A 72,089-nucleotide genomic window follows, 5' to 3' on the forward strand; every position below is an offset into this window, starting at 1 on the left:
AAGACTGAGTGCTTCTCATCCAAGGATCACACTTTCTCTAACCCCTATGTCACACCAGTTCCTAAGATGACCTGTCCTTATTATAGGATCGACCTGAAAATACTGCTACCATGCATAGAAAATAATATCCAGCCTACATAAAGGTAATGCTCTCTTTTTAACCATCATTAGAGAGCTTATACACCCAGAAACTGACTCAGCAGTACAAAGAGATTTAATTAGTGAAGGCTTAAAGTCATATAATAGTATGTCCACAGGACCAAGGGATGGTCAGGACCATCAGGTTCAAGTACAGGGTATTCTCACTCCAAGTATAGGTTACTTTTGGTTCTTCAAGGCAGGATGTTACAAGTAGTTAATTATGAAGAGGCTATATAATGAGATATTTCCTAGACATAGGCTGGAAACCAAGATTTACTTCCAAGCTAATTCTGAATCAGTATGAGTCAGTGATATAACAAAAGAATTCGTGATTTTCCTGAGTGCAATTAGCTCTTGAATAATTTGTCTCTTTTTAAAAGCCATCCAGTCTCCGTGGTAGGCACTAATTGGCTTCTTACATATGTGGCAGTTGTGCAACATTTTTTATAGGTAGCTCAATCCATTGGGCACACTAAAGTTACATAACTGAAAAAAGGAAGTACTATGTGCTGGAGTATGTTTCCACCAAAGTGTTACAACAACAGAACTAGTAATTCCAAACCTTCAGCATGAGTGCCATTTTAATGTTGATGCAGTTTAGTGAATGCAGTTCAGGCACTGATCTGAGCAGGCTTCCCATTCATGTGGTGTCCTACTATGTGCATGCCCCACTATGCACTCAGCATACTGTATGATGTGGGCTACATTTGTGCAATGTACAATGTACCCCTTTTGCAAAGGATATTCACTTAATCACCTGCACTTATGGCTTGTGTTGCATATAATGCTATAGCCACATAAACGCTTCACCACCACACAAATGAGGACTTGTTCAAGTAAGCATCTGAAAATGGACTTTTGTGGGGAATGGCAGCAAGATGCAGGTATCAAGTTGTCTTGAGTGCACCCAGAGTTATTTGGTGGGCCAATATGAGACATAGGAAACTGGACTAGGTGGGCCATTGGTGTGATAGCGAGGCTCTTCTTAGGTAGAGGAAAAGACCTGACTCCACTTCTGCATACCAGTACGTCCTGAAACCTCTATTAATGGTTTAGCCTAGATCATTGAAAGGGGCAGGGCTCAATCATAATCAAGATACAGTTCTCTCTGCATTTGCTTGCATGTATTTGGAGTTTATTTATTAGAATACATTATCCTACCTTTCCCCCTGAAACAGGGCACTCCTGAAACAGGGCACTCATGTGGTTTACACTCATAAATTAAAAAACCAATAAATACAACTTACAATAAATTTAAAAAAAACAACATTAAAATACATTACATGAAGCAGTTAAGACCCCACAAAACAACCAATTGCAGATTATCAATCAAGGAGAAGAAGAAGAGCAACAGAAGCTCAGGTGGGAAGGTTAGCCTAAAAGAGAAAGTGTTTAATTCCTGCTGGAAGACCAATAGGAAGGGCATAGATTTCAACTACATTGTGAGAATCAGCACCACCACAGAGAAGTACTTTCCTGTTGTGCCTGCCAATCTAACCTCAGGGTTTGCAGCAGCTGGAAGAGCCTCCCCATATTATTAATTATTATTATTATTATTAACAGTCATAATTAACATATTATTAACAGTTATTATAGGATGTCATGGGACAAGCAGTTTCATATGGAAGAAGGCAGTTCCTCTGGTACACTGGTCCGAAGCCATGAAAAGCTTTAAAGATCAACAGCAGAACAAAAACATCAACTTTGAGAAAGTGCCTACATATGAGTCAGTAGGTGGCACTTTGAGTCTTGTGCAGAGAGACGGAAGTAGAGCAAATGTTACTAATGCCAGCAGCTCTGATGCAACCAAGGATGAAACTTGAATCAGTTGAATTGAAACTTGAGTCAGTGCAGGAGTCCTATTGAATTTGACTAAGGGTCCAGCTAGTCATATTAATCTCTTTGAATGAGACAGAATGTTGGCCCACTAGTATAATTATTGCCTACACACTAACTGGCAGTGACTCTCCAGAACTTCTGACAGGATTTTCCCCAACTGAACCTGAAGATGTGAAAAATGCACCTGGGGCTTTCTGCTTGCGAACCATGTGCACAACAAATCTACAGCCTATGGAGTCAGGCTGCAGTCACAAAACCATCATGCTTAAAATACAGTACCATACTTTTTAGTACCAATTAGGTGGCAGATGGTGGTGGGTAGGAGATTTAAGGTTGAATTTTGTACTACCAACACCACAGACACTTTAAACAGGGTGCTTGAACAAGGTGAAAGTGGTGCAGGAGAGACATCTTATTGCATCTAACCTGGTGGAGTATATCCTCTGCAAAGGGAATCTGTACCAGGGATTCCAAACTGATATTCTTACTTTATCTGAAGCTCCCCCTAAGGTCAAAAGCAGTATAGGAGAGACTTGCACTGCTTTCAACTTGGCTCTAGTTCCCTACAGGGCAGCCGTCGCTAAACTGGCAACTACTGCGCACGAGGAATGCCTTCCCCAGCATGATCCACTTTCAGCATCCTGGCACGCCATGGGGCTTTGTGTCCCCAAATTGGGATAATGCGACACTCTGGCCAGTTGCGTCATCCCACTCTGAGGACATGAAGTCCTGCAGCGCACAGGAATGATAATGACTGGTCACAAGGGGGTTCACCCAAACCCTGGATATGGACTGCAGGGGTTTGGAAGGGGCTACTACAGAGCAACACTGTACAAAATATTGCTCATTTGTAGTGGGACAACAGGCCACGCTGGAAACAGTGGACAAGTATGGCAACCAGGTGCTTACTAATGTGCCTACTAATGGTGTAACGGGGCAGCTGTCTTGGGTCCCTTTGGGGAGAAAGGTGGGATAAAAATGCAGTAAATAAAAATAAATGACAGCATCACAAACAAGGAGATTGCATGGAGGTGGATGGTGGGTTTACAAAACACAAGCAAACCCTTAGTTTAGTGATTTGATGCCAGGATGGTCAAAACAGCTGTCCGCAAATCCTGAGCCGTGGCTCACTGGGGAGCTGTGAAACCAGTCAGGGAAGCCATGGAATCCTCATGCAAACCGTCTGCCCTATGAAAGTATAGGATTGTGGCTCTAATGGTGATCCATGGCCAGTGGCCCAGTAGGTCAAGGGAGCCACTAGTTTAAAAAGTTTGGGAACCACTGCTGTATCATCTTGAATTGCATTTGAGACTGTGCACTTTGCAAAGTGGTGCTAGTGCCTTTGTTTCACTCTAAAGAGATTATGTTTCTCAAATGATAATGCAGTGAAGAAAGAGAATGCACCCCCACTTACCCAGGACAATAGTTTTGCTGGTCATTGGACCAGTCACTCATCTGATTTGGAAGCAAGAAATCTGAACTTAAACCCAGTCTTTTAGAGCTTGGAGGAGGGAGGATAGACTACCAAAAAGGGGGGGGGGAAATGAGCTGTTTAGCTCAGTCAGGGGAGCTGGAGCAGATGGAAGCCAGATACAGCGACACATGCAGGATGGGAGCTGATCTTTGCAAGATACCAGCCTTGAGACTGATCAACTAGGAAGGAGTTAACTCCTAGGAATCTCTTTTCCTGGGTGTCAGGAAATTGGATGCTGAATTCTAATTGGATGCTCTAAGTCAGGCGAGTCAGACTTTTTACTTATTTTGAACTTTACCACTTGATGGCAAGTATAGAATTTAATTCAATACATTTAATTTAATTTAAATTAATTTAAATTTAAACACACACACACACACACACACACACACACACACACACACACATATATATAATTTAAACAAACAATTAAAATTATGCAGTCAGCCAGCAGCAGGGTGGTGGCTATCCAGTGTCTTGCATCAAGTGCCACATGTATGACTATATGCCTCTGGGGCATAAGTCATGGGTGTGCCCTCGGTCCAAGGCGCTCCAGGGACTCAGGGAACGCGTCTGCTCACTTGAAGCCTTGGTGGCCGACCTGGAGAAGCAGAGGCAGGCAGAGTATGACCGTGGGGAGACTTCCGGGGACAATCAGGTTTCGTCCCAACCTCAGGCATGCAGTTCCTCAGCTGCCCGGGTGGGAAGTCTCGGGGCTGGAGGACATCATCCTAGAGAGGAGGGAAACAATGTCCTAGGGGAGACCCCTTCTCCAGGGGATGGGCCCATATCCGAACGCACTCAGGATACTCCTCGGCGGGAGGGGGGTCGAGGGCTTCTTGTAGTGGGGGATTCGATTATTAGATACATAGAGAGGGGGTTTGTGATGGATGTGAGGACCGAATGGCGATTTGCCTGCCTGATGCGAAGGTTGCAGACATCACTTCTCATCTAGACAGGCTGGTAGATAGTGCTGGGGAGGAGGTAGCGGTTGTGGTGCATGTCGGCACCAACGATGTGGGCAAGTGTAGCCAGGAGGTCCTGGAGGCCAAATTTAGGCTATTAGGTAGGAAGTTGAAAGCCAGGACCTCAAAGGTAGTGTTCTTGGAAGTGCTACCTTTTCCACTCGCAGGGCCAGCTAGGCAGGCGGAGATCAGGGATCTCAATGCGTGGATGAGACGGTGGTGTAGGGAGGAGGGGTTTAGATTCATTTGGCACTGGGGAACGTTTTGGAACAAGCGGGGCCTGTACAAGAGGGACGAGTTTCAATTGAACCAGAATGGAACCAGACTGCTGGCGCATAACATTAAAAAGGTGGCAGAGCAGTTTTTAAACTGATCCCTGGGGGAAAGCCGACAGGAGCCGAGGGGCATCCGGTTCCGGACTCCTCATCCCTATGGGATGAGGATGGGGAGGTTAGAGAACAAGGTAAAAGCAGAGTAGGAGAAGAAATTGGGAATGGTAGTGTGATGGGATGTGATAGACGGTTTGGCACAATGAGAGGATGTGGGGACAAAGGAGCGAATAAGCAGCCCATCCTGGGGCATTCCATGTACAAATGCTTTTATGCAAATGCCTGAAGAGCAAAGATGGGAGAACCGGATTGTTTGGTGACAAAGGAAAACACTGACATAGTGGGCATAATGGAAACCTGGTGGAATGCAGAAAATCAGTGGGATACTGCAATCCTGGGCTATAAACTCTACAGGAGGGACAGGGAGGGGCATGTTGGAGGTGGGGTGGCCATTTACATTAAAGAAGGGGTAGAATCCAGCAAAGGAGAGATTGAAGGCGGTTCAGACTCCACCACAGAATCTCTGTGGGTTAAATTACCAGGCCTGAGGAGCGATGTAATACTGGGGGTGTACTATCGGCCTCCAGACCATAAATCAGAAGGGGACCTTCAGAAGGGGAAACAGATTAGGGAGGTGACAAGGAGGGACAGGGTTGTAATCATGGGGGACTTCAATTATCCTCATATAGACTGGGTCAATTTGTGTTTTGGTCACGAAAAGGAGACTGGATTTCTTGACAGGTTAAATGACTGTGCCTTAGAGCAACTAGTCATGGAGCCCACCAGAGGACAGGTGACTCTAGATTTAATATTGTGCAGTACTCAGGACCTGGTTAGAGATGTCAGTGTTACTGAGCTGCTGGGGAACAGTGATCATGCTGTGATCCATTTCGACATGCACATCGGGGGAAGAATACTGGGCAAATCTCTGACAAAAACCCTTGACTTCTGACGGGCGGACTTCCCTCAAATGAGGAGGCTAGTTAGAAGGAGGTTGAAAGGTAAGGTAAAAAGAGCCCAGTCTCTCACGGAGGCTGCTTAAAACAACAGCAATGGAGACCCAGCTGAAGTGTATACTGCAAAGAAAGAAGGTCTCCACTAAATCCAGGAGGGTGCCTGCATGGCTAACCAGCCAAGTTAGAGAGGCTGTAAAGGGCAAGGAAGCTTCCTTCCGTAAATGGAAGTCTTGCCCTAATGAGGAGAATAAAAAGGAACATAAACTGTGGCAAAAGAAATGCAAGAAGGTGATACAGGAGGCCAAGAGAGACTATGAGGAACACACAGCCAGCAACATTAAGGGGAATAATAAAAGCTTCTTCAAATACGTTAGAAGCAGGAAAACCACCAGAGAAGTGGTTGGCCTTTGCACACTATCCAGAGAAGGCTTAGTGTGCCTGTGATTCTTTGGGAATGTGTGGATGAGAGTGGGAAGTAGTGATGCCAGCACGTCAGCCAAGATCCTCCCCATCCTTCTTCCCTTTCTTCCCATTCTTTGTCAATTGGTAGAGACCTCCTGCTGGGCAAAGGAAATGTGCCCCTGATTCAGCATTTTGGGTAGCAGTAGAAATCTACCAATCTACTATATATACAGTACAGGCATAAGTATACATGTAGTTTTATGTGATCTCAGGGTGGGGAGAAACACCAGATTTCCTAGAGAAGAACATGGTCCTTCTCAGTGCTATCCTAGAGATGGTCACAGTATGTGTGGTGTTATAAGAGAGACCAAAAAAAGCCAATGGCCTGAACACATACAACCCATAGTAAGTTACAGTTTCCTGAAGGACACAGCCCAGAAAAGAGTTACTGTGTCTCTTCCCACTACCAGAACCTTATATGATCTGAGCAAGTGCTATATTTATGAAACGCAATTTGTAGCCACTGAAGTTAGACCCATTTTTTCCTTTCCTTTTTTCAATTCTCACAAAGAAATAAAGCTTCTGTAAAAAAAAAAAAAGAATCACTTTTATTGGAAAAAACATTAAAATAAATTACATTTTACAAAGTCTAATATTTACATACAGTGATTCCAGTGACAAATCAGCAAACAAAAGAACAGACTAAGACAGGAGTTTGTTCATGTGATGGAGTGACAGACATGCGTTTTGTCAGATGTGTTCTGTACACTCTGCAAGAACTATATAAAAAACCAGAAACCCTCATTTTAAAACTTCAGTGCAGCAAAGGTGGCATGAAAACTACAGATGAGTCAAGCTACCAGGTGACTTTAGATCAACAGGCTTATTAGGAATTGCTTTTTTTTGTTTACAATTGCAAAAAAGATGAAGTATTTTCATCAGTACCATTCCAACAAATTAAGGGGTGAAACAAGCCACATTCTGGGTGACAAGATATCAGTAAGCACTTGTTCTGGGGGATTGTTTGATATAGTTTTGTCTCATGTTTGGAACATCCATTGCCAGCAATGGAGTCAATCATGGCTTCCAAATAAAGGACCACTTCATTATATAATTTTACAGTTCTATACTGCTTTAAGTCAGTATAGGTTTGGTTTAAGGTTTACTACTCTACTACCTGTGCAAACAAGTGTTTCAGAGATTCATTTAATGGTCCTTTTAAACAGGAACATCAGAATGATACTGTGTAGTGATATGTCGTATGCTGTTTTATATACACCTGTTGCAGATCAGGACTGCACTAGATATAGGCAGTAACTGCAAAACAAGATCATAGTTGGTTATGAGGTTCCACCTGTATTTAGAGAGCAAGTTTCTACCTGGTCAGCACCTTATCATATGATGACTGAATACACATATCATAAGTGTGGCTCTCATGCTTGGCTAATTCTGACTACTGTATATGAGAAGCCTACACATTATACACCATTAAAGAAAAAAGGGGGAGTGACCACTAGTCTGTTTAGTCCAATTTCTGGAAGTAGCTTTTTTCTTTTCTTTTTAAGTACAGTATAAAGTTCAGCAGCCACTGTTCATATGCTATGCTGCTCTAATTCAACTGACAACAGTGGTGGAGGGTAAGCCAGTAAGCAAGAAAAATCAGCTGTGCTAAGATACATTGATCCACAGCTTGATAGACACAGGTGGGTAGGAGTCTTTAAAAAAAACAACACAGTACTATTGGAGGGTATGGAAGGTTAGCAGCCTTCTTAAAACATCAATTTTATAATCACCTAAATAACTTTAACATGAACATAAAAAGCAGCAACAGTTCACCTTAAATTCTAAAGTTAGGGGTGAGTGTGGGTCTTTTTAAGGCAGTTTTTAAACTTTGAACTTCAGTTTGACCAAACTGTTTCACATACGTAAACCTGAAATGCACTTGGAAAGTCAAACTAGTCATAAGCTCTTCAAATGCTGTTCAGTTTTTCTCAACAATCAAGTTATCTTTTAAACATCTACCTCATCAGCTCCAGAAGACGGGGGGGGGGGGGGGAGTTAGTTGACAAGGTCTAAAAATGACTACAACTACAGATGGAAGACATAGCTTCTGACCGCCGGAGTGCTAAGGCAGACCAGTGCTCTGATTGGTCCAAGATGGCTCCTTCATTTAGAGAATGCCAGGCAAAAATCACTAATAAGTAGAGATTTCATTTAAGGCATGTGCAGCTAATAAAGCCAGATCTCAGCAAATAATGCTTACATACCTTGTGCTGACCTCTTTAAAGGCAAACACATTACAGTACAGCTAAATTTCACTCTCTTACAAGGCACATGGTGGAATGGTTCTGAGTAAGACTATATCAACACTCCAAATGTTTGGAATACATCCTCACCAAGTTTTATGATATTGGGCGAGCATTGCAGTCTAACAACTTTGTAAGTTGCGCTTTCATCCATTCAATTACCTAAAATTTAAACCAAAAATCTGATCTTGTTTCTTTGAAAGTTGGTTCAGTTTCTAGAAATACAGGGTATTTCTTAGAAAGGTATTAATTAATACCCTGTGTATCAAGTCTAAAGAGCAGCACCTAACCTGTATTTTCAACAGGTTACATGAACTATCCTCATCCCTAGATGCAAAGGTGAGGCTTAAGTTGGAGACAATCACAGATTCAAGCTTGCAACAGTTCACCTCTGCCTGTCTGTGTAGCCTAGCCCAGCCAGTGGGTCATGCAACGTGCATACAAAAGAGGAGCCACATTCTCAGGCAATTATACATAATCTCTTAAGTACAGTATAGGGGAGTCAAAACAGTTAAACCTTCATTTTGTGCACCATTCTGTCCCTCTCTTAGTGCATTAGAAAGAAACCTTTTAAGCATCCATTCATGGAAGACACATCAAAATACAATGCCAGCTTTATGGAGTTACCTTCACTAAAATGATGTGCACATTTGTAGCAAGAACAGGATAGAGCTCGGTACTCACCGTTATTTGTCATGGAAAGAACATCACAAAATTACAGCAATCATTGATATTAACAAGAGAATACCTTTTAGGTTTAGAGTCAGATTGAAATTATCTTTAAAAACATTTGATATGAAATAAGAATTGGTCATGTCTGCCAAGGACCAGTCTGAATAAAGCATATCCACTGAGCCTCCAAAAGCAACAACAAGAACCTCCTTGGCTGGCATTCAGTTGTGACAAAATAGTTATAAAATGCTAGGCTAACGGCTAACACTGGCATATTCAATATAATATCCTCCCATCTAGAGAGAGCATAACTGTTTTCAGTTCCTCTTTAACTGTTTAGGAGTTTTTGCAGGCTTTCTTGCAAATACAATACACCATTTCCAAAAAGAAATGAACAAGAAACCACCTTTTGCAGCAAATACCTCCAAGCTGTCCTTATGAGGAGAAATTTTAATTGGAAGGTGTGCATGGCTGGATCAGAGGCATCTTTATAAAAGAAGTTCAGTTCCACTCCCATATTTCAGAAGCCAAGAGTAGTCAATAGGAACAGTTTCAAGTGTAACCTAATCTTTTAAGATTAGTATTGCAAAATTCCACTTAGCCTCTCTCACCATGTTAGACTTGTTCTACAATCAGAAATCCCCAACCCCAGGCTTTCGTCATCTGAAAATCCTGTCATTTCCGAATGAAACAAGAGGAAGTACAACCACACCGTTAAATAACTACTTCGGAGTGATTCACAGTCTAACCTTCAAGCAATTGCACCAAAAGCACCTGCTGCCTAAAGTGCTTTGAGGATTAGGTGCTCAGCAATACTACTTTGGTCTAATAACTTACAAAATAGGGTAAGTTCTCTGATTTTCAAAAAAGAACACCAATCACCGAATTACTTATCTCTTTGCCAGTGCAAAACCTATTATCAGCTAAAGCTTCTTCTCATGATAGCCTAATTTTCATGGTGCCATAAGTAAACCGATTCATTCTGTTGTATTTATGGGAGTTTAGTAAAAACAAACAACATTTTCATTTTACTAAGAAAGCTTAAATACCAAGAGTGGAACTCGTTGAAGATTCCACTTTTGTGCCCATAAAAATATTTTAATTAAAAGTACCGACTGGAGTAAGAGGGTGGGGGGTAAACAGAGTTTTCTAGAAGTAGAACCATTGAACAAAACACGTTCAAAGTAACATAAAGCAGCTCTTAGATTATTAGGGTAACTTCGCTAAACTTCACTTAGAAATATGAACATATACAGTTTATTCAAGTATTTTCTCTCGAGTATGGACACATTTATCACCATCCTGTTCTTCATTTTTAAATCTAATTCCACACATTCTTCCTGAACTGTTCTGTGTTACTGAATTATAAACGTTAGCTATAGATTTCAATATCACTAGGAGGGTTTAACCACAGGTAGTTTCTTGTTTAGTAGAAGGTGCATACTCTGTAAAATTGATTCTGTAGTTCAGTCTAGGGTTTCATGAAGCTTCAGTTCATGAACTATACAGAGCTGGCATAACTTGATCAAATTTTGTTTAAATTCCTTACTCACACTGTTAAACTGTCAACTCTATCCTTCAAGATACTCTTGGCTCTTCCAGTTCAAAACATCCTTTAAAAGGAACATGGAAAGAGCTTTATTGGGAGAGTTTGGACAAAGCCACCAACATTTTCCACTGTGTACCTGGACATGATTTGAATTCCATTTTTGAGAGGTGGAGGGTTAGTGCAGTAATCAGCCATATCACACATTGACCCAGACTAGTCTGATTGCAAAATCTGAACTTCAGTCTTCACAAAAAAAGAAAACAAATACTGAAAAGGTCCCATGTAATAACTCTAGTCTTTTCTTCTTCCTGACCTCCCCAAATGGGGAGAAAAACCCTCTAGTTCTTAGAACTGTCACTTCACATTGGTTAAGCTGAGTAACAAACAACTGCAGATAACATTCAGGCACTGGATACTTTCAGTTTTCAAAAGTAAGGCTGCAGATGTGATACAGTCTCTTTCTCATTTCTGCATGTTCAAAGTGTGCATTAATTATCTGTTCAAAGTCTTCATTAAATGATCTTCAGGAAATCCAAAATGTGCACATCTTCACGTTGCAGCTTTTGCATTATTCACTGTGTTGTACTCATTCATTAGCTGCTCATAAGGCACAGATATCTCCAATTCATTATTGGTAAAAGTTGATTCATCAGATGATGAAAATTTCACCAGTTTTGGGGGGCTCTCTGGTTCCTCCACAAGATTGTCATCCATGGAGGACTTTGAAGTTTCTTCATCATCTGAAACTTCCTCCTCTTCCTCATTTACAAATGTTATATTGGCATTTTCAAAGATCAGAGGTCGACAGTCTCTGGAGTCCCAAGCTTCCCCTTCTTCCTCACTGATTCGGTCCAGTTGATTGACAAATACATTGCCCTCAACTAGGCTATCCCCAACACGCCTGTCACTGAGATGCTTCATAACATGGTAATTCTGGAGACCTAGAGAAACCTCCTCATCAAAGTCAAACAACTTGTTCTTTGTATATGTTACCTTCATGTCCTTGCTAGCTTGTTGCAATGTTGGATTGGCTTGCTCTGGTTTTAGGATTTTTTCACTGCTCGTTTTCAAAGCTTTCTTCCCAATTTGTTTGATGAGGTCATTATAAGTCTCTTCTTTCTTGGAAAGGAAGCTGAAAATGTTCACATCTTTTGGATTAGATATCTGAAGTGCTTTTTTGGTAGGAGTTGGATTTTCAAAGGACTCTTTCCTTTTTTTCCTTCGTTTCTTGATGGCTTTGTGAACCTCTACAAACATGCTGACTTTCCAATTGACGAAGAGGGAAAGCCAGGCTAGGCCCAAGTAAATCCACAATTCTACAAAGTATCTATAGAGGGAATGGTAATGTATATCTGGATTCACACCTAAAAGGGGAAAAAAAAACCACAAAATTATAGGACTAGATTTATATATGTATATGTGCAATAGATAGACATGTGTAAGGTCTAGTTTACAACACCTCTAATAGATTCAATAAATTATTGAGACTTTGGGTCAGGGTCATCCTGTATGCCCCAGGTCAGGCACCAAAATTCAAAGTGCGTTTTGAAAATGTTGAGCCTCAGAACAGTTAAGCGTGGTTAACCAAATTCATTTACTAGGCCAATATGGGTTTTAATAGTTCAAGTACTGCTAAGTCACATAGAATGTGTTGATCATTTAAAATTTGCTTAAGTTACATAACACAGTCAGACGCTGAAAGGTTGCCAGATCTAGAATCTCCTAAATAGCAGTGTTGTCCACGCATTTAGGTTGCTGTATGCTGGAGCAAGAGAACACCTATGCTCATTAACTCAATGGCCACTCCCTGAGGTAGCTTCTTACACATTTTTAGCTTTCTTCCCTTTCCTCAACCTGCACACAACACAGAGGCCAGCATCTCTGGGAAATCTGTATGGTACCCTTTTGTAGTGCAATCCATTTATAATAAAAGGCACATTTCCAGAGATGTCTATGTTAGGAACTGCTGAAGATATTAACTACTGAATCAGTGAAGAGAAAAGAGAGCCATTACTGACCAGCAACAAAGTCTCCAAATCCTATGGTGGTAATGGTGATGAATGAGAAATAGAGCCCTTCAATATAACTCCATCCTTCAGTCACCATAAAGGCAAAGGGAGGAAGGACTAGATGGATCAGGACTCCCCAGATGATGAAAATAGCTGTGCATGTAATTTGTGCTTTTCTCTGCAACAAAAGAAAAGGGAGGGGAAAGATAAGTGAATGATAAATTGTTGCTTAGCACATTTTAACATATTCATAAAACAGTTCTTGTTGCAGGATTTTTAGCAGTTGCAATCCATTTTAAGTAGAGAAATGGGGGTAGAAGTAAATTCAAGAAGTTGTTGGGTTTTCCTGCATGGCTGAGCAACTCCTGTTTTCTTGCAGGAAAGGCAGCAAGTGTTACTTCAAACTTTTGATTAAAATCCTTATGCAGTAGATTTTACCAGATCATTTTTGCCTAAAGTATTTGTATGCGTGCCCCCCCCCCCCGAATTATACATCAGAGAATTCTTAACTAGCATTTTCTCTCATGTTTTTCTAAATTTATAATTTTCCCACATGGATGAACAAACATCTCACCACACAAATATGGTGTGGTCAATTCACCAGGCTTTACCACATCACTAGCACTTGAATTGGTCTTTAATGCAACATGCCCTTTTGGTGGACTACATGTTCAAGGGCGCAGTCCTAAACCACTTTCCAGCACTGAAATAAGGGCAATGTAGCTCCGAGGTAAGGGAACAAACATTCCCTTACTTTAAAAGAAGGGCTCTGTGAGTGCCACCCAACTGCAGGATGCAGCACATGTCCCATTGGCAATTTCTATGCCAGTGCTAGAAAGTGAGTTAGGATTTGGGCTCAAGTTTTGTAGATGACTGTAACTGAACCCGCCATTCACTGAAAGCATGAATGTTCAGCCAGCACAAGTAACAGGAAACCAAGAAGCACAAAAAAGACACCCCTAAAGAATACTGCACATCTGTCATCAAGCGGAAAGGCAGAGGATTGCACAAGTCTACCGGAAAATAATGCAAGCAGCCCTTCAAAAGAGGATCTAAATGGAACAGAGATGCTGTGCAACATTCTAAAAAGTAATATAATTTAAGCAGACTTGGGTAGCATTCAAAAACTCTTACATTTTGGAGAAATATACTATGCACTCTTTTTTTCCCTATAGTGCTGTTAATATTGGAAAAAAGCAACAGTTTTGGTTCTGTTTTTTTTTTATTGGCCAAAACCAAAATGGCATACAAAGAAGCTTCTGTTCATATTTGTGCATTTGTTCTAGCCTCAATCGTCATGGCACTGTAGGAAGAAGCAAAATTATAGAGGACACAGTAAAAGGGAAAGTTGGGTGACTGCGGTTGAGAGATCAGAACTAGTCTGTGGGGTCATTTGAAGACACAGACTCTGATGCCCCAGATATGGACACATTCTAAATCAATTTCTTCAGTTTAAATTGAAACTGGAGCAAAGTCACTATTACTGCCAATCGTGAGTCCATGTAAGTTATTTGGCTGGGGGGGGGGGGGAGAATGGTCAAATGTTATAGCTAGAGAGATTTTGGCTTTTCCAACTTTCCATAATGTAACATCTCACTTGCAGCAGTATCACACATGTTTTACTTCAACCAGCACCTTCAGTTCTCTCAAATGATTTTTTTTTCTTGTCTAATTGCTCAAAGAATCTTTATAGGGCAGAAACCTAAATCACATGGAGCAGGCACTCCCTGGCTCCCGCACCAAGCAAGACAGAGTCATGGACAGTCCTAGACAGAAGCTTTGCTGTGCTATGTTTGCATTAGGTGTTGCAACACTCTGAGGCAAGCTATTCCTTCCTTTACCAACAAATGACACCATTATGAAAGAAAAATGTAGCTTGAAACAGGGGCATTCTTGTGCCACAAAAAATCTGATCATTTCTCAAATAGAAGGTCAGCTGACCAGCATGTGAACCCTAAGCTCATACAAAGGAACTAGTATCAAGACCTATTTACTGTACCATCTTATCCTTAATGCTAATTTACACTGCATGCAGTTCACATGTACATTGACAGTCAGGAACAGCAGATAAGTCATATTCAAATTCCTTGACAAGTTGCTTCTAAACTTCTAAATAAAAGGAAATTTATTGGATTGGAGGTTAACTTCTAAGGTCCTTGAATTACATACAGAACCTACTGGCTGCAAGATCAGCATAAATTCATTCCATACCAGGCTTACACCTCTCTTTGTTAGGAACTGGCCCAGTCTCTTGGCACGTCCACCAAAAAACTTCCCCAAAGCACTGATCCATGTTAAACATAATGGAACTCCGAAGAGTCCATAAAATATACAGAAAACTCGTCCAGCTGAAGTCTTTGGAGCAACATTTCCATACCCTAAAAAAAGAGAACATAGCATTAAAAGTTGTCCATGCTCATTTCAAGTAAGAACTATTTAGGCATAAGTCATAGTCTTTCTCCTATTAACAGATGCTGTTAAAATTCAGCAAACTGAAAGTTTCCTTTTCTGTATTTCAAATGAACAAGTTTCTAGCTTTCAGTACTGTGAAGACAGGTTTGAAAAGAAGTGGGCTATGCTTTGCGACATTTCAGGCACATTTCAGCAACCATGTCACCTCCCAAAATTTTATTAGGGAGGTTACATCATTGCCTCCTGCTGCATATTCTGAATCTGTCAGCTTCTTGACAGATAAATATAAATATAACTGGCTCTCATATGCTATTAGCTTTTAGACAGGGATGTAAATGGAGGTATCTGAAGGAAAAACCTCAAGGAATTCAGGGACCACATGTGTTATAAGTAAGCCAGAACATTCAATTTTGAACTAGTTTGCTTTCTTGAGCTGTTTACATGATCTTTGGGGGGGAAAATTAAACTCGGGTTTCCTTCAAAGCATTTTCAATAACAGTAACCAGTGGAACATGGTGATTTATTTGGTTTAACAGCAAGACTTCTGCCTCACCTCTGCTGGTCATTCTGTTTTCTAACATGGTGTGATCTCAGAACAAATAAACAAAGACACTGATACTTTGGACAACACAAGTCTTCTGCAGAACAAAAAGCAGCACAAAGGAAGCTTCTACATCTCTACACCAGTGTTTCTCAAACTGTGGGTTGGGACCCACTAGGTGAGACATGAGCCAATTTCAGGTGGGTCCCCATTCAATTCAATATTTTATTTTTAATATATTAGACTTGATGCTACCATGGTATGTGACTGAATTTGGGGAAATGTTAACAGACCTGTATTTTTAACAAGTTACTATGTATATTCTTTTAACAATGCTAGTAAATCGGTCCTACTCCTGGGTAAGTGTGGGTAGGATTTCAGCCTAGGATTGTTAAAAATTTTCCTGCTTGATGATCTCACTTTTGATCATGACATCACTTCCGGTGGGTCCTGACAGATTCTCATTCTAAAAAGTGGGTCCCAGTGCTAAATGTGTGAGAACCACTGCTCTACACTTTTTAGCACCATCCTGGGAAGAGGCAGAAAATGAGAACAGGTTCTCCATGGCATACATCATAAATAAAACGTCTGCTAAGGTTACTGCTTTCATGACCAGACTGGGCTTAAAAAGCAGCACAGCAAGACAACGCCCCCCTCACATATATATCAGTCTTGTGCCAAATGTTACTTTTCCTATCATTGCAACTCTATCACCCTACCTGTGATGCAACCATGAACACTGTCCGTGTTTACTGACTATCTGGGAGTGTGCCAGCAAGCCCCATCTTCTACTCTCCCTGGGGACAGCATTTGTCTGAAGAGACAAACATTGATGCAGAAAAGATCCTCCCTGCTATTTCTAACATGGGTTGCCCCTAGATCTCTCACACTTTGCAGTTCTTGGGCAGTGGCGTCACTAGGATTTGTGTTATTCGGTGTGGGAGGCCTGCGTGTCACCCCATGCAGTGAACATAAGAACATAAGAACAGCCCCACTGGATCAGGCCATAGGCCCATCTAGTCCAGCTTCCTGTATCTCACAGCGGCCCACCAAATGCCCCAGGGAGCACACCAGATAACAAGAGACCTCATCCTGGTGCCCTCCCTTGCATTGGCATTCTGACATAGCCCATTTCTAAAATCAGGAGGTTGCGCATACACATCATGGCTTGTACCCCGTAATCGATTTTTCCTCCAGAAACTTGTCCAATCCCCTTTTAAAGACATCCAGGCCAGATGCTGTCACCACATCCTGTGGCAAGGAGTTCCACAGACCAACCACACGCTGAGTAAAGAAATATTTTCTCTTGTCTGTTCTAACTCTCCCAGCACTCAATTTTAGTGGATGTCCCCTGGTTCTGGTGTTATGTGAGAGTGTAAAGAGCATCTCCCTATCCACTCTGTCCATCCCCTGCATAATTTTGTATGTCTCAATCATGTCGTCGTCCCCCTCAGGCGTCTCTTTTCTAGGCTGAAGAGGCCCAAATGCCGTAGCCTTTCCTCATAAGGAAGGTGACCCAGCCCCGTAATCATTTTAGTCGCTCTCTTTTGCACCTTTTCCATTTCCACTATGTCTTTTTTGAGATGCGGCGACCAGAACTGGATACAATACTCCAGGTGTGGCCTTACCATAGATTTGTACAAAGGCATTATAATATTAGCCATTTTGTTCTCAATACCTTTCCTAATGATCCCAAGCAGAGAATTGGCCTTCTTCACTGCCGCCGCACATTGGGTTGACACTTTCATTGACCTGTCCACCACCACCCCAAGATCTCTCTCCTGATCTGTCACAGACAGCTCAGAACCCATCAGCCTATATCTAAAGTTTTGATTTTTTGCCCCAATGTGCATGACCTTACACTTATTGACATTGAAGCGCATCTGCCATTTTGTTGCCCATTCTGCCAGTCTGGAGAGAGCCTTCTGGAGCTCCTCACAATCACTTCTGGTCTTCACCACTCAGAAAAGTTTGGTGTCGTCTGCAAACTTTGCAACCTCACTGCTTACCCCTGTCTCCAGGTCATTTATGAAGAGGTTGAAAAGCACCGGTCCCAGGACAGATCCTTGGGGCACACCGCTTTTCACCTCTCTCCATTGTGAAAATTGTCCATTGACACCCACTCTCTGTTTCCTGGTCTTCAACCAGTTCTCAATCCATGGGAGGACCTGCCCTCTAATTCCCTGACTGTGGAGTTTTTTCAGTAGCCTTTGGTGAGGGACCGTGTCGAACGCCTTCTGAAAGTCCAGATATATAATGTCCACGGGTTCTCCCGCATCCACATGCCTGTTGACCTTTTCAAAGCGGGGCAACACCCCTGGTGGTGGGCGTGGTGATGTACCATCACCCCGCCCCCACTGGTTTTTTGCTGTACCTTTTGTTAGAACACAGATATTTCAAAGTGGTTTGTTTCATTGCATTCTGCATCAAATTACGCATTGATTGATATATAACATGAAGGTATTATTCCTCCAAACACTGATTTTAGTGATTTTGAAAACTTGTAGAGTCACATACACCCTGTGTCAACTTATAAACACCTTAGTGCAGTAGTTCTCAATCTTTTAGCACTGGGACCCACTTTTTAGAATGACAATCTGTCCAGGACCCATTGGAAGTGATGTCATGGCCAGAAGTGACATCATCAAGCAAATCAAAATAAATAATTATAAATAATTAACTTAAAGTACAACAAATAATTAAATAAGGGGAAGCCAGCCCTGTTCCACCAAGTGAATTTTCTCAGCAGTCTGCCTGAAATAACACCCCCCAGTGAGATTTCCAGCCCCCCCCCCGTTTAAAGTTCTTCTATTTCAAGCATACCAAGATAAAGACCCACTTGGCTTTACAAGTGCAAAAGAGATTCTCCTTACCAGTTCAAGCCTCTTTTTTTGTCCTTTTTAGTGGGGGGGGGGGGGGAAGGCTGCCTTCCGGAGCATTTGTTGCACTCCAGTTCCATCAGATCTGGACCATTCTGGTATCCTCACATTCCCCTTTGCCTGGCCTGATCACAAGCGAAGGCACGTCTGCCTACTCGCGAGTAAACGTGACCGTGAGGCTGTTTTGTTTTCCATAGGGCTCAATACATTCGCAGCTGGGAGGGAGGGACCTCCTTCTCGGTTGTTTTTGGGAGCTGCATTCATTGGATCAGGACCATTCTGACGTTGTTGAGTCCTCTCAGCCTGCCCTTTCCAACGGACTAAGGCAAGTTTGCCTACTTGCAAGTTAACGCTGCCAGGTGGCTTTGTTTTGCTTTCCATATGGCTCAAAACACTCATAACTGGGAGGGAGAGACCTCCTTCTTGAGAGTTTTTTTGGGGCTGCATTGATTGGATAGGGACCATTCTGGTGTCTTTGGATTCCTCTCAGCCTGCCCTTTCTGACTATGGCAAGCACACCTACTCACTAGTAAATGCACGATATGGTTCAGTTTCATTTTCCATAGGGCTCCATGCATTTTTTTCTTTCTGTTTTTTTGGCCATAACTTTTGAAGGTAAGGCGCTATTTCACTCTGTTTTTTTGCATCACATTCCGCTGGAAATTACACATCCAACGGTATATGGCTTGACGGGGTTGCTCCTAAAACCGTGATTTTAGCACACATCACCCCCCCTTGTGCGTCACCTGGTGTGGCCCGCACCCCCCCTAGCAATGCCACTGTTCTTGGGTGAGGGGTACAGAGCTACAGGGCATGTTGGGGGAGCAGGGTTTGCCAATACACTCCCAAATGTTCTTGGCTCTGGCTCCTATCTGCTGAACCCTTCTGGGTACAAGTAATCTTCTCAGGGCCTAGCCTTGGCATTCTCAAAGAGGAAAGAAAATTCACAACTAGATTTTTCTTTGAAATGAAACCATGCAGGTCTACTATAGTGGAAATAAAGCAAAATAAAGTCTAGGTCAGACAAAGGTTAGGTCCCTCCAGACAAACAGAATGTGGCACAAGGGGCTGTAGTCAGAGGAGGGAGGAAAAAGGACAGCTTCTGTTCACAGAACTCAACTCATGGAAGTTTTCCTTTGTGGTTTTTGGTTTTTGGAACAAGTCTCCTCTGCCACATCTCACACCTTTCTCAATTATCCCCCAATACTCAGAAGTGGCTCTTCAGGGGATTTGCAAAGCTTCCCCAGACAGTAGGGGGTGGGAAAGTTATGTAGCAAGACTTGCCATTGTGCTCATGCTATTTACGACATCACACCCTGTGTGGGAAGCATAAGGCCAATATAATGTTCTTCCCTTCCCCCATCAATGGCAGAAACTGTGATCTCTGAGACACACAGGTGCCACTGTTCCTAAAAAGACTAACAAGATGCAGGGAACTCATATGAACATATAAAACAAGCTTTATACCACTGGTCCATCTGAAACAGAACTGTCAACACTGACTGGCAGCTTTCTAGGAGTTTCAGATAATTTTTCTCAACCCTACTTGGCAATACCAGGGATTGTAAACGGAATCTTCTGCAAAGAATGTTATCTACTACTGAGTTATGATCTCTCCCATATAGCCCTCTCATCTTGCCATCTTTCTATGTTCTGGGCTCCAGTCCACAGGTGACTTACAATGGTGGTATTAGACTAGCATTCCTTATATATCAAGGACATTGGTGGGGTGGAAGGAACATGGAGGAACTTCCAATAAACAATTAAGTGTATAGAGTGGCTACATGATGCCTGAGGATCCTAATGTGTAGCCCAAATACTCTTGCAAGATTATTCTCTATTTGAAATTATATAACCCTCCCTAGTCCTTTTTGTCAAAGACAGAATTTAAAGTATGCTGGTGGTATTTACTAAGAATTGCAGACCACCTTTTTTAAAAGCCACACAACACACTCATCCCTAAGTGAGACAAGAGAATAACTCAAACTCACTGTTGACCTTTTACTTCGGGATTTTAATGAGTTGCTTTAGGATTCTGGACATTTGCCAGACTATGGTTCCCAGTTATGCCATCTGGTGATACACTACAGCATTCTGGCAAGTCCTTTACTAAAACAAAATTCCACTTAAGAAACTGGGTCAAAAATTCCTGGCTCACACAAAACTGGTTCAACATGCCAACCGATCATGCCCTGACATGTACAAATTATTCAAGTAATTAGTTTTAGTACACAATAGCCACAGATTATCCTCAACTTTTGGGATTCCTAGATGATCTTCAGAGGACTGCTTCAGCGGAATGCAGGACACATGAACCAAAAGTTAGTTGCTTATCAGATCTTAGAAAAAGAGAACATCCAAATAGTCTGAATACTCACCAATGGTTGTTATCACAGTAGCAGCAAAGATGACGGCATTAGGCCAGTCCCAATAGTTGAAGGTGTCATTAGCATGGATAGAAACCCCTTGTCCTGCAGCTTCTGATACCACCTGCAGAAGATTGACAAAACGTCAATCAAAATGAAAGTAAGAAAGTGTGACAGTCCTGTTTATAAAGTGTAATAATATTTTTTTTACCCCATTCACTGGTTCAAGGTGAACATGCCAAGTATAACTGAGTTTTAAACTAGCAAGAAAATGCATTGTCTTCCAGCACATAGCATTTTTCAAAAGGACAATTTTTAAAAGCTGTGGATTTTGGAAATGGAGTTAGACAAGAGAATATTCTGATTTCAAGAGCTAATATCTATATTGGGTTACTCAATCATGAAAGCACCCAGATAGCCTACAGCACAGTTCTCAAATGTGAAAAAAAGTGTTAAACCACATTTGAGAATTATTTTTTCTTAATTTTTCAGCTCCAAGCAGGTCAGAGTGTAAGCATGACAAATGGGAGTCTCTTGGCAACACCTTTGAAACAAAAGCAGAAAAAACACAGTGGACCGCTTGTATCCATGCTGTCTTTGGGCAAGCCTGCATGAAATGGGACTTTTCAGTTTATTTTCTCTTTCCTTTAGTTTCTAAATTAATTTCATTTTATGAAGGCTAACTGCATGGTTTGAAATTGACATTAATTTTGAGAAAGGGGACTGAGTGCAAGGACATTTTGTTTGGACTTGTGCCAATTTGAATGCTAAATATTTGTTTACAGCCTTTCAGACTATCAAATTCATCTCTTTGATTTTGTCATTTCAGTACTTCTAAGATTTCTCCCAATACTATATAACAGAATTTAAGGAATGCAACCTTTATTTCTATAGGGTTTCCCTTGGGACACAGTCCTCTTAATTACTATTCTATGTATTTTTTCTAGCCCACAATAGCTGCATACATTAATCCCAAGAGAAAGATATTTTTGTATACTCTAATGACTGCCAAGATGTATAAATTGTTGTCTTTAAAAACTAAACACTCAAAATGTTACAAGGAATTAGGTGGATTTTTATTGCTTTAGAAGCATCTAAAGGATAGGGAAGAGCGGGAAGAAGGTATAATTGAACCCTTGTTTTGTATTCAGATCATTCCAGGTTCTACCACTGGTATCTCCAGGTAGGGCTGAGAAAATTCCCCTTTTGAAACCCTGGAGAGTCACTCTTGGATTAGTGTACACCAGTGGTTCTCACACATTTAACACTGGGACCCGTTTTTTAGAATGAGAATCTGTCAGGACCACAGGAAGTGATGTCATGACCAGCAGTGTCAAAATCAAGCAGGAAAATTTTTAACAATCCTAGGCTGTAATCCTACCCACACTTACCCAGGAGTCAGTCCCATTTACTATCATTGTTAAAAGCATATACAGAGTAGCCTGTTCAAAGTACAGGTCTGTAACATTTCCCCAGTGAAGTCACATACCATGGTAGCATCGCATCTAATATATTAAAAATAAAATATTGAAACGAATGGGGACCCACCTGAAATGGGTTCACAACCCACCTAGTGGGTCCCGACCCACAGTTTGAGAAACACTGGAACAATACAGACATCTTGCCTCTATCCATGGGGTCCATTTCAGGCACCTCAAATACAGAGACTGGGTTCAAATAGGGACCCTATGAGTGTAACCCCCACCAATGTGCCCATTACCTTCTGTTTTTTCTTTAACAATCAGTCAGACCAGCAAATACGATCAGAATGTTCGTATCATGTCCCCCTAGCATGCAGGCTGCCTGCTTGTTGCTTTGCTCATATATGATCTGTAAAAGCAAGAAACATGCCTGCAGAGAACCATGGATATCAGATCTGCAGATATGGGAGGACACCTGTACTGAGCTCCATGGACTAAGGATCAAATACTGCCTGAAGTAGCTTGCTGTGTCCAGACTTTCTGCTGCCCCTGAAAGCAATAATTGTTCCTGTACATTTGTCCCCTCCATTGGGGGGGGGGGGGAGAGATTTAACTTGTGGAAGTGGCCAAGACAGGATTTAATCTTCCTCTGCCTCTTCCTCTCTCACCTCATGGCTGTGATTCAAATAGCCCCTCCATTTTGTGAGCCCTTTTGGGACAGGGAGCCATTAGTTATTTGATTTTTTTCTCTGTAAACCGCTTTGTGAACTTTAGTTGAAAAGCAGTATATAAATACTGTTGTTAATATCTGTAGTCTTCAGAGAAGTTAAAGTAGGACATGCATTAAAGTAGGACAAAATATCCCCTCCCTGAAACTCTTTGTCTTGCAAATACACATCACATACCAGCTAAGCACAAAGGTTGTCTTTACAGCAGAACACGTGGGATAATAAGGATAAGATAAAAATGAAGTCAAAATGAGGACAAGCCCCTAGCTCAGTCAAGTATTTTCACCAACACCTAAGGCAGCAATTTTCAACCACTGGCACACTGGTGTGCTGCAAATGGTCTGCAGGTGTGCCTTGGGAGTTTGGGGGAGGGTCATTTATTAGCAGGGCCAATAGGGATGTGAGCCCCCCAACAGCAGCATGGTGTGCCTTGTCAATTGTCAGAAAATTTATGGTGTGCCTTGACAATTTTAGCACCTTGTCAGTGTGCCTCGAGACAAAAAAAAAAAAAGGTTGAAAATCACTGACCTAAGGCCCCATTCAGACATACAAACAGCCACAAGTGTGGCTAGTTGAAAGCAATCACAAGGAAGCTGCCCTCTGTAGCAATGAATTCCCTGTGAAGCTGCTCTCCACAGGCCTCTGGTGATTTATCACCAGACTGATGCTTTGAATTGGTGTAATCCAAGTTACCAAGAGGGTAGTATCTTTACATGAACAGCCTTGATGCATAGAGCAGCCTCCACACAACTGTGTTTCAGTGGCTACTCAAAAAAAACTTCCTTGAATTTGTGGCCAGAAAGCAATTCCAGGAAGATCACATTGTTCCAGGAACAATTCCATTTTCTGTTTTCTATTTTGAGCCTTAAGGATCCATCCATCCATATGTTTAATGAACTCAAAAAAACAAGAAAAAGCAATCCAACACTTAGGAGGAGCTCTGCACAGCTGGACAAATTTAGCCACATAAAGGTAAGTTGTACTAGATTAGGTAATGTTTACATGTTCTCTTCAAGCATTCCAAAGTCAAATCTTATGCAAGTAATTTCATTAGTCACCAGCATTCAGTAATTATTCATTTTAATTTTCAATTGACTGCTATTCAACAGTCAGTGAACAAGGTATGCAGAGGGTTCTCTTCCTTTACAAGGTGCACATGGCCATACCTATGCCTAAGTTTCCCTCTTGCAGAAGGCCACACAAAATTCCCATATGCACAAAACTCTGGTAAGCTGTCACTGAGCAGAAGCAAAGCCCACTGAAATCATTTCAATTTTAAATTGTGTAGTGGGTTTAGTATGGGTGATATCTCGCAGTCTCCCTCAGAATGAGTTTGCTCTACTTTCTTGTGTATCATGTAGCTGATGCAATCTTCAAGTGCTTGTATTTCAGGGAAAAGAGGTGGGAAGCATAAATCAGCAGATGGAAAGGAAGAGCATATCAATGCAGTTCATATCCTGGGAAAGCAACAGGGCCAACTCTTCTCATTGCTGTGTCAACATTTCACAAGTTTACACTCATAGTTGTTCTTTTGCCAAAGCTGCACCTCCCTCTTGTCCCTACTGGCATGCTTTTACCTAGGATGAGCTGTGGCCTTGCCTGACACTGCTTTCATTCTTTTCCTCATGTCTTTTGGCTATAATAAATCTTAACAGGGAACTGAAACAACAGGGTCCATTTCAAAATACACAATCCAGCTATAAAAGTTCAGGACACTTCTGGAAGTCAAAGTAGTTTGAACAGAGCAAGCATTGTCCCATTGTTACTCGTTAAGAGACAACAACTATCCCCAGGATGCCTAGAGATTTGTCCCAAGTTCTCCCCATTTTTATGATCAGAAAACCACACACACACAAACAAAATATCTGGGTGACCATGTTTGAAGTTCTTGTAGACTTACTTAATTTTAATTATTTCTTCTGGTTAGAAGTTTTATTTTTGTTTGGGTCTTTCTCTGAAGGTTTTGTGCTTCAGCAAGACTTCTACCTGGTATGCATATTTGCAGGGGTTTTCATGGCCCCTATTCAGCGGTTTTGGGTCAAAAATATTCTATTAACATGCTGAAACAAATAATGTTTGGGAATCCAGCAAAAACACACAACCACGCATTACAAGAGGACACGTTTTGCCTCTCTTTGGTTCACTTAACAAAGGAAGAATAGATCCATATGAAGGGGAAGCTGAAGGTCCACCTGATCCCTGGAAGCAGTGTCCAGATGTTAAGTTTACAAGACATTATACATTTCCCAGCTTCTCTGAAATTATGAAAGCTGAAAGCTTGCTTGGGGAGGGAGGGAGAGGAAGAGAGAGACTAAGGCTGCAATCCTATCAACACTTTCCTGGGAGAAAGCCCTATTGAACACAATAGGACTTACTTTTGAATAGACATGAATAGTATTGTGCCTCAAGTATGACATCCTGCCTACTCCCCTTAATTGTTAACATGTGCAGCAATCATGGACCATTGTGACAAAATGGCAGCTCCCAAGTCCAGCCAATCTTTTATAACCTAGTTTTTACAACCTCAACTAGAATATTATTAATAATATGTTTGTGCGGTCACAATTCTAAACTGCTGAAATAACACAAAAGATTATGATGGGCATATAAAACTTGTTATATTACAGGTTTCATCAGGTGATGCTAATACTTGTACCCCTTAGCACTAGGCTATTTTGTGCCAATGTAAGTAGAATGAACAATGCAAGTAGTGATAAACATGTTTAAGTGTTAAGGGCAGTCCTAGATTGGCTAGCTTCAAACCACATAACAAAAGTCCACATAGCTTTCCAATAGAGGTGTGCTGTTTTCAGGGCAAACATTAAGTTTTTGGAGAGTTCAAAATAATTCCTTAGACCCACTTGTTTTTACTTTTTTCCTTCAATATTACTTGCTGTCATTGTTTTCCTGGGCTACTGCTGTTCCTGCAGCAACACCATTTTTCTTCCTCTAATATCTACTTCCTGCAGTGATCAGGGAATGTAATGGGTGTGATGTAATGGGACAGCAAATATAGACTAATAATCAACCAGGTGCTCATTATCTAAGAAGACAAAACACTTGCAAATTAAGGAGGAGGGATCAAGCTGGGAATTCTACTGTGGATCATCTTCAGGCAGTTTTAAACTTCAAAGGAGGTACTCTCTCCTCCTCTTAGCAAAGCACAAATGATTAGGGAAGGATTGCAAATATTTTCACTCCCTGTGACCTGCAGTTGCTGAAATGGAAGCAAATCTAGTTTTGGCTCAACTCTATGTTCAGCTTGCAGTTGTTCTTGATCTACAAACAGTGATCAGAATTAAAAGAAATAATGATCGAGCACTCAAAACATACATAAGCAGCAGTAATACTAGAATTATAGAATTCAAACTGTGATGATCAGTTGGTCTGGATGCTTTTCTTCAAGCATCATGCTGAGCTAGGGGAACCCTTGGGTCTGATCCAGCAAGGCTCTTATATTGCTGGGATAGCTTTAAGATGCATTAACTGTTTTAATTTGCCAAGATTTCTGGGTCACTTATAGATCTACCACCCAAGAACTAAATTCCCATAATTATACCAGGAATACATGTTCACATATCACTCATCACATACATTCTCCAAATTTAGAAAAAAAAAAAGTAGATGGGACCTACAGGAACTGTTCTGTTGAAATAAAAGTGCATGTGGAAAGAAGCTTAAAAAGTGAATTTCCCCCTCCTTGGTACAGCTGCCCCCTGTAGTGCCAAAATCAGCTTCTGATGATTAAGGGCCTTCCAGATATGAAGTGTGAAGGAAAGGGGGGCAGTTGGCAAAAATCATTCTCCTGTCATATGAACAAAAGTGCCTTCCATTGCAGAACAGTTGGTTAGGAGTCATCCCAAGATGTTATACATATCTGAGGCTGCAATCCTAACCTCACTTTCCTATCCCATTGAATACAGCAGTACTTCTGAGTAGACCTGGTTAGGTTTGTGCCCTGATTCCTTTATAGTCTTACAGCAGAGGTTCCCAAACTGGTTCCCACCAGGGGAATTCGAAAAGGGCAATTGATCCCTTGGGTCAATGTAGTTCTAAAGCACATATTTGGGGCTCATGTTATTTAACATTTTGTATTTGCACATGCAATAATCTAACCATAAGTGGCACATAAGGAAACAGGTCTCTCTGTGTGTATATCTAGCTGGATGCAGTATCACAAGTGCAAATGGGCACTGGGCATGCAACATCCCTTCCAGAACCAAGATCTTAGGTTGCTATATGCACAAGTGGGGTATGGGTGTGTGTGGATTTAATTCACTCTTTGTCAGCCATCTCTTTGCAGCAGTCGCTTAGTGGAGGTTTCAGCTTTTATTTTTAAGGACTACTTATATGCAATCAGACTATTCAAGTGAACTTTGATGAGCACAGCTCAGCACACCCCAAAATGTCTAGGCTGCAGGGTAGTCCTCCCATAAATGACAATTTAACTGCACACCAATTTAACTGCAAGCCTTCAATCTAAACTACAGTCTCTCTGCACTTCTGTATCAGAAACTGCTTTCTTAGATGTGCTTCTCAGGTTACATTCTGCAGACAGCGGGTGGCACACATTAAGTGTGTGAGCTTACAATGTCTCAAAATGATGAAGTAGCCTTATGCCGGCACATGAGCTGGCTCTCCAGAAAAATGCACTTCAGTCACATTTTAACAATTCAGACAATAAATCTGCTGGTTTGTGCAGACTTCAGAGTGACTTGCAGGAAAGTATCTTATGTCTGAAAAACTTAAGATGGGAAAAGAGACCCTTGTTCAATACTTGCCCGTTTCATCATCAGTTTAAAAAGAAATGTTATACTTAATTCCCCTTCCTGGCCTAAAAGACCTAGATATCCCTATTTATTTGCTGGATGTCTCAAATGAAGTTTGTATTTCATTTCTGTACCCAAACCTCTTATGCAATGTTCTTAAGACAAGGAAAGTCTGTGGCTCTGTTATCTAATCACAGGAATACACAAATATGAACAAGTTAGCCAATAACAACAAAACAGTCCAGAAACATGGGGTTTGAATTTAGAATAAAATGAAACTTTATATCACCATTCCTCTTTCAGCAGTTTTTTATTTTAATGGAAGCCAGCAGCAACAGAAGAAAATAGCAGGAGACAACAAGCCCTCCCACCATCTTCCTGAAACCTTACCTTTGATTTCATCATAAGGCTTTTGGTTAGGGGAGGAGAGATCAAGTTAACAAACAAGAAAGGAGACACAGGGGTTGGATAAAACATATTTACATGGTTCCACACAAAATCAGATCTCTGCTCCTCTTTTCTTGTCTATACATATAAGCACATACACACACACCCATGTCAAACACATGGAAACACAATTGGAGGCCAGTTTGGATGATATTCCTCACTGATCCTGCCCATTTTGTGCAATTCAAAGTATGGGCAGACATATGTCCTGCCTCTCACCCAGCAGTACGTTCCACTGTGCGTACTCAAGTTAGGAACAGGGTTGAATGTCTAAAACATCTCTATCATGTCTTTTAGCTGTATAGTTAAGGCAAATGATTAGGAATGATGTTCTGTCCTCATACAAGTATGCAGAGCAGAACTGATTAGGGTGGTATGTACGTACCCTTGTTTTTAATCATGTGTTGGGCAGTTCAGTATCATCTGAACTAACCGAGGATCACATCAAACCATGGAACACATGTTTAGCATGGTTAGGGTGAGGTCATCTAGCCCAGCTTGAAGTGATAGTGACTGAGATAAATAATTGAGTTAAAAACTTCAACTCCCCCTTTTCTTCCACACACCACACCTCATCCTCACTCTTACTCACATAGGACAGACAAGACTCTGTATCATATTCACTGTGCAATCTTCTCTACTGTTGCCAGATCTAACTTGTGATGTTGCACCCATAGGCCTAAGAAGTGTTACTTTAATATTGCTTTAAATTTTTTTGCAAACAACAACAAAATCACTTTGACTAATGACCCAACCACCCAATGTAATATTGAAGGACATTTTAAAAATATGCACATATACCATTTTTAATATGCTGCGTTTTATAACTGAATAAAAATATCTTACAAAAGGTTTTAATACTAAACTCAGTGGCTAGAATACACACAATCATTTAAACTATGAAAAGGTCAACACCACATACAACTTCATGTGAATTTTCTCTGGACATAATTAGGTGGAGCAACTGCATGCAATATTTCTTACATGCATGCTGGCATTCCAGTCTTAAAACCAATTTCTTTGGAACACCTTTATCTGAAATGACCTTCAATCTAATGCATGACATATTGTCATTGTGCTATGCATCTCCCTGCCTAACTCATTAGATAGCAATGACAGGGAGATTTGTTGTATGAACTTGATTGTATGAACTTGTCATTTGCTTTCATCTGTGAGCTAAGTCACTCCAAGTATTCTAAAATTGCAAGACTATACTGCAATCTGAAAGCTATTAACATCTGAAGCAGACTGATGCCAGGAAAATTGGAAGATTTGCAATATTCCATTTTGACAAGACAGACATTCTGTAGCACATTACATTTAGGGACAGAAGAATCTGCAAAAAAAGCACAAAAACCTGAATACACCCAATTGATGAGGAAGACAGCTACACCTTCCACTAAGTATATGAGCTCCCTTCTCATCATTTTATACGAGGCCAGATGTGTATGTGATGTGTGCTAATAAATAGGTTCCCAGGAATCAGGATTAGCTCAGAGCGTATCCAAAATCATAACCACACAGACCTTTGGTTACTGCCTATCCCAGTTTCCCATCTCATAAATAAATGGTAATTTATGACTGTTCACTTGGCCTCTCAGTCCCCAGCTGCTTGAAACATACTGGTGCATGATCAGGGTCAAGAGCAAGTGGCAAAGAAAGCAATTCTTACAAGTAGCCTCAGGCACATAACACACCAGTCTCTTTGATTCTAGAAATTTACATACATACAGCATAATCTTATGCATGTCTTTACAGAAACAAGTTCCATTATGTTCAATGGGGCTTATTCCCAGGAAAGTGTGTATAAGATTGTAGCCTTAGGATGGCTAGTAAAGGATTCTCTGCTTCACAGCTCATAATCTAATTTGATGCTCAGCTTCAGGCTTGGCTGTTCAGGGAATGGATAGTGACCCTTGGGTTAGAGAGAAAAAACAAACAGGTGAACTACATTGTCTCAGTTTAGCTGGCAACACCCAAGAGGTTTGCAACCAGTGGGAATTTTACACTCTCGTTTAACTGACCTTTATAGAAAAGTAGAGCTGGAAGGGGTAATGGGCAAAGTGTCCAGGAAATGAGTCAGCATCAGAATTCATTTGCACTTGCATTAAGGAAAGAGTGCAACATAAATCAAAATTTTAAAAACCTCCCAGGCACTCCGAGATGGAATTAGTTGCATATACTTAATCGAATAGCATCATGTCTTGCTCAGAAGACTGCTGAATTGAGAGGCATTTCCTGTTCTTTATAAACTCAGTTTCCCAAATATAGATGATTTTTTTTTTTTTGCAAAGTATCTGCATTTTTCTAGTGAGCTTGGATCTCTATCCTTATTACAGCTCTCCTCCCAACCCAGATTACCAGTAATCTGGATTCAAAGGGGTGGATTCTGGTTACTTCATCTTTTCTGCCCAACATTTTCCCTAAAAAACACTGTAGATTAGTAGTTTGTCCCCATCTCCTGATTGTGTAATTAATTTTAAAGAGCCCCCACCCCACCCCTGTGTGGCAGGGTCATGCGGGGCATGGATCGGTAGGCCATAGGCTTCGGTGTACAATATGAGGTAAGGAAAAGCTAGGGGTAAGCCAGTACTGCCCCATGATGCTTGACTGGCTTGAAGAAGCTGGCTGGCAAGCCCCTGGCCTGGAATAGGTGAAGCTCCTCCAGGGTCAACCTGTGGGCTGAGCCATCCAGCTGCCTCGACCTTCAGGGGCTGGTGAGGATAGGCACACTTAGTCACTGATTGAGTGGTGCCAGGAGTCAGATGGTACATCCTGTTACATCCTTGGGGAGGTAGACGATCGGGCCGTTTTCCCCAACCAGACCCCTGCACAGCAATTTGTCAAGTAAGTGCCCTGCTATTTTTTCTCATGCATTAATAAAATGGTCCAGTTTAGTTCCAAGACTGTATCTGGTGCGAATATTGACGATGCGGGGTAATTTTAAAGACTTTCCTGGGTTACCAAATTACATAACTGCCAGCTTTCAACCTCTTCCCACTGAACGCTCCCAAGAGGTTACTATATTTTTTCATAGTAGTTTGACTAAAGGGCATGTGCATTGGGGGGGGGGGGGTGGAGTAGGGAAAAAAACTTGTTAGAATGCTCCTAAATCAGACCATTTTGGTATACTCCAGGCAAAAGGCTTTGGTTTACTATTAAATATTCCTAAGAAACAAAACAGTCAAAGAAGCAACTATCAGCATGATTGTGGAAACCTGGCAGTTTGACTCAGTCCAACTGCTGCAGCTAAAGCTGCACTGGCTGCCAGTTCAATTTCAGGTGCAATTCAAGGTACCAAGCGTGCCCTTCATGGCTCAAGGCCAGGGCATCTGAGGAACCACCTTCTCTTGTATGAGACAATCAGCTGGGCAAGCTCTTCTGTGGGTGCCACAGTTGCTAAAGCTAAATGGGCGGTGACCAGTGCTAGGGCCTTCTCTGTGGCAATGCCCCAATTTTGGAAGCCTCTCCACTTGGAATTAAACATTTTGCCCTCCTTATCTGCTTTATGGCAGGGTACAGACTTTCAAACAGCTTTGGGTTAATTTGTTTGAAGGTTGTTTTGGTTTGTGGTAGGTGGTGTTTTTTGTTTTTTTTAACACTGCTTGATTGTCTCTTTTATACGATTATATGTTGCTTTGTTATGCTTTTATTTTACTGCTTTTTATGATTGTTATATTTTGTATTGTACACACTGCACTTGATGCCTTGTTCACTAGGTGAGAGGTGGGATATAAATCATTTATTTAAAAACGTTTAAAAAGCAAAGTGTTGCTAACTTAATACCTGCCCTAGATGACATAACAGATAATGTACCTGAGATTCATAGCAAGGAGCAGTTCTTTCTGGAATGAGAAATCTAGTTCCCTCTTTGCTTCCTTGGCAGAGAAGTACACTGTGAAATTCATTAAGCAGGGCTTTTATTCATTCTGACCAAAGACAATTTAAAATAGTCGTGGTTATAATAGAAAAACTTTTGTGTATAACTGAAGGCACCAGTGGCGTAGCTAATGATTGTGTAGCCCAGTGCCAAGCTCAAAATGTTGCCCCGGAAGTGATGTCACAACCGGAAGTGATGTAACACCCGGACCTTTTTAAAAAGTGAAAATTGGGAAGAACCCACTTCCTCCCCCTAGCAGCTTGCCACCTACTTGCTCTGCTGCCTCCTCCCAGTCAGTGGCATAGCTAAGGCATCTATCTGCAACCTGGGGTCAAAGAAGATTTGTAGCCCCTCCAGACAAAATCAAATTAATTAAGTAAATAAATAAAAATCTGCCCCTGATTGGTTTGAGACACTGTGCTGCTAAATATAAGAGGGGCACCACTTGAAAAAGTGCCTTTTTACCCAGTTAGCAAAGGTAACTGTATTAGGATACATGAAAATGAGTTGACTTATATTAAAACCTTATTGGTTTCATGCTGTATCATGATAACATGTCATTGCAACCTGCCAGTAACATAATAATATGCCATTGGCTCTCAGAACAATCAGTCTCATAGGTCAGTTTTGAGTTAAAGAAATCCACTTTTTGTTCCATAAGGCAGTTGTGTTTTCATTTTCTGGTTAATTGGCCATAACATTTGATAGAATACAGATATTCCAATGCGGTTTGTTTCATTGCATTCTGCATGAAATTACCTTTCCAACGATATATAACATGATGGTATTATTCATAAATACCAAGATTTTCACAATTTTGGTCACTAGTGTCAAGCTCAGCTTGTTGCCCTCCTAAAGCTTGATGCCCGGTGCAACTGCTACCCCTTGCACTTCCTTAGCTACGCCACTGGAAGGCACAACATGATCCAGGTAGACAGAACAATAAAGCAGGGTAAATTGTAGATTGTCCCAGTTGAATACATGCATAAGATTATTTGCAAGCAGTACTTACATGAAGCATGGTCCATGCATATACAGAGTTACAGGATTATTATATTACTTGAACAACTTAACACAGTATATGACAGTACTAACTGTATATAGCCCTCTCCATCTTGTTGGTATCCTCTGCTAATACTGCACTACGGTTGTGAAAGGGACACAATGAATGGATTCAGGATTAACTACAGGCAACACCAAATGCAGGTTTGCTTGTGAAAAGAAAAACCCTACTTGGAGTCCCCACTCTTCTCTTCATAATATTTCGTTCTTGAAACAATTGATGTAACACTATCACATCGTGCAGGCCTTGGGACCTCCGGTCTACATTCAGTAGACTGAGGGGCGATTCTACAACAAATTAACACCCACCCCGCAAAATGATGGGAATTTGTTAAGACTAAAGACTAAGTGATCCATGCAGTATGCATACGACACACAGCTGGCACTGTTGCTTCACCCAGGCAAAAATAAAAAATAAAGGAAGGGGGTGGAACTCAAAGTACAGGTGTTAATACTGTTTGCACTCCTTAATAGCTGTTCAAATTTGCTAAGGCCTTACTCAAGTTTTCTCCTGCATTGCCTATTGTGAACAACTGATTGTTGCTAGCAGATACTGTTTAATCATTTCAGCAATTGTTTTGACTTGCAGTTATCTCTCCAAAGACTGGCAACAAAGTTCATACTGCTGTGTTGCAATATCTCACTGAAACATGAACTTTTGTGCAGGTGCAGATAGATAGCGTTATGCACTGCACTAGAATGTTTGGCAAGTCAGGGTATTATTAAATTTTGGCCATGGTTCCCTTCTAAATCAGTAGGTTAACAAGCTGTGCAAAACGTATTTTAACCAAAGTGAGTGACATCACTGCGGAATAAACAGAAGTTTTCAAAACAAAAATTAAACCTCCCATCCTAACTATTCCTTGGGATCAATAGGGTTGGCTGAAATCAATAGGATTGACTGTAAATGTTGTTAAGAATGAGCTGTGGATATACAGAAGTTTAATAAGTGGATAAAATATTTTTATAAATTTACATCTCAGCCATAAGGAGAGCCCCAGCTGTATTAAACCAGCAATCTATCAAGTCCAGCATCCTATCTGACAGTGTTCAGCCAGATTTCTCTGGGAGCCCCACTGCTGAGTCTGAAGGAAGCAGCCCTCCCCTCTCGTTCCCCCCCCCCGCAACAAGGTATTCAAAGGAAAAACCATCTGTATACCACCAATGAATACGTATTTCAAGGACAGTTCACCTAAAGAGATTAAAAAAACATATATTAGGCACATATATTAGGCACCAAGGAAGCATTAATACAAGGAACCACAAGAGACCAAATATTTGACCACAGCAGTCAGGACAACTTTAGCCGTTTTGACCACTCTACTTTTATATAACTGTGCTGATGAGCGTTCAGATATTTTGAGGCTTCAAGGCATGATGCATGCACCTCTGTTATTTGTAATTTTATTGTGCCAACAACCTGGACTTGCATGTGAACAAATGGCTCTTTCTTACCTAATCGAGTGCCCAGAGCATGTGGTAGAGTCTGAAATCTAAAGTATGCAAGTAAAAACTGCCTGTTTTCCTGCTTATTTGTTTTGTAGCATAACTACACACTGGAGATGGCTTTACTTCTGATACAGCTTAGGGAAAAATAGTTTGCCAGGTGTTACATCATCTATTACCTGATTTGCCAGTTACTTAAGAATCTTCTGGAACTGGGGGAAAGGCATGCTTCTTACCATATACTCTATTCAACTTTTTGTTTCATACCAAGTTTATCTTTTTCCTTTAAAACTTGGGGCAAGTCAAGTTCCAAGCAAAGAAATCAAACATTAGCTGGGACAGATACCTAGAAGTTTAAGGAACTTAAGCAAGTAGTTTTCTTTCGACATGTCCCAACCTTTACTTGAAAGATACTTTGAACCATAAAAGAAAAAACAGAACAATTAATGTTTGCATTCAACTATGATAAGAAACAAGAGAACAGTAAGATTTTCGGTGCCAGCGTTAAGGTCTGCTTTAGACAGATGAAGCTGAGCTCAAGTTTTCAAAAATTTAGCAAAAACGGAGCAGAGTATTACATGCATCATTTACGAACTTCCTTCCCTATAAGCCACTGGGTGAAGGCCCATAAATTGCCCCACTATGCACATCTGCATGGGTTGGTAGCAGGGGCTAGTAGGTGGGGCAGTGGCTAGGGCCCATGCCCATTGGAGGGCCCACCAGGCTGGGCCAGCCTCTAATCCCTTGGTACAGAGCAGCAGTGGCACTGTGTCCACAGGGTTAGATAGGGTATGACTTTGCCCCAAGCAGTCTGGTGCTAGCACTGTTTGTTGATCGTAGATAAAATACCATAAGAACACAACATTGCTTTGACTATCGGAATCAGATGCAAGAAGCCGTTTGTAACATAGAACTAGTATCGATGTTACATGTTGTATGTATCTATATATATTACATATTATCTTTGTGTGCAAGCTAAAAAAGCACACCTAACCATGCATTGTGCTTGAAAGACTCCATCATGGCAGGTGTAAATTGGGTACCCCCCTTTTGTCAGCTTACAGACAATTCACACAAATTTTTGCCAGCAAAGGTCACCAGGAATCATAGACGCCTGGATCACACCCATAGCAAACCACTGTCATCTCTGAACATTTGACCTACTTCTATGATCTCAGAACAAAGAAACACGAGGAATGTACAATTTCTACTTTACACTTCTACAGCAGGCTGAGCCTGCCTTATTTTTCCCCCCTCTCTCTCCACCCCCACCATCATGAAAAGCCAATTCTGGTTAATAAGTTACAGGCATCCTTGAAAAGAATGGCTTCTCTGGATAATCTGTCCTGATTCTAAAGTTGTAAGTAACAGTAAGGCAACACTATATTAAAAAACAAATAAATTAACATGGTCATCTGCAGTTTGTCTTTAAAAAAATAAAAGGTAATTATGGTAAAATTCTAAGCTACTAACAGCCAACATACATACAACAGAAAAGCAGTTGCTATTCAGCAACAGATTTCCTTTGTCTTCTTAAGCATGAATAGCAAACACTCATTTGACTTAATGCCTTTTCAGAAATATGCTTTTGTCTCTGTTGCACCAATTGTTAGACCTGGACCATACCTGTCCCAGACCACAATGAAGATATACACTCTGCAAATGGTAGACATGCTTTCTTCTCTTTGCTACTAGGATGTAGAAAGAACAGCTAAAAGTATGCTGAGAGTTTGACCTTCAGCATCTATAGTATTGGGAGAGAGACAGAAATGGGAAAATCTCCTTACAATCTAGGAAGCCCCAGTTGATATCATTAAAAAGATGCCTTGCCCCTCCATAGAGGAAGCTCCTTGAGGAAATCTCAAGATTTCTCTAAGCTGTGCACATCACAACTGCACAATACTGCTGCTCTATTTGAAGATGGAAATGGGAATTGCCAAGCAGGCCCAGTCTGCTTGGACCAGCTCTAATGCATTTTCCCCTTTAATTCCATGTTGGCATCCTTCAGTCTCTGAAGACTATGGTATTGTGCTCTGAATGGTGATTCTGGAACAGAGTGTCCTCTCCAGTGCGCGAAGCCTGGGTAAAGTAGATATGGAGGATAGACTGTTTCCCGTGCAGCAAATCCCCTCTCTCCACATCACTGAAATGGTCCAATGGAAAGGCAGAGGCCAATATGGTTGGTTCCAGCGGCGTCGCAGGAGTTGCCAGAACGTGACTGTGTTCAGCCATGAACTGCTTCAGGGACTCCGGCTCTGGATTTTGCCTCGAGGTTGACTCCTAAAGCCTTTCCCATAACTGGATGTAGCCACAAGGCAGTGGAGGTTTGGGATCAGAGTTTTCCTTCTCTCAGATGAGCTGCCTTTCCAGGCTCCCATCTACCCGGTGGCTGTTTAGTTGCCTCTTACGACAAGTACAGCCAAACTGAATTATGGTTTATGTAAATATGGATTTTTCTACTTGGTCTCCAAAAGCTGAAATTTAAAAAAGAGTAAGAAAGGGAAAAAGGGATACACACTACTTCAGGCTGAGAGGTGAGTCTTTAAATATGATAGTCTAATGTAGTGTCCAAATTGGATGGTATTCAGTGTTTTGGGGCAGCAGCATGGCATCAGGGGAAGCTCCTTCTATGACTGGAAGGAGAAATGCAGTCACGAGAAGGTTCTCTTGTGAGTACTATATAATTCTTCTGTTGATCAAAGGAGCTCTTGCTAATACTGTACCACCGAGTTAAAACTCACAGTGGCATCTTTGTAAAAGACTTTTAAAAAGTAATAAAAGATGATAATAAATTAACCAGGACACAAATATTGGAAAGACTTCACACATTTTCAGTGCAATTCTATGTGTGCCTACTCAAAAGAACGACCCACCGAATTCACTGGGACTGACTCCCAGGTAAGTGTGATCAGGACTGCAAACTAACAGAACAATTTTATACATGTTCACTCAGAATAAATCCCACTATGGAGTAATGGAGCTTACTTCCTCAAAAGGATCACAGCCTTATACATGTCAGATGCATGAAAGAGGATGTGTCCTGCCTCCAAGGGTCAAGTATTCCAAACTTTCTACCAGTTCAGTTATCATTAGATACATCTTTGCAGCTCTTATCAACAGTCGGTTTTCAGAATGCTGGCAGATTGCCTATTGCAGAATTCTGTGATGTTTAGAACATGAAAAATTACAAGGGAATAGTTGACTGAATACAGCAAGTCTGCCTGAGGACATGATTCTTCCTGAGACATGGGCTTGCTCTTCATCTCAAGGGAAAAGAATCATTTATACAAGGAGTCAGTTATGGAGGAAATGGGAACATATCCTGGGAAATAAGAGCTACAGACATTCCACAACAGAGAAAACTGCCACATTATCTCAAAGACAGGCTCTCCAGGTACTTGACTTTTCCCATTTAACTTATAACAATCTCAAACTGAAGAAACCAAAGTTACAAGAGATTGCTCTAGAAAACACTTAGGAAGAAATGCAAGTATAAAAGAGTCCTTCCAGTATTTGCAGACAACAGACACATGTACACCCTGTGCATAAATTGGCCTTTGCAAGTATTTGAAGTATTCAGGAGGACTACTGCATGCATGCTCTCCTGGGAGGCTACCAGCTAAGAAAAGCCTCATTTCTGTCATCATGTTCTCTTCAGCAAAAACCTGCAAACGGTCTGTGCTCATATCATCAGAAACACAGGTGACATATATGTTTAGTCACTGTTTGGGGACTTCCTTTTTACTCTGAAGGCACAACAGCTTCGTTGCTGTTGACAGCAGTGAAAGAAAAATAAAATATAATGTATAAATCCACTTTGAAATAATACATCTACGGTCTGTGATACAGGCAGCCGGCAAGGTAGATGGACTTTCCTGTTAATTCATTAAGCCTTCAACAGTTATTTTATAAAACACCATCTCAGTAAAGGTTATGCATAAATATACTGATACTGTGGTAAACATCTAACAAGCACATAATGTGTGATGCGTTAAGCTATTTCTGCACAACGCTGCATATACTCAACAGGAATCAAATGTGAACTCATGTGGGTTGGGCAGAAACGGGTCATCCCATCTAGCACATGTACCACTGAGAGCTCCCTCAGTGAATGAAGGAGCATTTTGCTTGCATAAGGGCCCCTCTTACAGAAATGGCACTCTTTTTGTTCTACAGTCAGCTCCCGATGAACAAAGCACAGGTTGGGATGCTACCCATAATGGATAATCTTGGATAGAGCTACACATTACTATCATTGATAAAAAGTTGAACCAAATAAACAAAAATTGGCTTAGCTCTCAAAGCTAAATTGTTATGCTAAGTAAACACTTTGAATATCATAGTAATGCTTCTAACATGCATATCCACCTACAACTCTCACATTCATATATTTTTCGGTTTAGCTTTGCTAACCCTGCCCCTACTATCTTATCATTTAGCAAAATACAACACTTCACATCCTTCTCTAGCTTTGCCCTGAAGAAAGATGGGCTGTTCTCGGCCACAGTTGTTTGGATTCTTCAGTTACATTGGTTGAATGGGGAAGGAGGGAAAATAAAGTTATGTACATCCTCAGTTACTGCAGGTTGTCATGTATTCTTTGGACCCACTACAACACATTATTGACAACATTGTCAAACTGTTCGAAGCAAAACATTAATAAAAGGAGAAATTTAAAAATGGTACATACACAGCTATGTTCAGTCCGTTTTTGATGTTATGTAAACAGCCTGAATTTAACCCATGGTGAAGCAGTTATGGGATTATATCAGCAAATTTCCAAATTAGGAACCTGTGCATCTTCCTGAATAACTAGAGGTATACTCAGTCACACAAAGGGCTTATCATGCAACAAAGTTTATTTGGGTTTAGTAGTTAATTTATAAAGCTGGGCCTGCTAGACCTAAAATTGTCTTCGTATGTGGTCCGACTAAAATAAAAGGTACCACATATTCAGTATCATTGAGAATTAAAGTATTAAGCAAAGACATCTTGGGCCAAGTCCTATCCTATCATCACTGATGCAGCCCTAAAGTAAGGAAACAAACATTCCCTTATCTTGAAGAGGCCTCCAGGACTGCCCCACCACACAGGATGCAGTACACACCCCATTGGCATGGCTACATCAGTGCTGGAAAGTTGAACAGGATTGGCCTCCTTGAGTTAATATTGATGGAAATGCAGGGTATAAATAAATAGGAGATACACAGATCTGAGCAATAATTTACTTGTTTTTCTGTAAGTGTAATACACTGAGATTCTTCTCTCACAGAAGAAACTGATTAAAATTAGTCCTCCCACCTTGCACCAATGGAAGAAGCACTTGGATAGATCTGGGGTTGTACCCCATCTCTGGTACAGACTTGCCTTTTCATCCGAGCCTACAAATTAGTTATCCTACATGTAGATCAAACAAGATCTGAAAGAACAAACATACCATATAATTTTTAGAGGAGAAAAAAAACTCATGGTGTTCAAACAAAAACTACCCCAGCAGTATCTTGCAAGATTAGAAATTGGATGGCATTTCTGCAGCAGCAATTTAGATATTTCCATTTGAGAAAAGTTGTTAAAGAGCTGTTATTTAGAGATGGTATCAGTTGACAGAAATGATAAGAGTGAGAACTGAATTACTTAATCCCCCCTTTGCCTCCACTGCACCTGCTACCAAAGGTATTAAGGCCTTCAAGCAGTGTAGAGGAACAGGATTTGTAACTCAGGCTGTATTCCAGGGGTGTCCAAAGTTTTTGGCAGGAGGGCCACATCATCTCTCTGACACTGTGTCAGGGGCCAGGGGGAAAAATAATTAATTTACATTTAAAATTTGAATAAATTTACATAAATTTACATAAATGGCTATATTAAAGATGAACTTATATGAATGAATGAAGGTCTTGCAATAGCTCAAGGTCTATAAAAGGCCTGGCACAAAGCAAGGCAGGCCTTTCCTTTGCTGCTGCTATTGCATCACAGATGTGAAACAGCAAGCAGTGGAGGGAGCCCTCAACCCACAGCTCAAGCGAGAGGTCAAACAGATGCCCTCACACTGAGAGCAGTTGCGTTGGGCCAGTGTGGGCTTCAACAAATCTCCGGAGGGCCAGAGGCTCATTGGAGACCAGGGACACCCTGAGGGCCGCATTGACAGTCCTCGAGGGCTGCAAGTGGCCCCAGGGCCGGGGTTTGGGCACCCCTGCTGTATTCCTTAGTGCTGCAGTTTCCGTTCACATACACCCAGTGCAAGCAACAGCAACACTGTTCATTTGTTGTTGAAATCATTTTGAATTTTGAACTCAGCTATACATATATAGATTTTGAACTCAGCCCCCCACCACAGTCCAGCATGAAGCATGTACATGCATGTAAACCAAACTGGCCCCCACAATAGGGGGTTGTAGAACAGAGGAAGAGTGCGTTCTTCTGTTGGCCACTGTTTCAAGAGGTTTTGTTGTTGTTAAAGAAGCATGTGCCCAGCCCTACACATATAACCTTCACACTTGAGGCATGTGCATATTTCCAATGTGGATAACCCCAAGTATAAAAGATAGGTGATCAGTTCCAAGATCTGTAGGTGGGAGAGATCTGTATTGAACTACCTCCTCTGTTACACCTCCGTACGACAAGAATTTCTAAAAAGTTGTATCACGATCATTTGATCTGCTTACAATGTTAAAAAGCTTAACTGATGCATATAACAGAACGTTTGCCACCCAAACCTTGGTAATCTGAACCATCACAAAACATTACAAGACAGATCCAGCCCCTTTTCTACATGCAACACGGCAATGGCAAGGGAGGGTTGCCGATTGGGACTCCCACATTCAGAGTAGTGAACATGGACTGGAAGCTCAATTGCCTCCAAAAAGACTTAAGTGTCAAACCTATTAAACAGTATTCCCATTTATTTCTTTTGGCTATTTAAAACACTAGATGTGCAGCTCCTAATTCCCTGGGAAATTTAAATAAATAAATGAAAAAGATATGCAATTTTTTTTTAAAGGTAGGGAAACAATTGATTAAAAAAAGTATTGCACTTAAGTATTGCCATAAAGGACAATTAGTCTTGATAACTTCAAGACCATATAATAATGAATGTGCCATTTAAAAACTGTCTCCCCCACCTTTAAAAAAAGGTTACTAGAGCCACATGGAGAATAACCACTCTAGAATTTATTGCTGTATATAGCAGCATTCATGCCATGGTTCTGACCCTTGAGCTTGTTTGGGAACATCAGACTGTTTTGTGATGCTAGAAAATTGTTCTTGCTCCATTTCAGTTATGCACCTGAAAAATGGGAACACAGTACAGTAGTACCAACCCCTCTCAAGAGTGAATGGAAACAGATGCTCTAAATCTGGAGATCTAAGTTGTAGAAATGAAAATTGACAATGGAAGCTCCAGAAGCAAGGTCAGCACCATCTTTGAGTGAATTTCTGCACTGGCTAAAGACTTCCCTGCTCTGTTTGGCTTTTTGGTTCTATGTTTTCTTTCTGTTGTGTTCTTGACTGATATTGTTTTTATTTTAATGTTATGTTTTAACATTTAACCCATTTCTGCCCAGTCCACAAGTGTACACATTTGATCACATTTGTATATATGCAACATTGGGCAGAAATGGCTTAATTGGTGTTTCTGTAAGCTTCTGTGAACAGCTCTCTCACAGGAGGGGTAAGCTGAGGAGTATATACCTTTTAACAAACAAGTTGCCAAAATGCTCCCATGCCAGTCTGATTTTACGGTGTCTGATTTTACAATGAAAACGCTTAGCCTTTGTTGACAAGCTTGTTGAAAACCGTCATGCTGGAGCTTAGGATGTGCATGGAATCAACTGAAATTGTGTGAATGAAGGAAATATATCTAAAGACCAAGTTGTGCTATATAGCTTCATCATATCAATTGCTTTATATGAAGTTGCAAATTATTCTATTAAAAGTCAATTCAACACATTTATCTGCAAGAGAGACACACTTATTTCACTAGGGCTTAACTTCTATGTAAATGCTCTTAGGACTCCTGACTTTTGCAGCCCTGTGTATAAGTTCATCCAGTTGCAAGCAGTGCCAGAGACACAAAAATACTTTAAATGTATACATAAGGGGTCAGTGAGCTGTGATAAAATTTGAACAAAAAAATAAGAAACCTAGTAATTCCACTGCATTTGTTGCAATAATAAATACAGTCAAGAGGCTGATGCCAAAGCACAGAACAGGCAAATATTCCACTTAACTTGATAGGTTTTGTCAGAGGCAAAATGAAACCTTGATATACAGGGCCTACTGTTTACTGTTAGGATCTTTAATCAAGTTAGAGAAAGTCAAAACTGTCTCCCATTTCTAGCTACAAGATGCCAACTAAGATCCAAGAGACTGCTGTGGTTGCTGTAGAAATTTAACCATAAAGCGATTCCTTAGAACAGCGGTTCCCAAACTTACCTGGCCAGCAACACCCTTATCGAGTTCTGAACCTGGAAGTACAGTGCAAAATGCACTGACATCATCAGCCCTTACTTCTGGGTTTGCACCTGGAAAAAGCCTCAAAAATAGGAAAAATGGCCAATGGAGGTGAGTGGACCCTTCTACAGCTCAGCAAACAGCCCAGCCCAGCCCATCACTCTGGACCTCCACTTGGCATTCTAGTGCATTGCAATGGGCTCACGCTGGTGACTGGCTTGGCCAGTGTAGGTTCCCACAATGCCCCTGTACACACATCATGACACACTAGGGCATTACAATGCCCAGTTTGGAAATCTCTGCCTTAGAACATTAGAGTTACTTTGGGTGTTTGCTTTATCAGGCACCCACATTCGCCTTTGATTTATCAAACACAGTGATGCTATAATTTTTCACTCTTTTTTATTTTTTAATGAGTCATAGTTTATTCATAACCAACATTACAAGCATAAGGGAACAAAATAATTAAGCTTATGATGTGGAGTGGGCTGTCACTTTTTCCCCAAAGAAAGAAAAAAATCACTGTGACGACAAACACAGCCCTCACAGTTCTCAAAATGACAATGGGGAAAAAAGGTGCACCAAACTTTGATGTGTCAAATTGTAGTTATCTTGTTAATTGTTTCATATCCAGTCCTTGAACAAGAGCCCACTGTAAACAAGTTGCCACACTGTATTGGGACATACACTGTGCTGGTATCCTTAGCAAAGAAAAGCCTGTTGAACAGCAATGTCTAAGAAAGGTCATTTACACTGCTGAAGTTGAGATTTAGTATTTGGCCTAGAATTGTTTTTACTGCAACCTTATACTAGTATGGGTTAGAGCTGACCTCTCTCTTCCCATCACCATTGCATCAGTGCAGAGTCATCCAGTGGAGTTGTTTTGAATAGTTCATGGGTTTATTAAATCTGATCTCTCCCAGGTAGAAAAATAGCTGCTCATTCTCCTGCTCTAACATGTTTGCAAGATTGTTTGCTGATAAACGATCTCTTTCACATGGTTGGACTTGGATGCCTCCTTGAGCATCATGCTTGTACCAGGGGTATTCTTTGTCGTTGCAACTGCTTTTATGGCTTTCAGTTATTGCAGCCTGAGGATTGGGTCAGGATTCCTGGGTTGTACTGCCAATCACAAAGCATCATGGTTGATGCTGGCAGCCAATATCCTATTATAAATGCATCTTTAAAGGAAGATCCTTAGCCTTCTTTACAAAGGCTGTAGTGAGGACACTCCTGAAGGAACATTCATTTGACCCATCGAATTTGGGCAAATTTGCAGACAGACTCTAGCTTCCCTCTTTTAAACATAGCATTGGAATGAGTGCTGGCTGTTCAATTTCTGTATTTTGAGGAATGTGATACATTCAGAAATAAAGTGTGTACAGGCAAGCACAGTGTGAAGATTTTGACTGTACTTTTGGGGCCAAACTACATTATGTACCTAATTGCACAACACTGCAATTGGATTGCAGGTGGGGGTGCTGGAAAAGGCTTCAACAAACTTTCTTTTCAAATACTAGTGGGTATTGCAAAATGTAGCAAAGCCGTGGTGGAGAGGCAGTATTTTGCCTCCACCATGGTTTTAATTCTAACTGCAACCTTCATATACTATTTTTAGTTTGAAAATAAGTTTAGATACTTTTTAAAAATCTAAACACCCACAGTCAGAAGCAAAATGCTAACATCCTATATGTTCAACTCCAGCTTTGGCACATATCATGCCTGCCTTCCTGCCTATTTGAAAAGAATGCCAACGCCCCAATCCAGTGATATTGTGCAATGAGATGCATGTCTAGCTTGACCCTTAAAGTAAAAGGGAAGATACACGTAAGTTCCCTATTTGAAGGCCTCCATGACTCACTCCTGCTGCAGGATACAGCACTTGCCCTGTTGGCACTGCTGCATCTGCGCTGGAAAGTTAGGATTGGATTCATAAGTCTCATTAGGGTGAATATACTCATGAAACTGCAGACTTCCAGAAAGGGCTTCAACGAGTTGCCAGAATGGATATCCACAATGAGCTCTGCCTATTATGTCCATGCATACATGGACATCATCATGCTTGTCTGGCATCTTAAAACAATCACATTCACTAGGCTTATACCACCCATTAAGGGGTGCAATAATGAGCAACCAAACCTTTCAATTGTGACTCACATACTGCACCAGTATGTTGCTATTTTGTGGCTCAGCTTCATAGGAGCCTGGTTGCACAGCAGGCTGATAAACCACTGAAGAACCACAAGAATTCTTGTAAGCAAGCAATGTATTTTCTGAGAAAACAGAGCATTCATATTTAGAGGCAGGCAAGTAAGAAGCTTGAAGACAACTTGAAGACAACAAATCCTTGAAAGAAAAAAAAATTAACAGAGAAGACACCATTTGCTGGAATCAGCAGATTAACTTTTCTCTGGCTGTCCCTGTTTTAGAATTTTTTGTACTTGCTTAGCTACAAAAGTTACTCTTTCCCTAATGCAACAGGAAATGGTTAGCATATACTTCCTTCTTTTTAACAAGTTTTAGTTTCAGATATATATTCACTCTCTGGGCACACTGCATTTTCAAGAAGCACTGTAAATGAAAAGCCCTTCTTCTGAAACAAGTGCAGCTGCAAGTGTTATTGAATCACTATAAAGGCTGAAATTGGATCATATCAATGCTCTCTGGTCAGAAAAGGGAACACAGCTGTTGGGATTTCTGTCCAAGGAAGCAGCTGTCTGTACTGGAGTAGGTCTGGATATGCATTCTTAAGATGTCTGTAAAATAAAAGCTAGGATACTCCCTAAACATTTCATGTATTACTACTGATACATGCATTAACTCCAGTTTCACAATCTGAGAACATTAGTGACTAATATTGTGTAATAATTAAAATTGGAATTATGTTCCAAAATCTCACAAAAGGACCCCTAATTTTAAATTGATATTATGCAACCAAGTTACCATAACATAATGAACTACTAGTGCAGGTGGCAGAAATAATGGTCCAGAGTGTTGTCCCAACTCAGAAGGTCTTCTGAGTTTTACAAGGAATAACGTGGAACTGGTCTGAAGAACAGTTACTTTGGTTCCAAACAAGAAAACACGAGCTCCTTACACCACACTTCTCTCTCTCTCTCTCTCTCTCTCTCTCTCTCTCTCTCTCACACACACACACACACACACACACACCTCCACCCACCCCTACTTAATGACAGATGTGCTTTTCTTCTTGAAAAAAAAGCACACCCAGAAGCAAGTTGAGGGTGGGGCAAGAGACTGCTCTGGCAAAGATAGCATCCTGTTCTTTGTAAGAAACCACAAGCGTGTTCACATTTGGACTTAACTGGAAGATTTGCTGCAGCTGCTTCCCTTACTTATTCAACTGGGACAATCAATGGTATGTCTATCATGACCTTTCTTTCAAGATAACCACTGTCCTCAATTCACTGTCTGAAACAGAACCAGCTCAGCTCTTGAAAAAACCTACTATAGTGCATGGGTGGCTGCAATAGTATCTCAAGTTTTGGGGGTTTTTTTGGGGGGGGTACTCCTAGAGGTGGGGGAGGTCCTGGTCAGGAGATTTTGGACATATGACTGCATAAAACTGCAGTGGTTGTGAATACACTTCTGATTCAATATTTTTTTTAGTTAATCTCTGAAGCAATTGAGATGTTCTTATTAAGATTCTGTTCAAGCCTCTGGAAGACCAAGGAGACTTTCAACTCTCTTACATGCCCATTTCAAAAAGCAGAAATAAAAACTGTATTTTGCACTGTGACAGCTCAAACACCTTCCTGTTTGCAAGTGTGGTATCAGCTGTACTTCATTTGAAGTGGCCATAAAGACAAGCCACCAAATTACAACTATCAAGGGGGGAAAAAGAAGTTACATGTAACTTCACTAACGGATGATTCCAAACCCACTCAGGTGGGCACCAGAACACCATACTACAAAGCTGCCAAGGGTTCCAGCTCACCAAAAACCCTTTGTGAGATGGTTGTGTGCTGACCTCGGGTCTGAAGAAAGATCTCAGCGCAACCATGTTGCTCATAGGGTCAAAGCAGAACTTCAAAATTATTAAAGCGCAGCCTACCCATCCTAGCTTTTCTGACAGTTTCTGCAAATCTTGATTCAAAGGTAGTTGTTCATTATCCAATGCACATATATAGGGAAGAGATCAACAGCCACGGTGCTGTCCCCCTCCTTGATAAAAGGCTGGGTAACATGTGCTCAACCTGGAAGGAGGAGACAGACACGGGAGTTGAAGTTAACTAGTTTCATGACACACATTTTAGAAGCCACATCTTTTATTCACCTCAGCTGCTTTAGTCCTCATGCCCCTACTCGCAGGCAGGGTCCTATGTTCAGGTCATGAATGGCATACGTGAGGAAGAAGACAACTAGGTATCCATGGCATTTGTTCAACATTTAACATCAATGCCTTCCCAAATCACAATAGCACCCCCCCACCCCAGGTTGTTATGAAATAAGTTCATTTGCCATGCAACAATGTAATGCTGTTTCACCACTGGGGAAAGTGTGCTAATATCCTGCAAAAAGCAACACTTCTTTGAGGAAGGTATCCAAATCCCAAGCAACAAGTACCCAAAACTATGTATTGCTGTGGTGTAAACTGAATGTGTGGACAGCCAACATCTCCCTGAATGCAAGTGCAAGGTTAACAGCTGCTCTAGCTTATGTCAGAATAGAAGATGGAAGAGTTGAGCTGCTTTAACACTTCAGATGAACAACCTGGAAAGGAAGACTTGGATTAAATAGAGATTGACAATACTTTCCCTGCAGCATCCCATCAAGGATATAACTATTGATGTATATTTGCACACATACTCTTCCACACAGCCACAGATTATCTGAAAATATCAAAAATGTTGTCAACATTTATGTTGCACACCAAATGCATATGGAGTTATTACTCAAATGTCATAAAAACTGTTCTACAGTGATGTCAAAATAATTCTCCTAATGTATAAACATTGTGTAGATCAATCCAGACACTTTCATGTTCCCATTTAGCAAATAAAGATGTGATTCTGTCATTTAACTGATTCCCTGTGGATTTCAAAGCAGTAAAAAAAGTATAACAGCAATAGCTTATTGGATGTGATCAGAAATACACTTAAACATGACAGATAACTTTACCATATAAAAGCAAAATGAAGGTTTCAAGATTTTGCTTTCATTTGTTCTGGACCACCATTTTTACTGCACAAAATTAATCTACAGTAATTCTGTATCTAACACTGACACATGTACTGTACATCCCCTTTACAAAGGAAAGAAATAAAACTCCAATATTGACTAATGTACCTTATAAGTAAGGGAGTGTCGTAAACTTGGGTCTCACTCCCAGGGTTTTGGGTGCTCAGAGTTGTTGGTTCTGAACCCTAGAGCTCTCAAAGATCCCTGGTCGGTAGTACTGCCACCACCCTGTAAGAGCCAGTGCCTCAGTCCAGGGAAACCAAGACCCTTTAGGCTTAACTATATCCCTTGTAGGCACTGAGCACTTTCTTTACTTAAAGTCTCAGTCCTCAAGTTTCTAGTCCACAATGAGGATTTTTGGTAGCTTGCTGAAAAGCTAGGCAGGATTCTGAACCTTTGTCCCCAACAGACAATGAACCAACACGGTAAAAAGATTTCCTACTTTATTAAATACATAAGGTTACAAAAAGGTTACAAAAGGCAGCAAATGCTAGAGGCATAAAAACTTCTAGGAAATATCAGCATAAAACAACAAAGCTAACATGCTAACTCTATTATTCTCTAACCCTCACCTGGGTCAGCTTCTTTGGTAGATCCTCAGGCCAGTTACCTATGGCCACATGGTCCTGGTGGGGCAGGATGTGCACCCACCACTTCTCTCACCCAGAGACAAGGAACAAAGACCCTTTCCTCCGGAAGTGGGGCTGGAAGCTCACCCTCTCAGCTCTTCCCTCCCCCCTGGAGATCTGCAGCTGCATTCCATCCTTGATGGGTGTCTTTCTGGCTGCCTAGGTGCTACATTATCACCTTCCATTGAATTGTAAATCCTGGCAGCCAGGAAATGCAAGCCACTTCTGTGTTACTGTTTTAGCTTGGTTCAGGCCTTGCAATGCCACTAGGCCCGAACTGCACACATTCATGACAGGGAGCTGCGTAAAAAATAATTTAAAAAAATAATTGCTTATTAATACAGTAAACAGACTTCAGAATACATAAAACAAAGGTCTTGTACGACAAATATAGCTATTTTGAAAGCACAATATTCAACAAGTTCAGTTTAAAATGAATGAAGCTCAAGATGGGTCATGATGCAGTTGTAACATAAAATTATATACAGTAATGTTAGAGTTAGAAGGGATACTGTAGGTCATCTAGTTCAGCCCCCACTCAGTGAAGGCAACTTCCATAGCATTCCTGACAGGTGGTTGTCTAGCATCTTATAGAGAGAGGCTAGGGAGAGACCAAGAGTGACATTCAAAGAAATTGAAGCATAATGCCCTTTCTTCTCATTAAATGAGCATCATCCATCCTTCTGCAGCACATTTTGCACACAGAGGCCATAGGTATTCTTTATCCAACCTTGCTAGGGATTCCAGCACGTTCCAGGACTGTGTTGTTTGGACCTTTGTCCTGCCAGGTGATGCCGAGAATGCGTCGGAGGCAGCGCATGTGGAAAGCGTGAGAACTCGTGCAAGGAAAGCACCCTACAGGTAGACCACAGCTGCAATACAAGGACATCTGCAAGAGGGATCTGAAGGCCTTAGGAGTGGACCTCAACAAGTGGGAAACCCTGGCCTCTGAGCGGGCCGCTTGGAGGCAGGCTGTGCAGCATGGCCTCTCCCAGTTTGAAGAGACACTTGGCCAACAGTCTGAGGCTAAGAGGCAAAGAAGGAAGGCCCACAGCCAGGGAGACAGACCAGGGACAGACTGCACTTGCTCCCAGTGTGGAAGGGATTGTCACTCCCGAATTGGCCTTTTCAGCCACACTAGACGCTGTTCCAGAACCACCTTTCAGAGCGCGATACCATAGTCTTTCAAGACTGAAGGTTGCCAACATGGACCCAACCATGACCAGCCTTCCTTCAACTCAATCCTTATCTGGTCCTAGTAAATATAGATTTTGTTTCCCCAACACCTCAGACAGCTACGGACCTCCGCAGCTCTGCGCCCAGGGCAAAGCTCCACGATGCCCCCGCTGTGCAGAAATCCGCCCCCCCCTCACCATAGGCTCATGGAGCCTCAAGCAACCATCTCCCATGCCAGGGAAACCTCTGTGAGGTTCCCCAGCGCTATAAACTGTGCTTCCGGCAAACCAGAAGCACAGTTTCTGCCCAGTCGGGCACCTCAGAAAGGCTTCTGCATGGTCCTAGTGGCTGGTGCCTGGGGCATTTGCCCCTGGGAGGTCTATGGCAGGCACACAACTGACCTCAGATAAATTATGCAGGAGAAAAGAAAGCCTATCTATATTTTGCTAAAAAGGGGTAGGGGAGTGACTTAAGGTATGCTTGCCTATTCTCCCCCCCCCCCAAACCAGTAATATAGCAAGCATATAGTCAAATGTTTGCAATCACATGTTAGGCAAGAACAATTTGCCTGACACAGCAGCATAAAAAGTAATTGAGATCTAGCTGAAAACTAAGTTGTTGCAAATCTATCCGGTTCTTGGAAATATAAAGAGAGGCAGAGAAAGAAGCTGAGTGAAACTGAATTTGCACAAGACACAGGAACAGGGAAATTAAGCAACAAACCAACACTGGTAAAAGCTCATTTCCTAACACAAATAGAATAAAGTGGTCTAGCAGCATATGGCAAGTCTGTATCTGAAATTTGGAACAATTTTCTGACAATAGTAAACATCAAAGCATCTAGGCATGCACTCAGCTACTTGAAACCCTTTGCACAGTAGGGCAAAAATCCAAAAGCACTGCCTGCTACTTTGCTTGCTTTTTTAAACTTCATCCTGTTTAGTTATTAGTACCATTGTGGCATTTGAGAGAAGTGGAGAAAATGGTGGTTCTCTGCCATTTCCACTTTTGCAGCAATTTGCCACTATCAATGAAGTAAAAATGCTCAAGTGACTCAGCTTATCCATGTTAGCTACTTCATTTGATGTTTAAGTGTAAATCCTACTTGACACATGTGAACATTCTTGAATACCCATTGCTACTCACTACAGTAGAAATGAACTTACTTTCATTTAATACAGTTATCCTATGTTCCTTTCCAATAAATGTTACTCAGGCATGCCAACTGGAAATACGCCAAAATTAAATGCAAGATTTCCACCTTCATAAGTCAGGCTTTCATCAGAACTTCAAATTTGCATGATTAAGACACTCTACTAGTAGATTTTGTGTTTGCAATGTGTGTGCACGTATTCATTCATTTATTTTACAGTCCTATGTCTCAGGGCTGCTACACACTTTAGTTTCAAAAGTCATAACTACATCTGACATTAAATGAGAAAGTCAGAGGTGAAGAATTTATGACCATCTCAGATGAAGACTTGCAAAGCTTCAGGACAGCTCTGATATTGCCATATACACAGGGAATCTCTCAAAAAGCAAATGTTTCAGCACCTTAACAGATTTACTGTAGCACAACCTTCTGTAGGCAACTAGAGCATACCCTCAGATGAATGAAACATTATCCTCAGTTGAATGGATAAAGAGGACCTGTTTTTGTTAACAGTGAGACCAAGAGGCCATGAAACGCAACGGGGAGGGGTAGGTTTGTGACATTTTATGTTTAGCAAAATGACTATAAGTCACAAGAACCAAAGTCAAAAGCAGCTATCTCAGTCTATTAGGTGAAAAAAAAAAACAAGCCAAAACAGTATTGTTATTATGAGCAATTAAAATATCACACTTTGGTCAGAAAGCCAAGGTCTGGAGAACTAGAAAGTCCAATAGACTGTGTGATAGTTTAGTTGGCCCTTATAAATGTTATAAGATAAGAACAAAGTGAACACTACAGGAATCATAGTGGTAACACTATCTTAAAATGCCACAGATGTCAAATTAGCATAGCTAGAAAGTTAGCATTATCACAGGCAGTGCTGTTATGAAGGAGTCATTTTGTTCATAACAAGCATACAGTTGGGCTCTGACAAGGATGTCATAGACCAGGGGTGCCCAAACCCCGGCCCTGGGGCCACTTGCGGCCCTCAAGGACTCCCAATGAGGTCCTTAGAGAGCCCCCATTCTCCAATGAGCCTCTGGCCCTCCAGAAATTTGTTGGAGCCCACACTGGCCCGATGCAATTGCTCTCAGGATGAGAGCGACTGTTTGACCTCTCCTGTGAGCTGCGGGATGAGGGCTCCCTCCACTGCTTGCTGTTTCACGCCTGTGATGCAGTAGTGGCAGCAAAGGAAAGGCCAGCCTTGGTTTGTTCATGAACTTTTATAGGCCTTGAGTTATTGGAAGACCTTCATTCATTCATATAAGTTCATCTTTAATATATTCATTTATGTAAACTTATGCAACTTTATTCAAATTTTAAATGTAAATTAATTCTTCTTTTCCCTGCCCCCCCCCCCCGACACAGTGTCAGACAGATGATGTGGCCCTCCTGCCAAAAACTTTGGACACTCCTGTCATAGACCTTCCACTTCATGGCCTTGGGGGGGAGTGATTCACTTCACCAATGCATACTTTCATGTGAGCAAAATATTTCAGCACCCAAGGCAGCAAGCCTTAGGGCACAATACTAACCAGGTCTATTCAGAATTAAGTCCTATTTTGTTCAATGGGGCTTACTTTCAGGAAAGTGGGTTAGGATTGCAGCCGTAGTCCAATGGCAAATCTGTTGCAGCAAAAAAACTTCAAAGGTACTGCTATCCCTCTGGAGGTAGCCTTCCTTGCAGAAACATTTCTGTTGCATGAATCTTCAGGAGTGAATTTTGACTCACAAGCATAATCATGTTATTAAAACAGTAAACTAAGAAACAATCCTTAAGCTGACACTGCAGGCAAGGAGATCCAGTACTGACTGGAATGTTTTATGACTTGATACACATGCATACAACCAAGTCTTATCAAATGTCAATATAATTTTACTACTAAAAAGTATACAGTATTGGAATTTGTGACTGTTGTACTAAATGTTACCATTACAAAACACTTGTAAAATCTTGCTGCCTTTATTTTTGAGTTGAACTAACGATAAAACAATAAACACTGAACTTAAAAAAATAAATCACAGAATGTATCAAGTTATATACTGTACAATCAGTCCAGTATGCAGAACCAAAGCCTTATAATGCATTCTTAGAAACAAGCCACAACAAGACAGACAACATTTAAGACCAATATATTCTGCTTCATTTAAATGTCATTTTGCAAATATTCAAAAGATGTGATACAAAATAGAAGGCAAGTACAGGTCCAGCCTATTTATACACAGATTTTTTATACATGGATTTGACTCAACACGAATGGCCACTGCAAATGAGAAGGAATGTGCTGATCCCCGGAGAAGGGGAAAAATGCATCCCTTTAAAATCAGTTTAAAAAACTGAACAGTCCTTTAACAATAGCCTCCTTAATGAGAGAGAGAGGGCAGCTGGCTGACAATCCATCAATCCTCCTCTCTCCAGGCAACCCCTCCCTTCCCCCTGAGCACATGAAAGAAAGGTAATCACTTTGCATTGGTGAAGGGAGGGGCTGAGTGAAACGCCTTTCTTTCTAAGTGCTTGGAGGACAACTGATTGATGGATTGTCTTCTTAATGACTCTTATCTTACATTACAAAGCTCAGCAAGGCTGCTTTTAAATCACCGGTGCAAAGAAACTTTGTTTTTTAAATTGATTTGCTATGGTGCAGTTTTTTGCCATCCATGTGAGTGCTTGGAACTTACTCTGTGGTTTTCTGTGGCTTGTTGGGCTTACTCTCAGGAAAGAACCCACACAAATAATGAGGCTCAACCTGTAAGAAGTTCAGATGAGGCTCAACTTTGCAGAAGTTCAGAATTAGGAGAAAATCCTTCCAATAGTCAGCCTATCAGCTACTGAAGTGGGACAGATTTGGGAGACAGGATCTGCTACTGAGTTGTTTTATGATCGGCTTTTTAAAATAAATGTGGTCCAATTCATATTCCCATCCAACTTGCTTCACGTGTTTATTATCGCAGGGTGTGAGGCAATGCAAAGTTCTCTTAAAGGATCTGGTAGTGAATAGTGGGTCACCCTTTCCATACCATTCAAAACCCCAACCTCGCCATTACTATATTCAAGCTACACCAGCATTTAATTCTGTTGAAGGGTTTGGGTCATGTGCTTCCACATGCAGCTTCCATGCGCTTCCTGGGATAAGGTGGGACTGCTCTCTCCCACACTCTTCATTAACTTCAGAGTTCTTAAGCAGGCACTGAAGACATTTCTATTCCACAAGCCTTTTGCAATGTATTGTTTTAATCAGCTGATGAAGGTTCGGTTTTAGTGCTTTCATTTTAAATATATATTTAAATGTTAGTTTTATATTGTAATTCTTGTAATTATTGTTAGTCACCTTGGACTGTTTGGGGAAAACTGGTATGCTGGTAATCAATTAATGAAACAGTGAATACCCAATGTGCTGTCTGTCAATAAGAAAGCTGTTTTGGGGATGTGGTTTTCAGTCACTTCTGAATGGGGCTGTACTCCCCTGGAGGGACCACAGCTTGGATATGCACCTGAACTTCCTTTTACTCCTTTATGCAGGAAGTAGTTGCAACCAGAAGTGCTTTGCTCCAGTGATCTATGTTTTAGTAACATCTCATTTCAACTGTTTAGCAGCCTGATTTGAGATGGTCTTGAAGACTATTCAGAACCTTCAGCTAGTACAGAATGCACTTGCCAAAGTGCTTTCAGGCAGCTGTTAGTCTGCACACATTACACCAATGCTTGCCAAGGTGCATTGGTTTCCATAAGTTTCTGGGCACAAGCTTAAGTGTGAAAAGGAATGCATCCTATGTATACTTTGTAACTTTTCTAAAATAAAACTTAAAGCTTTCTAAATAAAATATGACTAGGAGAACCAGGCAAAGAGGACATCTAGATACAGAAACCTGACATAAGGCTTCAATGACAACTGAGGAAGTGAAGAGAAAGAGATAAGAGCACAGGCAGGGCAAAACAAAAAGCAAGTTGAGCTCAAACTGCACATGAAAACTAATGAAGGGATTAAAGTAGGGGTGTGGCACAACTTGAGCACTGAGAAAGGAGATAGTTGAACCAGCAGCATTCAGAAATGCTGCTGAAGAACTTGAAAAGGGAGGAAGTTCTAATAACTGGAACAGGAAGTGCCCAAAAAGTACACTACTGAACACACAGCACAGAATAATTTTGAAAGTGCTCGGAACACAAAACTCATGACTCAGGAGGATCAAAAAGTACATTCTGTGTCAAAGTGCAAGGGACACTTGAAGCAACCTATGCACAGAAAGTTCAAGATTATAGCTTTACAGAATTATAAGACTTGGAGAGTAATCCAGAAAATACGCTTGGCTGGTACGTACAAGTCCCCTGCAGCCTGGAAGAGTATGTTCATGACTACTCTTGAGCCCAGCTAGATCCATGCAAGAACCCTACTGAGAGAGGGCAAATTCATGCCAGCCAAGGGAGGCTGGCGCGGGGGTAGTTCGGAGGGGACGTTTTGGGTGGGAGAGGGTGGAACAGGAGGCAGAACAAGACGAGGAGAGGGGAAGAATCAGTCATGGCATCTTAGGCCTAATCTAAAAGTCCACTCCCTGTCCATTTAGCTTTGTCAGCAAATTTGCTACCACAAATCTGAGTAGCTCCAAGGAGTGGCTGGCATGTAACACAGGGGAAAAAAATTCCCTTACCACAAGTTGCACTCTGGCCAACACCTAACTTGCACTGGATACAGTGCAGGCCACTTGGTCTACTTGTTTCAGCACAAGTTAGTATTGGGCTGCCTGCGACTACTGTGCAAAAAGATAATTTAACTCACTGGTTTTACATGCCTTTGGCTAGGCAAAGTTTTTTTTTTTGCTGTCCTTCTCCAGGTGCCTGCTGTCACCTCACACACCTGAAGTGTGGCAATCCAGAGCCTGCTCCCACCCCATGCCTCTTAACCTGCAGCCCTGGAGCGGTCTCTGTTTCTCCCATGCTGGTCCTGTTTAATTTAGACAGGATGAAGTAGAACATGCTGGTCAAACAGGACCAGTGCACAGAAGGGAGCCATGCACGCAAGGGGACATGGCCAGGCTTCAGTTTACCACATTCCAGGCCTCCTTGCTCACCCAGCTGCTTCAGCAGCCAGATGGAAGGGGGTGGCACTACAGAGGCAGCTTTTTCCACCACCACCCCATTTCTCCAGCATCTCTAGAGGAAGAGGTGGACTACTGCTGCTCCAATCCTCTTCTCACTTGTTAACGTCAGAGATTGGTAGGCTGGAGGAAGTGGCAGACAAATATCAGGTAGTGAGTACCCCTTGTTAGTTTGCTACTCCCCCATCCAACCCAATGGGAGACTTTCAGTTTGTGTTATAGTCCCAACCTGCATATACTTGTGATGCTATGTAAGATATTCTTATAGCAGTTAGGTTTAGTTATTTTAGATCAGTGGTTCTTATACCCTGGAGTACTTTTATTTCAGTGGCCCTGGAATATTTCCAAGTGGTCCCTGAAATTACAATGAAAATTTCAGAAATACCGAAGAATTCAAGAGTTCTTTGAATTTTCCATCCCATGCTGAACTGGCAAGTATACTTTTCAGATTGAATTTTAAAATTTAAACACTTAACCAAGTAGACAAAACAAAAAAGCTCCCCTGAAAACCTTTAGAGAAACTTCCAGCTGTGTGTAGAATTCTCCCAGTGCACATAAATAGCTTCACTGGACTGTGCAGGAGTTGAGCTTTAACTGGGATGCCTCTCAAGCAACCTCCCACTTGGTGGGTGTAGGGCAAGAAAATACCAGTCCACAAAGTACACATAAACCAGTATAGTGCTCCTTAATGCACCAAAGTCTGAGAACCACTGTTTTAGGCAATAGGACATGATATAAGCTTAAGGGCAATGAGGAGAGGAAGAGAAAAAACTGAAAATCCAGTTTACAGGGCCAAAAGGTCTCCAAGGTCATCTACTTCTTTCCTGCCCTAAGTGAGCTGGTTCACTCAGATTATGGAATTCTGTGCCACAGAGCTTAGCAGTATTTCACTTCATCCAAATACACTCAAACGCCCACCTCTTCCACAGACTCCTAGTGTGATCTTTGGGCAATGCACTCTTTCAGGTAGTGCATCTTAAGAAATGAATGTACTTTATATAAACACATTTCTATGAGATTTTCACAGAGGTGTCCCAAATCTAGTATGGTAACTCTTGTATGGTACATGGACTTTGGCACCACTATTTACAATTTTGTTGCACTATAGCCATGCATGACATGCCTGTGACACACATGTTCATACATGCGCGCACACACGCACTCCCTCTTGAGAACAGTTCCTACATCTGACAGAGTGGGTTCCAGACCATGAAATCTTAGGCCAGAATAATTGTTACCTTTAGGGTACCACAGAATTTTACACCAGAACTAGAAATATTTCCAGTGCTAAACACAGCAAGCAAAAAGAGCAGCAAGAACTCACCTTAAGGTGTATCTTACTTAAACACCGCATTTGCCATTCCTTATTTTACTGCCCAACCTCACAACACTGTGCAAACCACAGCTTCACAAAAAGTCCTAGGGAAACTTTCCACACAATGGAACCTAACAGGCACACAGGAAGAGACAGGCAAACAAAGAAAAGGATCAAGTGCAACCACTATCCAGCATCACCTTTTGTTTCTGGATTCTCATGCAAAGAAATCAATGAGGCTCCTTCAAGCTGAGCACTTTGAGAATCTTTGTATTTGTGCTTAGATGCATCAAGATGTATTTGTGCCTAGATGCACCATACTGAGATTTTAAGACAAAGTCTAGCTGGGAGTCACACATAAAGGAATATTTATATTCTGAGCCACATCAAGGAATATTTCCCAGAGAATTACTTAAACAGATCTTCTACTTTGACAGTAAACAAAGAGCTCAAGGAGCAACCCAGCCTTACAAACACTGGACAGGTTATTTACAAGCCTTTCACTCATGACAGAGCCTTAAAAAATTGTCATTCCAATAGTGGAAGAAAATGCATGTTGTTTGAAGGACATAACAGCACAGCTGTTTCTCTCACCCACAGCTACATTTGTTTTCTTGTTATAATCTTAACTACACCTGCTCATATTTTCCGTGTTTTACTGGTACATCTGCACAGCATTTGAAAAAGCAATGTGGGAAACAAAACACCTGCTGCTAATATAAAACAGTGAAACAATGTACTGAGCACCCCCATAGAAAAACCACATTAACACTTATTTGAAAAATATGACCTGCTTAGCATTTACAGTGTGGAAAGAGTGACAAGCCAATTGAAACTGAACACTTCTGGAGGCGTTATTTCAAAGATAAAGTCCATCATACTATTTCAAAGACAGAGTGCAGGAAGAACAGGGGAGAAATGAATTAGGACTGTTGCTGTAACTCAACTATTTGCAAAACATCACATTTAATATCTTTTTTTTTTCCTTTCAAAGAACTATTTGTTCTGCAAACATACTCACAGTGTTAGAACTCCCCGGGTGTTCATCTACTTTGAAATTTTGTTCATGCATCGTTAGGTTTGTGCAATTTGGTGCAGGAAGAGACAGGGCTTGAAATGCACCGTCAGAGTTAACCGTGTTTTCATTCAAAGGTTGGTTCCCACCCCAAGGAGAAACACAATTGTGTCCTCTCTGGAGAAAACAGGGGCCATTTCCCCCTGCTTTCATGCTGCAAGAGGGGAGATACTTGAGTGTCTGTGCTTTTAATCTTAGGTGGCTTTTGTTTAGGCTTGGAATATAACCACTGCCCTGGAAGCTTCTTCATATGGAAGCTCTTGGTTCTCCAGTGGGCTCATCAGCCGCCGAATTTCTGCAACACATCCCTCTCTCCCTGGGGACTCCTTCCAAGGTGGATGCAGAAGCCACAGCGGGAGGCTGCTTTAGAAACTCACCTGCAGGATCTTATCCAGCCCATCCTGGCCCAGGCAGGGGAACTCCTTGAGGAGCTCCGATTTCCTTTGCTTGTACCGGACCGAGGCTTCCTCCAGGCGAGGCTCCTCCAAGACTTGGAAGATAGCTGCCCCGATGGACAGGTAGAAGATGATCGCGGACGTCAGCAGAGGACCCCTGTCGACCATGGCGGAGCCCAGCGGGGGACGCGAGCTGCTGCGGGAAGAAGGGAGCTGCTCAGATGCGCCTGGGCTCCCTCTGGAGAGACTGCGAGCGACACGCGCGCGCTGCCTCTCTTGACTTACTCTGCCTCGACTTCCCACCCCTTCCTCCTCCCCCAGCCCCTCTTCTTCCTCGCACTTTCTTGCCCCCCTTGCTCTCCTCCCCCCCCTCCGCTCCCTCAGGCACGGTTTGAATTTGGTGCCCTTCTCTCCCCCGACGCCTCTCACCCAGCAGCGCATGCGGAGCGTTTTTTCCCTGTTGGCCGGTGGCGGCGATGGCGCCCGTGGAGAGACGGGGGGAGCCTAGAGTAGCCTGCCTGCTGGTTCCATGCCCTGGCTCTCCTCTCCGCTGGCCGCTTCGCTCGCACTGCTGCTCCCAGCCGCGCTGAGCTCCGAGTGGCCCCAGGACGCGCTGGGGAAGTTACTGCGGCGAAGCGCCCGCCCCACTCTGCCAGCTTGGTAGGAGCCCAGCAGCCGCCTGGGCGGGGTGAGCGGAGAGCAGCCACAGTGGATTGCGGTACATGCTCTTACCTTGACCTGGGTGCGAGCCTGCGTAATGTCTCCTGGGTGTGACTCACACTCGCGCCGCTGAGGGAAGCCTGAGCGCCGGCGCTGGGTTTCAAACAAGCAACCCCTTTTTCTCCAGGAAAAGAAGGAGAAAGAAGTTCTCTGGAGGTGAATCTCGCCAGGGTGATTTCTCTCCAGTCACGCTGATGGGGATAGTGGGCTCAATCCTAGCCACACCTACCTGGGAGAAAGCCCCACTGACTAGAATGGGACTTACTTTTGAGTAAACAAGCATAGGATTGGGCTTTAAGATACTTCCTCTTTTTACCTCCGGAATTGCTCTTAAAGGTTTACATGTAGTTGTATCTTTTAAACACTTTTTACATGTAGTTGTATCCTCCTGGGCAGGAGGTCTGGTCTAGAGGGTTGAGCCTCCATTTGCCTGAAGATAATATCCGAAGGTCACCAGTTCGAGCACCGTGCGACCTTGAAGCAGCTGACAAGCTGAACCCAGTTATTCCATCTGCTCTGAGGTGGGAGGATGGAGACCAGATCAAGAAAGAAACATCTGAATGTTGTGGTTTCTTGAAAGATAGAACCTTTCAAATTGTAAAAATCCCTATGGGGGATCCTATGGGGATTTAAATTTGCCTGCCTATGTAAACCACCTTGAATAAAGTCCAAGGAGAAATCTGAGGACCAAGGAAGGTGGTATAGAAATACCTGTATTATTATTATTAACATTAACCCATTTCTGCTCAGCCCACAGTTGTACGCGTTTGATCCCTGTTGCATATATGCAATGTTGGGCAGAAATGGCTTTTAGACACTGTTCCCTCAGGCACACTGTCTTCCTTCAGTAGGGCTCCCTTTCAGGTACACTGAAAGTACTCTAGACTTACAGCCTGGTTTTATTTGTTTGTTTCAAAAGCACTGGACTCAGAATCTGGAGGCCTGAGTTCAAATTCTTGCCTGTCCATGAAGCAACTTGATGAGTAAATCGCTGCCACAGGCTTGCAAGGATAGAGTGGAGTTCCCCTAGTCCCTAAGAGACTTGGGGCATAATCCTAACCAGATCTACTCAGAAGTAAGTCCTGTTTTGGTCAATGGAGCTTACTCTCAGGAAAGTGTGGTTAGGATTGCAGCATTGGTGTAGATAGAGCAGTGGCCTAGAGGCTGAGCTGTGTAAAACTTCCCCTTTTTCGTAACTTTCTTCTGTCAGGAAATTGCTCAGGGGTCTTACAGCCCAATCCTATGCTTATCTACTCAGAAGTAAGTCTCATTAGAGTCAGTGGGGCTTACTCCCAGGAAAGCGTGGATTGGGCTGTTAGGCAACCCACTCCCTTCCAATCTCAGCTCTCCAGCTGCAATATGAGGATTCTAATACTTGCACCACTTGGTAGTTGGTAGTTGCAACTTGGTAGTTGGAAGGTTGTAAATCAAGATAATGCATGTGAAGTGCTTTGAGCACACCAAAAATGCTATACAAAAACCTTTTTTTCCTTTCAAATGCTAAATATTGTTTTTGTTATTAGCTCCATGGAGGAAAAAAAGGACACACAAGCCCCACTACATTTTTGAAACCTTCTCCCAGGTAAGCATGCAGAGAAGTGCAGATCTGTGCTTCTTCAGCACTGGCTCACCTGTACAAGCAACCAGGGCAGTTGCTTGAGCTACAAGTATTTTTAGGGGCACCAATGAGATCTGAAAGGTTTGTGCCTCCACTTCCTCTTTAAGGCAGCTATCCTATAACACTTTCCTGGGAGTAAGACCCATTGAACACAATAGGACTTACTTCTGAGTAATGAATGGCGAGACCTTGAAGCAGATGACAAGCTGAGCTGAGTGATTCCACCTGCTCTTGGTGTGAGCAAGAAGCATCTTGGCTGCTCTCCATGTGAGAGATGGAGCTGCTTGCCAGCCTGCGTGGGAGAACTGGAGGCCAGAAGTGAGACCAAACCAGGAAGATCCATTCTGAAATGTTGGTTCTTGAAAGAGAGAACCTCTGTGATTGTAAAAATCCCCTTGAGGGATTTAGAAACACCTGCCTATGTAAACAGCCTTGAATAAAGTCAGAGGAGTAATCCAATGACCAGAAAGGCGGTATATAAATACCTAGTTGTTATTGTTATTCTGAGTAGACATGCATAGGATTGTGCCCTAAAATCTTAGGACATCCTGGAGTGCACTTTGCTGTGCAAAACAGCCACTTGGGGCAGCAAAAGATCAGATGGCAGGTTTCTGGTGTCAGGTGCACTGGTGCAGAACACCTGTTGATCATGTATTAGAAAGGGACGGTGCTTATCCCTGTTATTCCATGTGGCTGATCAAAGTTAGCAATGATCAATGCAGCCTCTGCAGGCCAAAAGATTGCTGCCAAAATGTCCTGAAGCCTTTGCTTGCTAACTAACAATGCTTTACTTTTTCCACCTTTGCCAGTTTCTTGATAAAACATTAAACCAGTCACGTGAAATGTTTGGAAAAGTGATGTCTGGACCAGCCCTTATATTTTTCAGTCATGCAATCAGGCCTTTCATTGACTTCACGCTTTGTGGGTATATTCCTATTTGCTAGTCTCCCAAGATACATGCTGGTTCCATTCTGGAGATTTGTCCAGAAGTTGGAACATATGTAGGTTGAAACAGCCAGTTTTTGCCAGTCTAGTGTTATTGCACTTGTACAAAAGCACCACAATGTATGGACTGTGGCTGTGTGAAAGCATCAATGTGTGTCTATAATTCAGGGACCTGGTATAAGTCTAAAATGGAGAATAAAATTTTTTTAGCCCTTTCATTAAAGTATGTGAGCCCCCACACATGTAAGCATTGTCTACTGCAGCAAAGCTATAGAGAAGGTAATACTGATAGACTTCATGCATATATCCCATAGAGTTTGCCTTGAATGCTTTTTTCCTCCAACCAACCTCCTACCAACCTTTGCTTTTCATTAGTAGACAATCCAGAAGGTATGACATTTAATCCTCTTGATCGTTTTTCTTATGGAAAACAGTGTTAGGGGAATGTGGAGATAGTTTATTATGTGCACTACAACAAGAATGCTTTTTCTTTCAATATGCATTAAGAGCATAAGAACAGCCCCACTGGATCAGGCCATAGGCCCATCAAGTCCAGCTTCCTGTATCTCACAGCGGCGCACCAAACCCCCCAGGGAGCACACAAGATAACAAGAGACCTGCATCCTAGTGCCCTCCCTTGCATCTGGCATTCTGACATAGCCCATTTCTAAAATCAGGAGGTTGTACATACACATCATGGCTTGTAACCCGTAATGGATTTTTCCTCCAGAAACTTGTCCAATCCTCTTTTAAAGGCATCCAGGCCAGGTGCCATCACCACATCCTGTGGCAAGGAGTTCCACAGACCAACCACACACTGAGTAAAGAAATATTTTCTTTTGTCTGTCTTAACTCTCCCAACACTCAATTTTAGTGGATGTCCCCTGGTTCTGGTGTTATGTGAGAGTGTAAAGAGCATCTCTCTATCCACTCTGTCCTTCCCGTGCATAATTTTGTATGTCTCAATCATGTCCCCCCTCAGGCACCTCTTTTCTAGGCTGAAGAGGCCCAAATGCCTTAGCCTTTCCTCATATGGAAGGTGCCCCAGTCCAGTAATCATCTTAGTTGCTCTCTTTTGCACCTTTTCCATTTCCACTATGTCTTATTTGAGATGCGGTGACCAGAACTGGACACAATACTCCAGGTGTGGCCTTACCATAGATTTGTACAAAGGCATTATAATATTAGCCATTTTGTTCTCAATACCTTTCCTAATGATCCCAAGCAGAGAATTGGCCTTCTTCACTGCCGCCGCACATTGGGTTGACACTTTCATCGACCTGTCCACCACCACCCCAAGATCTCTCTCCTGATCTGTCACAGACAGCTCAGAACCCATCAGCCTATATCTAAAGTTTTGATTTTTTGCCCCAATGTGCATGACCTTACACTTATTGACATTGAAGCGCATCTGCCATTTTGTTGCCCATTCTGCCAGTCTGGAGAGAGCCTTCTGGAGCTCCTCACAATCACTTCTGGCCTTCACCACTCGGAAAAGATTGGTGTCATCTGCAAACTTTGCCACCTCACTGCTCACCCCTGTCTCCAGGTCATATATGAAGAGGTTGAAAAGCACCAGTCCCAGGACAGATCTTTGGGGCACACTGTTTTTCATCTCTCTCCATTGTGAAAATTGCCCACTGACAGCCACTCTCTGTTTCCTGGTCTTCAACCAGTTCTCAATCCATGAGAGGACCTGTCCTCTAATTCCCTGTCTGTGGAGTTTTTTCAGTAGCCTTTGGTGAGGGACCGTGTCAAACGCCTTCTGAAAGTCCAGATGTATAATGTCTACAGGTTCTCCCACATCCACATGCCTGTTGACCTTTTCAAAGAATTCTGTAAGGTTTGTGAGGCAAGACTTACCCTTACAGAAGCCATGCTGATTCTCCCTCAGCAAGGCCTGAGTCCCTCAGCAAGACTCAGCAAGTCTCTGTTTTGAGATTCTATCTTTGATGAGGCATTCCACCATCTTACCAGGTATAGATGTTAGGCTGGGTCCCCCCTCTTTCCCTTTTTAAATATAGGCGTGGCATTTGCTATCCTCCAATCTTCTGGCACCGTGGCCGTTTTGAGGGACAAGTTGCATATTTTAGTCAAGAGATCAGCAACGTCACTCTTCAATTGCTTAATAACTCTTGGGTGGATGCCATCAGGGCCCGGTGACTTATTGATCTTTAGTTTATCAATGAGGTCTGAAACATCTTCTCTTTTAACTTCTATCTGACTTAATTCCTTGGTCAGGAGGGGCTGTTTGGGCAGCGGTATCTGCCCGAGGTCTTCTGCCGTGAAGACAGATGCAAAGAACTCATTCAATTTCTCTGCCATCTCGAAGTCCCCTTTCCCTCCCTCACCATCCAGAGGGCCAACCGCTTCTCTGGCAGGTTTCCTGCTTCTAACATATTTGAAGAAGCTTTTATTATTCCCCTTAATGTTGCTGGCCATGTGTTCCTCATAGTCTCTCTTGGCCTCCTGTATCACCTTCTTGCATTTCTTTTGCCACAGTTTATGTTCCTTTTTATTCTCCTCATTATGGCAAGACTTCCATTTACGGAAGGCAGCTTCCTTGCCCTTTACAGCCTCTCTAACTTGGCTCGTTAGCCATGCAGGCACCCTCCTGGATTTAGTAGAACCCTTCTTTCTTTGTGGTATACACCTCTGCTGGGCCTCTGTTACTGTTGTTTTAAGCAGCCTCCATGTACTTTGGAGAGATTAGACTCTTTTAACCTTCCCTTTCAACCTCCTTCTAACCAGCCCCCTCATTTGAAGAAAGTCCACCCTTGGACTTTCAAGAAGTCAAGGGTTTTTGTGAAAGATTTGCCCGGTATTCTTCCCTCGACGTGCATGTTGAAATGGATCGCAGCATGATCACTGTTCCCTAATGGCTCCATAACATTGACATCTCTAACCAGGTCCTGTGTAACGCACAATATTAAATTCAGAGTCACCTGTCCTCTGGTGGGCTCCATGATTAGCTGCTCTAAGGCACAGTCATTTAGCATGTCAAGGAATCCGGTCTCCTTTTCGTGACCAGAACACAAATTGACCCAGTCTATTTGAGGATAATTGAAGTCCCCCATGATTACAACCCCATCCCTCCTTGTCACCACCCTGATCTGTTTCCTCATTTCAAGGTCCCCTTCCAGTTTCTGGTCTGGAGGATGATAGTATGCCCCCAGTATTACATCGCTCCACAGGCCTGGTAATTTAATCCAGAGATTCTATGGTTGAGTCAGACCCACCTTCAATCTCTACTTTGCTGGATTCTATCCCTTCCTTAACATAAATGGCCACCCCACCTCCAACACACCCCTCCCTGTTCCTCCTGTAGAGTTTATAGCCTGGGATTGCGGTATCCCACTGATTCTCCGCATTCCACCAGGTTTCCATTATGCCCACTATGTCAATGTTTTCCCTTTTCTCCAGACATTCCAGTTCTCCCATCTTTGCCCGGAGACTTCAGGCATTTGCATAAAAGCATTTGTGCATGGAATGCCCCAGGATGGGCTGCTTATTAGCTCCTTTGTCCCCGCATCCTCTCATTGTGCCAAACCATCTATCACATCCCATCATGCTACCATTCCCAATTTCTTCTCCAACTCTGCCTTTGTCTTATTGATCTCTAACCTCCCCATCCTCGTCCCATAGGGATAAGGAGTCCCGAACTGGATGCCCCTTGGCTCCTGTCGGCTTTCTCCCAGATATCAGTTTAAAAGCTGCTCTGCCACCTTTTTAATGTTAAGCGCCAGCAGTCTGGTTCCATTCTGGTTCAAGTGAAGCCCGTCCCTCTTGTACAGGCCCTGCTTGTCCCAAAACGTTCCCCAGTGCCTAACAAATCTAAACCTCTCCTCCCTACACCACCATCTCATCCACACATTGAGACCCCTGATCTCCACCTGCCTAGCTGGCCCTGTGCGTGGAACAGGTAGCACTTCAGAGAACGCTACCTTTGAGGTCCTGGCTTTCAGCTTCCTACCTAAAAGCCTAAATTTGGCCTCCAGGACCAAATGGCCTCCAGTCATTCATTCTATGAATGACTAGTACTTTTCATTAGAAATTAGTGAATAGCATGAGAAAATTCATTTGCCCTTTCTTCTGGTGCTCTGTATGTTATCCACATACACTGAGGAACTGCCATATAAATATTGGCACTGCAGTTGGAACACTGTGTACACTTGTTAGGGTAGAAGTGGGAGAAGTTCTTACCAGTGTTTTTTTGTGACACATTTAAAAATCAATCCTTATCCAAAGTTTGTATAAAAACTAAAGTACAAAGCAAACAGTAAATCGAGAAGAATCTCACAAAATTACATGCTCAAGAAATATGACAGCTGATGAATTCAGTGTTGATAATCATAAAGTACCACAACAACCATCACCACAAAATAATTCTAGCTAGATATCCAGAGTGTTTAGCTAATGTTTGAACATTCAGGAAAGAAAAGGAAGAGACTCAAGTGATATTGGGAGTGATACTGTTCATCCAGTGCAGCAGCTAAATGGCAAATAACATGGTACAGCAGTAGTACATAAGAGATTTAAGAATAGAATATAAGAACCCTGCCTGATCAGGCCAGGGGCCCATTTAGTTCAGCTTCTTGCATCTCAGTGACCCATGGGATGTCTCTGGAAGCACACAGACAACACGATACCTGTGTCTTGTCAGTCCTTGGCACGTGGTATTTAGAAATAGACTGTCTCTAAAACCCAGAGGTAGCATACAGTCATCATGACTTGTAACCTGTGATGTACCTTTCCTCCATAAATCTGTCCAATTTAAAGGCATCTAGGTCAGGTGTCATTCCAATGTCCTGTGGCAAGGAGTTCCATATATTAATTGCATGCTGGATAAAGACATACAGGGGGACCCACATATCCCTGGATTCACTTATCTGCAGAGTCACTTATCCACAGATCTGCTCCAGCCCCCCCCCCAGTGTATGCAACCCTATGCACTCCCTCTCTGGAATTGAGGGGAACTCCACTCCCCTTGCCTCCACAGGAGCGTCTGAACTCAGCAGATGTCAGAGACGTCTGTGACTGAGGGCCCAAACCTATCCAATTTTCCAGTGCCTGTGCAGCTGTGCCAGTGGGGCATGCACTGCATCTTGTGGCAGGGCAGCAGTCACAGAGGCCTCCTTTGTTAAGGAGAATATAGTGGTGGTGGTGGTACCTTGGTTTCTTCCCAGTGTGAGCAGGGTGCACAAAATAGCATACACAGCAGAGTACTTTAAATGCAGCAGTTGTATTTTAGAGCAAGGGATATCGCAAGTAGAGTAGTCAGTAAACAGTCCAAGTCAGCATGATGAGCAAGCAGTCCACTGATAACAAATCCAAATCAGCTTCCCACAATACACAGTCAAAGTTCAGTCCACCACACGCGCACACAGCCTCCACCGTCTCTGCCAGCAGTTCTACAGTTGTCTCCAACTACACTCCTACTGCTGCACTGAAGGGCCAGCATACTAACCCTTAAGTAGTTTGGACAGCCAATCAGTGTAGTCTTGGTTACACCCAGGGTGTGGCAGTCACAGGTGCTGGTTGATTCAGCTGACTCAGCAGCCTGCACCAGTCCCTGAACCAATTCGTTAGCTGTGTTTCTGGCTCTCACAGAACACAGAGCTAACATCCTTTAGGTATTGGAATAATTGTTCCCTTACCTTGGGTCTGCATTGCGGCTGCACCAGTGCTGGAAATTTGGATAGGATTGGGCCCTGAGTTCTGAAGGTAAAAAAAAGTAACTTCCAGTTTCACAGAGAAACTGGAAGTGAATTTTTTAATTCCTTATGAAGCATTAGGAGGCCCAGGGAAGCCCCTACAGGGCTGTATTGCTGTACTGTGTAGCTTGCTTTTCATCTATTGTTTTGCTGATTTTATGTTATTTAATTTCACTTTTGTTTTGTGTCTTTATATGTCCCAAATAGCATGTGCTTTGCTATCTCTTCCATAAATCAACAAACCATTTGATAAGTTTCAATTATAGTTTGGGGTCTGTGATGTTTTCTGATGATTCACCTTACCCACTGAGGTGTAAAAAGAACCTGGGTCTTAGGGAGGAGGAAGGAGATAAAACTATTGCAGATGCTCAAGCATAAGTCGATCTCACAGATGAGTGGAGGGAAGGTTTTTAGCCAAAAATTATGGAATTTCCTATCAGAGGCGGGCCTGGAGTGGGGTGCAGGGGAACAAATACCTTGAGTGCAGCATCCATGCAGCATTCCAGATTGCATGGGAAACTTTGTGAAGCTCCTGATGCGATCTTCAGCAGTACTTCTGGTTTCCCGGAACTACTGCAGGAAAGCCTCAGAATGCTTTCCCAGTCTGTCTGAATGTCCTGTGAGGCTCTGTTGCACTGGATAAGTAGGGGACAGCATGGTGTGGAGGTGGCGTCGTGGGCCTTTGCCCTGGGGCGCATGATGGGGCAGATCCGTTACTGTTTTCTGTGACCATTGGATAAATTGGGGGAGGTTAAACTTAGGCGGGTGTCTGACTATAATTTTGTCTGATTTGACCTGAGGCCAGATCCTGAAAAGTAACCTGCCAGTAATTGTTACCTAAGGACTGTACAGTCTCTTTTTAAAATATAGTAAAAGATCACATGATACATTTTTATTCATTAAGGGAATAATTCATTTTTATTCAATTCATACATATTTATTTTCCAACATTAAGGGCGCAATCCATGGGTGTTATTCTTAAGTAATGGTGTGCTGAATTGTAGCCTGGGACTTTGTTTCAGATGGAAATGAGAATTATGTCCTGGTGTTTTAAAAACCAGACCTCTACCAAATACCAGAAGAGTATAGACCTCTACCAGAAGGATTGGGTGTGATCCTGCCAAAGAGAACAAGGCTTGCTAGAGTTAAATGGAAGTGTTCTACCCTGGCTTACTTTTTTCTCAGGAGGAGTGAAAAGGTTACATTTGGCTGCAACTTGCAGTGTCTGTTGCCTTGAAGACTAATTGCCCTGTAATAATCTCTACATTGCCCTCTTGCTTGCCTCTGGGCTTCTCAGGGCTGTTGCACTGTGCCTGAACCAGGGTGACTAGACACAAAGGAGAACAGAGTGCCTGTATCTTCAACCATTGTGTAGAAAAGGGAATTTTGGCAGGTGTAGCTTATTAAGCCTTTCCATGTTGAGCTGCACCTGCCAAAATCCCCTTTTCTACACATTGGTTAAGGATACAGGCACTCTGTCCTCCATTGTATCTGGTCTCCCTGGCCTGAACAGCCCTGACCTGAGTGACTAGCAGATAAGCTGAGATGATTTACATTTGATTTATTGGCAAAAATTTCTAGGCTATGGTAAATGGGTAAGAATATACTTTTAGTTTGGTTATGTATGCCTAATCTGCCTAGTTTCAGTAGTAGATGAGAAGGGGGCGTGATTTAAAAGGAGGTTTTTGCAGATGGATATAAGAGGCAGCATCTTATAAGTTATCTGAGAAGTTTTGGGCATAAGAGATAGGGAAATTTGTTTAAGGAAACACGATACCTTAAGATGTCTGAGAGTAGTGAAGCCAGAGATATAAAAATGGCAGACAGGGATACAGCAGGATATGGGAACTGAGAGGTATGTGGTTGTGAATACAGAAACAGTACTGTAAGCACTGTTCCTCCTTGATCTAGCTGCTCTGGCTGCATATTTGCAGCTCTGTCAGAACATTGATGGTGGCACTGATCAGTTGGAGGGGAACAGAGTAGACTTAATAATCTCTCTCTGCCAGATGGCTGATTGGCACAATTGTTTGATGGGGTCACACATGTGCAGCCCGCAGTGCTACACTGCCAAGTGGGGCATAGACTGGCAATTGTAAATTCTCATTGTGGAATTCTGTTTCCACAAGTTGAAAGCCTTGAAAAATCATTGTTTGAGAGGGAGGCACTGCCTCCCTCTCAGCAGACTGCTTTACTCTTTTATAGTGTTGGATCCCTTGTGACAACTTCTATGTGTAGGCAGAAGATGTCTTAAGAATCTTAAATCTCTCTGACATTGTGCTGGAGGTGTGGGGGAGAATTAATTTACATTTCAAATTTGAATAAATTTACATACATGAATATACAGTAGTAGAGATGGAACTTATATGAATGAATGAGGGTCTTGTAATAGCTCAAGCCCTATAAAAGGCCTTGCAGAAAGCAAAGCTGGCCTTTCCTTTGCTGTCCTCTGCTGTATCACAGATGTTAAACAGCAAGTATTGGAGGGAGCCCTTATCCCACAGCTCACTCAAGAGGTAGAACAGTTGCCCACATGCTGAGAGCAGTTGTGTCAGGCCAGTGCAGGCTCCAGCAAGTCTCTGGAGGGCCAGAAGTTCATTGGAGACTGGGGGGGGGCTCCCTATGGGGCTGGATTGGGAGTTCCCAAGGGCCGCAAGTTACCCCGGTTTGGTGTTTGGGCACTCCTGCTCTGATAGAAACCTTTTTAGAATAATGGAAGCATCCAGCACTCCTAAGCTCAGTTACCTGCTCCTAAATTTGACTTTGTAGCTTTTGTAGTGTTATTAGCAGCACTATTATGTGCAGCAAGTATTCTTTCAAGCCATAAAGAACTTCTGACCTTTTAAGGTTACATGAGGAGCAACTAGACATCAGTGTCAACACAGGTGTACTGTGCTGTGATGTTTTCATGTTTCTCTCCACCTGTAAGCAGCAATGAAGTGTAGTGAAGTGGTGTGGACTGCTATCTGGACAAATATATATCAGAATGGTAATAAGTACTGGAAATGCTCCATACCGGAAGCTGATTTTATTACTACTTTGTGGAGTTATGATAAGATGTATTGGCAGGAAGTTTGTTTAGAACAGGGGTGTCCAAACTTTTTGGCAGGAGGGCCACATCTTCTCTCTGACACTGTGTTGGGGGCCGGGAATAAAAAAGAATTAATTTACATTTCAAATTTGAATAAATTTACATATATTTACATAAATGAATATATTAGAGATGGAACTGAATGAATGAAGGTCTTGCAATAGCTCAAGGCTTATAAAAGTCCTTACACAAAGCAAGACCGGCCTTTCCTTCACTGCTGCTGCAGCATCACAGTCATGAAACAGCAAGCAGTGGAGGGATCCCTCATTCACAGTTCATGCGAGACGTCAAACTGTCACCCTTACACTGAGAACAGTTGCACTGGGCCAGCAGGGGCTCCAGTAAGTCTCTGGAGGGCCAGATTCTCATTGGAAACTGGGGGCTAATCGCGGGCCGGATTGGGAGTCCTCGAGGGCCGCAAGTGGCCCCCGGGACGGGGTTTGGGCACCCCTGGTTTAGAAAAAAGGCGCCTGAGGGGGGACATGACTGAGATGTACAAAATTATGCAGGGGATGGATAGAGTTAATAGAGGGATGCTCTTCTCCCTCTCACACAGCACCAGAGGACATCCACTAGAATTGAGCGTCAGGAGAGTTAGAACAGAAAAAATTAAATATTTCTTTACTCAGCATGTAATTAGTCTGTGGAACTCCTTGCCACAGGATGTGGTGATGGTATCTGGCCTAAATACCTTTAAAAGGGGACTGGACAAGTAAAATCCATCATAGGTTTCAAGCATGATGGGTATGTGGAGCATCCTAGTTTTAGAAGTAGGCTACCCCAGAATGTCAAGTGCAGGGAAGTGGCAACAGGCATGTTGTTGTCTTGTGTGCTCCCTCAGGCATCTGGTGGGCCACTGTGAGATATAGGAAGCTGAACTAGATGGGCCTTTGGCCTGATCCAACAGGGCTCTTCTTATGTTCT

At 42.2% G+C, this 72,089-nt stretch overlaps 1 protein-coding gene across 1 annotated transcript; it reads right to left on the reverse strand.

Moving 5' to 3' along the window:
* Positions 1-11,182: 11,182 nt before the first annotated feature.
* KCNK5 (potassium two pore domain channel subfamily K member 5) lies at positions 11,183-59,577 on the reverse strand. The gene is made up of 6 exons (XM_066611623.1): positions 59,507-59,577; positions 59,060-59,270; positions 20,853-20,964; positions 14,854-15,020; positions 12,652-12,820; positions 11,183-11,997 (listed from the first exon to the last, which is right to left on the reverse strand). Exons 2-6 carry the CDS (start codon positions 59,243-59,245, stop codon positions 11,183-11,185), a joined length of 1,449 nt encoding a protein of 482 aa, XP_066467720.1. The 5' UTR covers positions 59,246-59,270; positions 59,507-59,577.
* Between the last annotated feature and the right edge of the window lie 12,512 nt (positions 59,578-72,089).

Source organism: Tiliqua scincoides, chromosome 1, assembly GCF_035046505.1.
Source record: "Tiliqua scincoides isolate rTilSci1 chromosome 1, rTilSci1.hap2, whole genome shotgun sequence".
Classification (NCBI taxonomy): Eukaryota; Metazoa; Chordata; class Lepidosauria; order Squamata; family Scincidae; genus Tiliqua; species Tiliqua scincoides.

Excerpts from the sequence above, each read along its gene's own strand:
- KCNK5 (XM_066611623.1), bottom strand. The coding sequence starts at position 59,245 with ATGGTCGACAGGGGTCCTCTGCTGACGTCCGCGATCATCTTCTACCTG. Across the intron at positions 20,965-59,059 it reads GGCTGGATAAGATCCTGCAG|GTGGTATCAGAAGCTGCAGG; the intron begins GTGAGTTTCTAA and ends AATCTTCTGCAG. Across the intron at positions 11,998-12,651 it reads ATTTGGAGACTTTGTTGCTG|GTGTGAATCCAGATATACAT; the intron begins GTCAGTAATGGC and ends TTCCCCTTTTAG.